The 72,089-nt window shown below is 44.3% G+C and overlaps 3 protein-coding genes across 3 annotated transcripts; all 3 read right to left on the bottom strand.

Annotated features, from left to right (window-relative positions):
- Window positions 1-8,160: 8,160 nt before the first annotated feature.
- LOC118964806 (uncharacterized) lies at window positions 8,161-18,598 on the bottom strand. Its single transcript, XM_036979235.2, has 6 exons — window positions 18,428-18,598; window positions 15,670-15,849; window positions 13,484-13,820; window positions 13,098-13,262; window positions 8,897-9,000; window positions 8,161-8,604 (listed from the first exon to the last, which is right to left on the bottom strand). The coding sequence occupies exons 1-5, from the start codon at window positions 18,462-18,464 to the stop codon at window positions 8,907-8,909; spliced, it is 813 nt and encodes a 270-aa protein (XP_036835130.2). The 5' UTR covers window positions 18,465-18,598; the 3' UTR covers window positions 8,161-8,604; window positions 8,897-8,906.
- A 12,190-nt stretch (window positions 18,599-30,788) lies between these two features.
- Window positions 30,789-36,711, bottom strand: LOC110525167 (proepiregulin). Its single transcript, XM_036979237.2, is given in 7 exon segments — window positions 30,789-31,317; window positions 31,577-31,723; window positions 31,927-32,050; window positions 32,149-32,256; window positions 36,601-36,652; window positions 36,654-36,686; window positions 36,688-36,711. Coding segments are annotated over 7 exon segments (552 nt in total). The 5' UTR covers window positions 36,709-36,711; the 3' UTR covers window positions 30,789-31,250.
- An 8,845-nt stretch (window positions 36,712-45,556) lies between these two features.
- Window positions 45,557-56,859, bottom strand: LOC110525168 (epigen). The gene is made up of 5 exons (XM_021605115.3): window positions 56,307-56,859; window positions 52,438-52,581; window positions 51,912-52,032; window positions 50,905-51,063; window positions 45,557-45,814 (listed from the first exon to the last, which is right to left on the bottom strand). Exons 1-5 carry the CDS (start codon window positions 56,332-56,334, stop codon window positions 45,757-45,759), a joined length of 510 nt encoding a protein of 169 aa, XP_021460790.3. The 5' UTR covers window positions 56,335-56,859; the 3' UTR covers window positions 45,557-45,756.
- Window positions 56,860-72,089: the final 15,230 nt, after the last annotated feature.

Below are 72,089 nucleotides of genomic sequence, written 5' to 3' on the forward strand. Positions count from 1 at the left end.
TTCCTGGTTGTAGGGTAATGGTTAGGGTTCCTGGTTGTAGGGTAATGGTTAGGGTTCCCTGGTTCCTGGTTGCAGGGTAATGGTTAGGGTTCCCTGGTTCCTGGTTGTAGGGTAATGGTTAGGGTTCCCTGGTTCCTGGTTGTAGGGTAACGGTTAGGGTTCCCTGGTTCCTGGTTGTAGGGTAACGGTTAGGGTTCCCTGGTTGCAGGGTAATGGTTAGGGTTCCCTGGTTCCTGGTTCCAGGGTAATGGTTAGGGTTCCCTGGTTCCTGGTTGTAGGGTAATGGTTAGGGTTCCCTGGTTCCTGGTTGTAGGGTAACGGTTAGGGTTCCCTGGTTGCAGGGTAATGGTTAGGGTTCCCTGGTTGCAGGGTAACGGTTAGGGTTCCCTGGTTCCTGGTTGCAGGGTAATGGTTAGGGTTCTCTGGCTCCTGGTTGCAGGGTAATGGTTAGGGTTAGAGAGTAAGAGGTTTATGGGTTAGAGATTAGGGACAGCTAGTTCAAATGACTCATTTGCTGTGAAGTTTTGAGGCTGCCACCACAGACAAACTCCCCCCGGAGGATGAGACATCGTGACTGTTGTCTCACCTATTGTTGTCCGGATCTGAGATGAAACAGTTCTCGGTAACGACAGATGGGTTCTAATGTATGAACGGATTCTGTTGTCCAGGTAAATAGTTCCATTGTGCAGCAGTACGTTCTCCCCGATTTCCTCCACTAGGTGGTGCTATTAGCATCCTTTACCGACATGCCTATTGCTTCTCTGAGTCTGGAGAGGTAAGGTAATACGTCTAATGTACACTGACAACGGTGATCTAACAGCAGACAGCAATGTATATAATTATTTCCATTTAAACTTTGTATATGAACCAGTGTTATGGTATGTAGTACTGTCACACTATCTCTCTAGGTCTAGGATGATCACTTTGGAAACAACAGGTTTTAATTTATACTTTTGAATACTTTTAAGTTCTATCCTCGGGGGATACAATACTTTTAAGTTCTATCCTCGGGGGATACAATACTTTTAAGTTCTATCCTCGGGGGATACAATACTTTTAAGTTCTATCCTCGGGGGATACAATACTTTTAAGTTCTATCCTCGGGGGATACAGTGTACATCTGGCTATATCTGTTTAACCCGGCAGTGTTCTGCTGTTGTGTCTACTCTAAGACTAGTTACGGGGAGGAGAGAGACTGTCTGTGGATAGGGGGAGGAGAGAGACTGTCTGTGGATAGGGGGAGGAGAGAGACTGTCTGTGGATAGGGGGAGGAGAGAGACTGTCTGTGGATAGGGGGAGGAGAGAGACTGTCTGTGGAACATGGTGGGACTTCTGTTCAACTTTGATACGTAGAATGACAGGTGACAACAAACAGGTGGATCAGGAGTGAACATGTACAGCCATAGATTGGTGAGAGAGGACGGAATCAGGGGAAGGACTTTCACTAAACCCTGACACAGGAAATACCATAGATTGGTGAGAGAGGACGGAATCAGGGGAAGGGTTATAACTAAACCCTGACGCAGGAAATACCATAGATTGGTGAGAGAGGACGGAATCAGGGGAAGGGTTATAACTAAAAACTGACGCAGGAAATACCAATCAAACAGTCCTTTACATGTCCAGTAAATCAAGGATACCAGGCTGACCCAATTATCTACCGCTGTGTTTACTCTGTCCCCATGGAAACGCTCACCTCACCCTCACCAACACTGCCTCTGCTGCTTCTACCATCACCACTGCACCCTACATAGGAAACTGTGTATGTGTGTGTGTGTGTGTGTGTGTGTGTGTGTGTGTGTGTGTGTGTGTGTGTGTGTGTGTGTGTGTGTGTGTGTGTGTGTGTGTGTGTGTGTGTGTGTGTGTGTGTGTGTGTGTCTCAGTAAAGGCAGTGAGTTATGATGAAATGCTGTGGTGGTGACATTCACACGCGAGCCCACTTTTTACCTGACTTACTGATTGGCTGGCTGAATGACTGGCTGGCTGAATGACTGACTGATTGATTGGCTGGCTGAATGGCTGGCTGGCTGAATGACTGACTGGCTGAATGACTGACTGATTGGCTGGCTGAATGACTGACTGATTGGCTGGCTGGCTGACTGAATGATTGACTGACTGATTGGCTGGCTGGCTGACTGGCTGACCTACTAACTGACTGGCTCTTTCATAACTCCTTCATAACTCCTTCCTAACTCCTTCCTAACTCCTTCCTAACCCCTTCCTAACCCCTTCATAACTCCTTCCTAGCTCCTTCCTAACTCCTTCCTAACTCCTTCCTAACTCCTTCCTAACCCCTTCCTAACCCCTTCCTAACCCCTTCCTAACCCCTTCATAACTCCTTCCTAGCTCCTTCCTAACTCCTTCCTAACTCCGTCCTAACTCCTTCCTAACCCCTTCCTAACCCCTTCCTAACCCCTTCCTAACTCCTTCCTAACTCCTTCCTAACTCCTTCCTAACCCCTTCCTAACCCCTTCATAACTCCTTCCTAGCTCCTTCCTAACTCCTTCCTAACCCCTTCATAACTCCTTCCTAACTCCTTCCTAACCCCTTCCTAACTCCTTCCTAACTCCTTCCTAACTCCTTCCTAACCCCTTCCCAACCCCTTCCTAATCCCTTCCTAACTCCTTCCTAACTCCTTCCTAACCCCTTCCTAACCCCTTCATAACCCCTTCCCAACCCCTTCCTAACCCCTTCCTAACTCCTTCATAACTCCTTCCTAATCCCTTCCTAACCCCTTCCTAACCCCTTCCTAACTCCTTCATAACTCCTTCCTAACCCCTTCCTAACCCCTTCCTAACCCATTCCTAACTCCTTCATAACTCCTTCCTAACCCCTTCCTAACCCCTTCATAATCCTTTTATAACTCCTTCATAACCCCTTCATAACCCCTTCATAACCCCTTCCTCGGCCACTCAGGAACATTTACTGTCCTCTTGGTAAGCAACTCTACTGTAGATGTGGCCTTGTGTTTTAAAGTTATTGTCCTGCTGAACGGTGCGTTTGTCTCCCAGTGTCTGATGGAAAGCACACTGAACCAGGGTTTCCTCTAGGATTTTGCCTGTGCTTAGCTCCATTCCATTTATTTTTTATCCTGAAAACCTCCCCAGTCCTTAGCGATTACAAGCATACCTATAACATGATGCAGCCAACACTATGCTTGAAAATATAGAGTATGGTACTCAGTAATTTGTTGTGTAGGATTTGCCCCGAACTTTGTATTCAGGACTAGAAGTGAATTGCTTTTGCCAATTTTTTTAGGAGTATTACTTTAGTGCCTTGTTGCAAACAGGAAGTCTGTTTTGGAAGATTTATATTCTGTACAGGCTTCCTTCTTTTCACTCTGTCAATTTAATTTAGGTTTGTTTTTCAGAGTAACTACAATGTTGTTGATCCATCCTCAGTTTTCTCCTATCACAGCCATTCAACTCTGGAAGCTGGTTGAGAGAAAAGTGTGAAAAGCTGTCATCAAGGCAAAGAGTGGTTACTTTGTAGAATCTCAAATATAAAATATGTTTTGATTTGTTTCACACTTTTTTGGGGGGGGGGGGGGGGGTGTTACTACATGATTCCATATGTGTTATTTCATAGTTTTGATGTCTTCACTATTATTTAAAAAATAAATAAAAATAAATAAATAAAACCCCTTGAATGAGTAGATGTGTCCAAACTTTTGACTGGTATCGTATGTTCCTTCAGTTACAAAAGAAAACCCATGTTAACCTCTATAAGACAACCATTTTCAGGTCTTGCCATAGAGTGGAATGCCAGAGTTTTGTCGGCCAAACCATTACAGACGTTTTCATGAGAAGACGGATTTTCGGCTCACGGTCTGACATACATTGCTGTAGCTCAGCCACCTTTCACCGCAAATGTGGTGGATTGAAACACAGCCCGTGCCCTAGCAACAACAACAACAACAACAACAACAACAACAAAAACACATATCTGTAGCTTAAACTGATGGATTTTGATGGACATGTTTTAAAAAATAATGTTACTTTGATTGGTCCACGGGTTCGTCAATAGACTCTCTTTTAAAAATTAAACACTGTTATCAAATCAAATCAAATCAAATGTATTTATATAGCCCTTCGTACATCAGCTGATATCTCAATGTACTGTACAGAAACCCAGCCTAAAACCCCAAACATCAAGCAATGCAGGTGTAGAAGCACGGTGGCTAGAGAAAAACTCCCTAGAAAGGCCAGAACCTAGGAAGAAACCTAGAGAGGAACCAGGCTATGTGGGGTGGCCAGTCCTCTTCTGGCTGTGCCGGGTGGAGATTATAACAACATGGCCAAGATATTCAACTGTTCATAAATTACGTTATTGCACATAGAGTCCATACAACTCTAGTATGTCATTTGTTAAGCTTCTTTTTTTTTTACTCCTGAACTTATTTAGACTTGACGTAACAAAGTGGGTGAATACTTATTGACTCAAGACATTTTACGTTTTTCATTTTAACATAAATGTAACTAATACTGTAAGTCGCTCTGGATAAAAGCATCTGCTAAATGAGTAAAAATATCACATGGAAATGTATTACATACTAATCTTATGTTACTGTTATGAAATTACTATTATTACTATTACTATTACTATTATTACTATTACTATTACTATTATTACTATTACTATTACTATTATTACTATTACTATTACTATTATTACTATTACTATTACTATTATTACTATTACTATTACTATTATTACTATTACTATTACTATTATTACTATTACTATTACTATTATTACTATTACTATTACTATTATTACTATTACTATTACTATTATTACTATTATTATTACTATTACTATTACTATTATTACTATTACTATTACTATTATTACTATTACTATTACTATTATTACTATTACTATTACTATTATTACTATTATTATTACTATTACTATTACTATTATTACTATTACTATTATTTTTTTTACAACATTTTAATTCGTACAGTTATTTTTTTTAATGTAGTTATTTGTTACATTAGACTGTGATATATATTATTACTGTGTAAAACCTAGCAGTACTACTGATTTCTCTGAGAGTGAGGAGGATATATATTATTACTGTGTTAAACCTAGCAGTACTACTGATTTCTCTGAGCGTGAGGAGGATATATATTATTACTGTGTTAAACCTAGCAGTACTACTGATTTCTCTGAGAGTGAGGTGGATATATATTATTACTGTGTAAAACCTAGCAGTACTACTGATTTATCTGAGAGTGAGGAGGATATATATTATTACTGTGTAAAACCTAGCAGTACTACTGATTTCTCTGAGAGTGAGGAGGATATATATTATTACTGTGTAAAACCTAGCAGTACTACTGATTTCTCTGAGAGTGAGGCAGATATATATTATTACTGTATAAAACCTAGCAGTACTACTGATTTCTCTGAGAGTGAGGTAGATATTTAGCATTTAACAGAAAAACATTATTATTTATCTCTCTGAAATGAAACCATGAAGTGATAGATTTTAAACAAATACATGTCTGTCATTGAACAACCCCATGGTTGGGACGGCAGCGTAGCCTAGTGGTTAAAGCGTTGGACTAGTAACCGTAAAGGTTGCAAGATCCAGTCCCCGAGCTGACAAGGTACAAATCTGTCGTTCTGCCCCTGAACAGGCAGTTAACCCCACTGTTCCTAGGCTGTCAATGAAAATACAAATTTGTTCTTAAAACATTGAACAACCCCATGCCCTGATTAGATAGTGAACAACCCCATGCCCTGATTAGATAGTGAACAACCCCATGCCCTGATTAGATAGTGAACAACCCCATGCCCTGATTAGATAGTGAACAACCCCATGCCCTGATTAGATAGTGAACAACCCCATGCCCTGATTAGATAGTGAACAACCCCATGCCCTGATTAGATAGTGAACAACCCCATGCCCTGATTAGATAGTGAACAACCCCATGCCCTGATTAGATAGTGAACAACCCCATGCCCTGATTAGATGGTGAACAACCCCATGCCCTGATTAGATAGTGAACAACCCCATGCCCTGATTAGATAGTGAACAACCCCATGCCCTGATTAGATAGTGAACAACCCCATGCCCTGATTAGATAGTGAACAACCCCATGCCCTGATTAGATAGTGAACAACCCCATGCCCTGATTAGATAGTGAACAACCCCATGCCCTGATTAGATAGTGAACAACCCCATGCCCTGATTAGATAGTGAACAACCCCATGCCCTGATTAGATAGTGAACAACCCCATGCCCTGATTAGATGGTGAACAACCCCATGCCCTGATTAGATTGTGAACAACCCCATGCCCTGATTAGATAGTGAACAACCCCATGCCCTGATTAGATAGTGAACAACCCCATGCCCTGATTAGATAGTGAACAACCCCATGCCCTGATTGGATGGTGAACAACCCCATGCCCTGATTGGATGGTGAACAACCCCATGCCCTGATTGGATGGTGGAAAAACACCAATGAAGTGGCTGCGTTTGATAAGTTTAAACTCTATTTTTAGGATGTGCGATTTAGTCTGTTCTCTTTGTGTTGGTCTATTCTGAGCTCTGCTGGTGTTAGCATTGTAATTAGAGGCACCACTTTGGTTACATACCTGTGTGTGTGTGTGTGTGTGTGTGTGTGTGTATGTGTGTGTGTGTGTGTGTGTGTGTGTGTGTGTGTGTGTGTGTGTGTGTGTGTGTGTGTGTGTGTGTGTGTGTGTGTGTGTGTGTGTGTGTGTGTGTGTGTGTGTGTGTGTGTGTGTGTGTGTGTGTGTGTGTGTGTGTGTGTGTGTGTGTGTTCAGAACGTCTCACATGGTCATTGTTGTAGCACAGAAAAGCCCAGCCACTCCCCCTCTCCCGGCCCACAAACACACAAACAGCTACTTGAACTCATTCAGACAATCTGTTATGGACGTCATTCTGCCATTCAGAACAACTCTGCACCATGGCAACGGAGAGGTCTGGGTGTGAGCAGGTGCAGCGGGAACAAGAGAGAGAAAGAGAGAGGGATGGAGAGAGCAAGAGAAAGAGAGCAACAAGCTCGCACAGTCTCACTGCATAATTAGACGTTTATTTACGTTTCACCAAACGTCAAATTTATAAGGTTAAAACCCCCCAAAAAATGAGAACGAGTGTCCTAGGATCGAACTCTCAAAATTCTGATCCAGAGCCATGCAAAACTACTCAAAACCCAACCATTCTTGAAGGCAATACTGCTCTCTGTTGCCCCCAGTGCCCGGGTATTGAAGGAATTTCCCTACGTCCTCGGGACATGGATAGACGTCCTATTTCGAACTCACTCTTGAGCAATCTGCCTGGAGAGAGAGAGAGAATGGGAAAATAGAGGCAAGAGGGGTGGGAAGAGGGAGAGAGAGAAAGATTGACCCATATCACACCGACTGGTTTGGTTCTATTTTGTCTATATATGAACTTAGTATTAGACCTCCTCGTAGATGATGACATACATGAACAGAGTATATGAAGCGTAAAGATATCTTGATGCTTTAATCTCTATCATGTCACCTTCCATAGTTTAGGTTGGCTCCAGAATGAGATAAAGAACCTACTTTTCTAATTTTCTTTTTCGTTTGATAGTTCCAATCTTTTCAAAGAACTCATGTCACTGTTTAACAGATTTACTCCCAGAAGAATTTCGGGGAGAACTTTAATATGAATTCTTGGTTTCATTCTAAGGTTTGTTGGAACCTATCGGACTTGAAGTGTTTCATTCCATTGTGAAGTCATATCTCGGTGATGTCATAATGCATTTCATCCCCTTTGTCGCATCACAAATAGAGAGAGATTCTTGTTTTTGTTTTATACTCTCATGTATGATTATTACCATTGAAAGAGAGAGAGAGAGAGATAGAGAGTGCTGAGGGTCTCTGTCAAAGTTATTCGGGTCCTCCTCTCTCTCTCTCTCTCTCTCTCTCTCTCTCTCTGTTCTTCACTGTGTGTCTGTGTTTGGGTACGGGCCTGCTGTGTTTGTATGAGCACATGGCTGGGGAATGGAAACACACAGTCCAGGCTGAGGACGCACACACACACACACACACACACACACACACACACACACACACACACACACACACACACACACACACACACACACACACACACACACACACACACACACACACACACACACACACACACACACACTTTTCTTAACAGAGTGGAGGGACTTTATTTGTGAACAGATAGAGTCCATCTATGTCCAGTACAGTAGATCTGACCTAGGAACAGCCTGGTTAATAAATAAACAATAACGTAATGGGAACATGATGCTCAACATCGTAGTCCAATCATATCTAATAAAACAACACTCTGTCACCAATAAATAATCCAATAAATTAGAATAACAAGGCGGTTCTATGCTGGTTCTTCAAGGCGGTTCTATGCTGGTTCGTCAAGGCGGTTCTATGCTGGTTTTTCAAGGCGGTTCTATGCTGGTTCTTCAAGGAGGTTCTATGCTGGTTCTCCTACAGAAAATTATACTGTCTGGCGTTGTAGAGTGTGTTCAGTAGATCACTCCGCTGGGTAGGAGCCGGAACCGGTTTCTCCTCTGGTTGTCCCGGTTCTCATGGTTCCAGACCTTTAAGTTCTCTAGAATAAGAGAAGCGAGAGAAGGGTCATTATTCAACAGAGGGCACGAGTCCAGAGTCCAGAGGTCAGAGGTCAGCCTAGAACAAGGCAAGAAGACAATCCTTAGGAGCGGAGCCTATAATTCATATAATTGACAAACAGGTATTGGGGAGAATGCTGCAAGGCCACAATGTTTAGCTTTAGGCTATGATTTCATTGTGCAAGATTGTGCGAGAATGTTTGAGAGAGTGTGTGTGTGTGTGTGTGTGTGTGTGTGTGTGTGTGGGGGGGGGGGGGGGGGGTTATGTCTCACCTGTTGATGGTCACACTGTGATGTCACAAGGTGTGGTTTTCTGGAGCTGTTTCTCACTGCCAGAGCCAAGATAGGTAGCCAGAAAGTTCTGATGAGTTCTGTAACTGATAGTACACCAGAGAGGGATGTCCGTTAACTCCTAGCGTCTGTGACAGAGTGTCAATTCAGTCCCGACCGGGGCCCGAACTCACAATCCACAACGTACACAAGAATCACCGTCAATACCACTGACCCAGTACAGCTAACATATCTGGACCAGGTGCTGACCCAGAACAGCCAACATATCTGGACCAGGTGCTGACCCAGAACAGCCAACATATCTGGACCTGGTGCTGACCCAGAACAGCCAACATATCTGGACCTGGTGCTGACCCAGAACAGCCAACATATCTGGACCTGGTGCTGACCCAGAACAGCTAACATATCTGGACCAGGTGCTGACCCAGAACAGCCAACATATCTGGACCAGGTGCTGACCCAGAACAGCCATCATATCTGGACCTGGTGCTGACCCAGAACAGCCAACATATCTGGACCTGGTGCTGACCCAGAACAGCCAACATATCTGGACCTGGTGCTGACCCAGAACAGCCAACATATCTGGACCTGGTGCTGACCCAGAACAGCCAACATATCTGGACCTGGTGCTGACCCAGAACAGCCAACATATCTGGACCAGGTGCTGACCCAGAACAGCCAACATATCTGGACCTGGTGCTGACCCAGAACAGCCAACATATCTGGACCTGGTGCTGACCCAGAACAGCCAACATATCTGGACCAGGTGCTGACCCAGTACAGCTAACATATCTGGACCTGGTGCTAAGGTATTTTTTTGTCTCAGAAAGACTTGGTCACCTGATACACATTCCACTAGGATCTACAGTGGGTAAGTCCTATTATAGATCAGTCCTATTATAGATCAGTCCTATTATAGATCCTATACATTCCACTAGGATCTACAGTGTGTAAGACCTATTATAGATCAGTCCTATTATAGATCAGTCCTATTATAGATCCTACACATTCCAATAGGATCTACAGTGTGTAAGACCTATTATAGATCAGTCCTATTATAGATCAGTCCTATTATAGATCCTACACATTCCAATAGGATCTACAGTGTGTAAGACCTATTATAGATCAGTCCTATTATAGATCAGTCCTATTATAGATCAGTCCTATTATAGATCCTATACATTCCACTAGGATCTACAGTGGGTAAGTCCTATTATAGATCAGTCCTATTATAGATCAGTCCTGTTATAGATCCTATACATTCCACTAGGATCTACAGTATGTAAGTCATATTATAGATCAGTCCTATTATAGATCAGTCCTATTATAGATCCTATACATTCCACTAGGATCTACAGTGGGTAAGTCCTATTATAGATCAGTCCTATTATAGATCAGTCCTGTTATAGATCCTATACATTCCACTAGGATCTACAGTATGTAAGTCATATTATAGATCAGTCATATTATAGATCAGTCCTATTATAGATCAGTCCTATTATAGATCCTATACATTCCACTAGGATCTACAGTGGGTAAGTCCTATTATAGATCCTACACATTTCTGTGACTGACAGATGGAAGTCCGGTATTCTGGCATGACCCAGTTAATGGAAAATTCATTCAGATAGAGGTACTGTATGTACTGTGTATAGCTCTGCTATTACTCATGTCGTTAGCAGCATCGTCACACTAATTATTCTCAGGTAACAACATGGTGGATGATTTAAAGTGCCTTCAAGAAAGTATTCATACCCCTTGACATATTCTACATTTCGTTGTGTTACAGCCTGAATTCAAAATGTATAATATATATATATATATATATATATATTCTCACCCAACTGCACACAATAACCCATAATGCCAAAGTGGAAAACATGTTTTTAGAATGAAGTACGGTAATATCACCGTTACATAAGTATTCACATCCCTGAGTTTAGAATCACATTTGGCAGCGATTACAGCTGTGAGCCTTTCTGGGTAAGTCTCTAAGAGCTGTGAGTCTTTCTGGGTAAGTCTCTAAGAGCTGTGAGCCTTGTTGGGTAAGTCTCTAAGAGCTGTGAGTCTTTCTGGGTAAATCTCTAAGAGCTGTGAGCCTTTCTGGGTAAGTCTCTAAGAGCTGTGAGTCTTTCTGGGTAAGTCTCTAAGAGCTGTGAGTCTTTCTGGGTAAGTCTCTAAGAGCTGTGAGCCTTTCTGGGTAAGTCTCTAAGAGCTGTGAGTCTTTCTGGGTAAGTCTCTAAGAGCTGTGAGCCTTTCTGGGTAAGTCTCTAAGAGCTGTGAGTCTTTCTGGGTAAGTCTCTAAGAGCTGTGAGTCTTTCTGGGTAAGTCTCTAAGAGCTGTGAGTCTTTCTGGGTAAGTCTCTAAGAGCTGTGAGTCTTTCTGGGTAAGTCTCTAAGAGCTGTGAGTCTTTCTGGGTAAGTCTCTAAGAGCTGTGAGCCTTTCTGGGTAAGTCTCTAAGAGCTGTGAGTCTTTCTGGGTAAGTCTCTAAGAGCTGTGAGTCTTTCTGGGTAAGTCTCTAAGAGCTGTGAGTCTTTCTGGGTAAGTCTCTAAGAGCTGTGAGCCTTTCTGGGTAAGTCTCTAAGAGCTGTGAGTCTTTCTGGGTAAGTCTCTAAGAGCTGTGAGCCTTTCTGGGTAAGTCTCTAAGAGCTGTGAGTCTTTCTGGGTAAGTCTCTAAGAGCTTTGAGTATTTCTGGGTAAGTCTCTAAGAGCTGTGAGCCTTTCTGGGTAAGTCTCTAAGAGCTGTGAGTCTTTCTGGGTAAGTCTCTAAGAGCTGTGAGTCTTTCTGGGTAAGTCTCTAAGAGCTGTGAGTCTTTCTGGGTAAGTCTCTAAGAGCTGTGAGCCTTGTTGGGTAAGTCTCTAAGAGCTGTGAGTCTTTCTGGGTAAATCTCTAAGAGCTGTGAGTCTTTCTGGGTAAGTCTCTAAGAGCTTTACACACCTGAAATGTACAATATTTGTACATTTAAAAGAAATTTACTTGTACTTTAAAGAAATTCAAGCTCTGTCAAATTGGTTGTTGATCATTGCTAGACAACCATTTTCAGGTCTTGCCATAGATTTTAAAGCTGAGTTAAGTCAAAACTGTAACTCAGCCACTCAGGAACATTCACTGTCTTGGTAAGCAACTCCAGTGTATATTTGGCCTTGTGTTTTAGGTTATTGTCCTGCTGAAAAGTGGATTTGTCTCCCAGTGTCTGTTGGAAAGCAGACTGAACAAGGTTTTCATCTAGGATTTTGCCTACGCCTAGCTCTATTCCGTTTCTTTTTACTCTTAAAAACTCCTTAGTTCTTGCGGATGACAAGCATACCCATAACATGATGCAGCCACCACCATACTTGAACATATGAAGAGTGGTACTGTGTTTTGTTGGATTTGCTCCAAACATAACTCTTTGCATTCAGGACATAAAGTTGATTTCTTTGCTACATTTTCTGCAGTTCTACTTTAGTACCTTGTTGTAAACAGGATGCATGTTTCGGAATATTTTTTATTCTGTACAGGCTTCCTTCTTTTCACTCTGTCATTTAGGTTAGTATTGTGGAGTAACTACAATGTTGTTGATCCATCCTCCGTTGTCTCCTATCACAGCCATTAAACTATGTAACTGTTTTAAAGTCACCATTGACCTCAGGGTGAATATCCCTGAGTGGTTTCCTTCCTCTCCGGCAACTGAGTTAGGAAGGACGCCTGTATCTTTGTAATGACTGGGTGTACTGATACACCATCCAAAGTGTAATTAATAACTTCATCATGTTAAACGGATATTTTTTTTAATACCCATCTACCAATAGGTGCTCTTCTTTGCTGCTCGACTGAGGGACCTTACAGATAATTGTATGTGTGGGGTACAGAGAGGAGGTAGTCGTTTAAAAATCACGTTAAACATTATTATTGCACACAGAGTGAATCCATGCAACTTATTATGTGACTTGTTAAACACATTTTTACTCCTGAACGTATTTAGGCTTCCCCTGACAAAAGGGTTGAATACCTAATGAGTCAAGACATTTCAACTTTTCTTTTGTAATTAAGTTGTAAACATTTCTAAAAATGTAATTCCACTTTGACATTATGGGATATTGTTATTTTTTGTTGTTGTGTGTGTTACATTGTCATTGATTGTTGGGGATAGATCTTTGCCAAGAAAGGTAAAAACTTGAAACTTGAAACTTAATGACTCACTGTGTGCAGGCCATGAGCAGTATGGCGAGGCAGCTGACGCACGAGAGGACCACAGCTATAACGACCAGGACCGTCTGGACCACCTCTGCTCTGCCGCTGTCCTCCTTGTTCGTTGTAGGCAGGAGCAGGATCCCACAGCGCTCACCGTCGTATCCTTTATTACACCTAGCGGGGGGAGGGGAAGGGGGGGGGGGGGGGGGGGTCAATCAGTCAATCAGTCAGTCAGTCAACCAAACAGTCAATCAGTCAGTCAGTCAACCAAACAGTCAATCAGTCAGTCAGTCAACCAAACAGTCAATCAGTCAGTCAGTCAATCTATCCTTCATTACACACACACACACACACACACACACACACACACACACACACACCTGTGTTGTACTCACATACACACTGGCTCTCTCAGGTCTGCCATGTACTTGCAGAGCCCATGGATACAGTAGCCCTTGTGGGAAAAGCTACAAGGGTCCTGTGTGACACGCCCTGACGTCTGGTGTGTGTGTGCGGCCGGGAACTCCGTCTGTCCTGTTGACGTGTGTCCTGTTGACGTGTGTCCTGTTGACGTGTGTCCTGTTGACGTGTGTCCTGTTGACATGTGTCCTGTTGACGTGTGTTCAGGGTTGAAGGCTGTGGAGGTTCTCGTCTTCTTCTTCTTCTTTCCTTTATTCCTTTTCCCTTTCTGACCTCTGACCTTTTCTTTTTGGTCCTTACTGTGACGCATCACTGCGGGGAAACAACAGATGGTTATTATCATTTTCTGATTATTAGAGACAGAGATAGATGGGAGAAAAGAGTCGAGACAGATGGGAGAGAGAGGGGGAAAACAGATAGAGAGACATGGAGACAGATGGAGAGACATGGAGACAGATAGGAGACAGATGGAGAGACATGGAGACAGATAGGAGACAGATGGGAGACAGATGGGAGACAGATGGAGAGACATGGAGACAGATAGGAGACAGATGGAGAGACAGATAGGAGACAGATAGGAGAAAGATGGGAGACAGATGGGAGACAGATGGGAGACAGATGGGAGACATGGAGACAGATAGGAGACAGATAGGAGACAGATGGAGAGACATGGAGACAGATAGGAGACAGATGGAGAGACATGGAGACAGATAGGAGACAGATGGAGAGACATGGAGACAGATAGGAGACAGATGGAGAGACATGGATACAGATAGGAGACAGATGGAGAGACATGGAGACAGATAGGAGACAGATGGAGAGACATGGAGACAGATAGAGAGAGATGGAGAGACATGGAGACAGATAGTGAGAGATGGAGAGACATGGAGACAGATAGGAGACAGATAGTGAGAGATGGAGAGACATGGAGACAGATAGTGAGAGATGGAGAGACATGGAGACAGATGGGAGACAGATGGGAGACAGATGGAGAGACATGGAGACAGATAGGAGACAGATAGGAGACAGATGGAGAGACATGGAGACAGATAGGAGACAGATGGGAGACAGATGGGAGACAGATGGAGAGGTTGAGACAGATGAAGAATTATAGGAGACAGATGAGAGAAGGAGACAGATGGGAGACAGATGGGAGACAGATGGAGACAGACTGGAGACAGGTGGCAGAGAGGGGAAGACAGATGGGAGACAGACGGAGAGGTTGAGGTAGATGGAGAATTATAGGAGACAGATGAGAGATGGAGACAGGTGGGAGAGAGATGGGAGAGAGGGGAAGACAGATGGGAGACTAATGGAGAGAGATGGAGAGGTGGAGACCGATTGGAGACTAATGAGAGAGGGGGGAAGACAGATGGGAGACAGGTGGGAGAGAGGGGGAGGTGGGGGCTGTCTGCAAGGGGGTAGTAGGGACTACTGGGGTAGGAGCTAGGGGCTGTCTGCTAGAGGGTATTAGGGACTACTGGGGTAGGAGCTAGGGGCTGTCTGCTAGGGGGTACTAGGGACTATTGGGGTAGGAGATAGGGGCTGTCTGCTAGAGGGTAGTAGGGACTACTGGAGTAGGATCTAGGGGCTGTCTGCTAGGGGGTAGGGGGCTGTCTGCAAGGGGGTAGGGGGCTGTCTGCTAGGGGGTAATAGGGACTACTGGGGTAAGAGCTAGGGGCTGTCTGCTAGAGGGTAGTAGGGACTACTGGGGTAGGCGCTAGGGGCTATCTGCTAGGGGTAGGGGGCTGTCTGCTAGGGGGTAATAGGGACTACTGGGGTAGGAGCTAGGGGCTGTCTGCTAGAGGGTAGGGGGCTGTCTGCTAGAGGGTAGGGGGCTGTCTGCTAGGGGTAGGGGGCTGTCTGCGAGGGGGTAATAGGGACTACTGGGGTAGGAGCTAGGGGCTGTCTGCTAGAGGGTAGGGGGCTGTCTGCTAGAGGGTAGGGGGCTATCTGCTAGAGGGTAGGGGGCTGTCTGCTAGAGGGTAGGGGGCTGTCTGCTAGGGGGTAATAGGGACTACTGGGGTAGGAGCTAGGGGCTGTCTGCTAGAGGGAAGTAGGGACTACTGGGGTAGGAGCTAGGGGCTGTCTGCTAGGAGGTAGTAGGGACTACTGGGGTAGGAGCTAGGGGTAAGGGAGAGGGGTAATCACACAGTCCTACGTTGGGGTGAGCCGTCTGTAGGTGTTCCTCCCGACAGATCTTCTTCAAGATCCAGTTCCTCTTCATCGCCCAGAGAGCTTTGTAGCTCCTCCCCTTCCCCTGAGGCCAATGCTCCCGTCACATGGCTCACCCCCGCTGAGAACGTCACTGCGGATCCCAAGACACCTAGAGCACTGAAAACTACAACCAGAACACACCAATCAAACATAGCAGACTGAAAACTACAACTAGACCACACCAGTCGAACAGAGAATTGAGATTACAACCCCAACACACCAGTCAAACGCAGAGCACTGTAAACTACAACCAGACCACACCAGTCAAACGCAGAGCACTGTGAACTACAGCCAGACCCAACCAGTCAAACGCAGAGCACTGTAAACTACAACCAGACCACACCAGTCAAACGCAGAGCACTGTAAACTACAACCAGACCACACCAGTCAAACGCAGAGCACTGTAAACTACAACCAGACCACACCAGTCAAACGCAGAGCACTGTAAACTACAACCAGAACACACATATCAAACTGCACACACAACAGTATATGTAAATCATGTACACTAAATAATTGTGCTAAACTCATTGTGCAAAATAAAGAAAGAAAAAATAAATCTACAACTAGACCACGGCAATCAGACTCAGACCAGAGTACTGAAAACTACAACCAGACCATACCAATCAAAAACAGACCAGAGAACATAAAACTACAACTAGACCATACCAATCAAAAACAGACCAGAGTACTGAAAACTACAACTAGACCATACCAATCAAAAACAGACCAGAGTACTGAAAACTACAACTAGACCATACCAATCAAAAACAGACCAGAGTACTGAAAACTACAACTAGACCATACCAATCAAAAACAGACCAGAGTACTGAAAACTACAACTAGACCATACCAATCAAAAACAGACCAGAGTACTGAAAAATACAACCAGACTGACCATACCAATCAAAAACAGACCAGAGTACTGAAAACTACAACTAGACCATACCAATCAAAAACAGACAAGAGTACTGAAAAATACAACCAGACTGACCATACCAATCAGCCACAGACCAGATTACTGAAAACTACAACAGTCATACATAGCAACCAAGGCTGCACGCAGACCAAGCCAGTCACACAGATCGTGCAGACTACAACCCAATAGCACACACAGTAGACTCGAGCACTCAATACATCCATCAGACAAACAGACCCAAAGAGCAGAAAACAAGAGCTGAACATTCTTTAACTTTGACCTAAATAGGATGAGCATACCGTCCAGGCTTCTGACAAGTCTTAACATGTTCTGAAACATGTCTCTCTTCTCAACGTTTCAATCTGCATATCACTTTCTCTCTCTCTCTCTCTCTCTCTCTCTCTCTCTCTCTCTCTCTCTCTCTCTCTCTCTCTCTATCTCTCTCTCTCTGTCTCTCTCTCTCTCTCTCTCTCTCTCTCTCTCTCTCTCTGTCTCTCTCTCTCTCTCTCTCTCTCTCTCTGTCTCTCTCTCTCTCTCTCTCTCTCTCTCACACTCTCTGTCTCTCTCTCTCTCTCTCTCTCTCGCTCTCTCTCTCTCTCTCTCCTCAGTCCATCACTCAACTTCCCTCTAAACACAAGGCTTCTGTCCTGTTCTTCCCTATAAACAAGGCTTCTCTCTCCTCAGTCCATCACTCTACTTCTCTCTAAACACAAGGCTTCTGTCCGGTTCTTCCCTCTAAAACAAGGCTTCTGTCTCCTCAGTCCATCACTCTAAACACAAGGCTTCTCTCTCCTCAGTCCATCACTCTACTTTCCTCTAAACACAAGGCTTCTCTCTCCTCAGTCCATCACTCTACTTCTCTCTAAACACAAGGCTTCTGTCTCCTCTGTCCATCACTCTACTTCTCTCTAAACACAAGGCTTCTGTCCTGTTCTTCCCTCTAAACACAAGGCTTCTCTCCTCAGTCCATCACTCTAGTTCTCTCTAAACACAAGGCTTCTGTCCTGTTCTTCCCTCTAAACACAAGGCTTCTGTGTCCTCAGTCCATCACTCTACTTCTCTCTAAACACAAGGCTTCTGTCCTCTACTTCTCTCTAAACACAAGGCTTCTGTCCTGTTCTTCCCTATAAACAAGGCTTCTCTCTCCTCAGTCCATCACTCTACTTCTCTCTAAACACAAGGCTTCTGTCCGGTTCTTCCCTCTAAAACAAGGCTTCTGTCTCCTCAGTCCATCACTCTAAACACAAGGCTTCTCTCTCCTCAGTCCATCACTCTACTTTCCTCTAAACACAAGGCTTCTCTCTCCTCAGTCCATCACTCTACTTCTCTCTAAACACAAGGCTTCTGTCTCCTCTGTCCATCACTCTACTTCTCTCTAAACACAAGGCTTCTGTCCTGTTCTTCCCTCTAAACACAAGGCTTCTCTCCTCAGTCCATCACTCTAGTTCTCTCTAAACACAAGGCTTCTGTCCTGTTCTTCCCTCTAAACACAAGGCTTCTGTGTCCTCAGTCCATCACTCTACTTCTCTCTAAACACAAGGCTTCTGTCCTCTACTTCTCTCTAAACACAAGGCTTCTGTCCTGTTCTTCCCTCTAAACACAAGGCTTCTGTCTCCTCAGTCCATCAATCTACTTCTCTCTAAACACAAGGCTTCTGTCCTCTACTTGCCTCTAAACACAACTCTTCTCTCCAACCCAGCTCACCCTTCTATACATTCCTGCCCAAACTAAACACAACAAAACAGCCAATCATCATATTGTAATACAAGCCCAGTCTACTTACCCAAACACAGCAGAGAGGAGAGGATGAGAGTGTTCATGTCCTAGGAGTGTGTGTGAGCGGTTGGGTTGGTACGTGTTTGTTCCCGACAGACAGACAGTGAGTGTGTGTGTGTGTGGGTGTGTGTGTTCTGCGCTGACAGACTAGTCTTCTGTCTCTCCTTCCTCTCCTCCTTAGGGGTTGGCTGCTTTTATAGACAATGCCTCAGTAGAGTGAGAGAGATAGAGAGAGAGAAAGAGAGAGTGTGTGTGTGTGTGTGCGTGTGTGTGTGTGTGTGTGTGTGTGTGTGTGTGTGTGTGTGTGTGTGTGTGTGTGTGTGTGTGTGTGTGTGTGTGTGTGTTTCAGTAATGTAATGATTAACTTGTCCAAACTTAAGGGGATGTATTTATGCATGTCATGTTTTTTACACTTGGCTTCTGTTGGGAATCATAATGAGTACGATCCCCACACTTTGCTCCATACAGTCAACACACACACACACACACATACACACACACACACACACACACACACACACACACACACACACACACGCGTGTATTTTACCCCTATTTGCTCAAAAATATGGGACGCATTGTAAGTGATGCAGACAATTACATTGATGTAAGCTTTAAAGCTGATCCACCCCCTAACCCTAACCCTAACCCTAACCCTAACCCTAACCCTAACCCCTAAAAAACGATATAAAAATATACTAAACAATATGACTGCAAGGTTTTAACTTTAGGATAACCTTCAAGGCCACAGATAGAACAATGAGCCAGACGTCTCACTGGATGGATAAATCAGAAGCATCCGGTTAGCATCCGGTTAGCATCCGGTTGGCATCCGGTTGGCATCCGGTTAGCATCCGGTTAGCATCCGGTTGGCAACCGGTTGGCATCCGGTTAGCATCCGGTTAGCATCCGGTTAGCATCCGGTTAGCATCCGGTTGGCAACCGGTTGGCCCTTGCTACATATTCGTCGCCAGACCCACTGTCTCCAGGTCATCTATAAGTCTTTGCTAGGTAAAGCTCCACCTTATCTCAGCTCACTGGTCACCATAGCAACACCCACCCGTATCACGCGCTCCAGCAGGTATATTTCACTGGTCACTCCCAAAGCCAACACCTCCTTTGGCCGCCTTTCCTTCCAGTTCTCTGCTGCCAATGACTGGGGCGAATTGCAAAGATCACTGAAGTTGGAAACTTATATCTCCCTCACTAACTTTAAGCATCAGCTGTCTGAGCAGCTAACCGATCGCTGCAGCTGTACACAGCCCATCTGTAAATAGCCCATCCAACTGCCTACCTCATCCCCATATTGTTTTTATTTACTTTTTTTTGCTCTTTTGCACACCAGTATCACTACTTACACGTCATCATCTGCACCTCTATCACTCCAGTGTTAATCTGCTACTTTGTAATTACTTTGCTACTGTTGGCCTATTTATTGCCTTACCTCCTTACTCTTCCTTACTCTATCTTGGTCAGGTCGCAGTTGTAAATGAGAACTTGTTCTTAACTGGCCGACCTGGTTAAATGAAGGTGAAGTTAAATAAGTAAGTAAAATTCCACTCACTACCAAATATGGTGATGAGAGAATCACTACCAAATATGGTGATGAGAGAATCACTACCAAATATGGTGATGAGAGAATCACTACCAAATATGGTGATGAGAGAATCACTACCAAATATGGTGATGAGAGAATCACTACCAAATATGGTGATGAGAGAATCACTACCAAATATGGTGATGAGAGAATCACTACCAAATATGGTGATGAGAGAATCACTACCAAATATGGTGATGAGAGAAAAACCCAGTGGCCAGGAGTGGAAAAAGACGGGTGGATTTTGGCTGACATTCTAAACCAAATTCTCATCCTTTTAAACATTTGATCTCAATACTAAAATCTGTTCCTAACAGAGTAAGACAACATTTGAGTAAGGGACAATTGAGTTATGGCATATGCCCACTTCACAGAGTAGGCGTTTCCTAACGCAAATATATACGAATACATGTTAGAACGGGCCAATAGGATCTCGCTAGCTCGTGCTTGGCTCTGCCCACCTCCTTGCCTGTTCTGCCCACTATGATTCATTCGCTCCGATTGGAAACGACAGGCTGTGGTCTGTCCTTGGTTAGTTGTACAAATCTTTGACAGGGTGTGGTGGGGGGGTGTACTGTTGAGTTTGATGTGATAATTTGTGACCTGCAGGGATACTAGAGTGCAGGAGTGGATACTTCGCTACCTTGTTGTGTCTGTCTTCTCTGTTTCCCTCCATTCCTCTCTGGATGGAATCCCTGGTGGATCGAACCTCGGGAATGTTGGCTATGCAGGCAGCAATGCACTGTGGTCCGCTGTGACATGGATAGATGGTTGTTTACAGGGGAAGGCCCGTGACGGAATATTCACCAGCCTTCCGAAGAGAATGTTAGGAATACCTGACATTGTCGTTGAGGAGAGGTCAGAGACACTGCTTACTGGAAACTATGACAGCAGTCTGGAAAAGAGACCATGACACAATAACAGAGACCGAGAGATCTGAACATCATGAAGGTAGCTAGTAGCTGGAAAGTAGCGAGTAGCTGGAAGGTGGCTAGTAGCTGGAAGGTGGCCAGTAGCTGGAAGGTAGCGAGTAGCTGGAAGGTGGCCAGTAGCTGGAAGGTAGCGAGTAGCTGGAAGGTAGCGAGGAGCTGGAAGGTAGCTAGTAGCTGGAAGGTAGCTAGTAGCTGGAAGGTGGCTAGTAGCTGGAAGGTAGCGAGTAGCTGGAAGGTAGCGAGTAGCTGGAAGGTAGCTAGTAGCTGGAAGGTAGGGAGTAGCTGGAAGGTGGCTAGTAGCTGGAAGGTAGCTAGTATTAGAGTCCTAGAGACCCAATCATTAGCACAGTACTGGAGGTAGATACTAGCTACAGTAGAGATCTGAACATCCTCAAACGGGAGGTAGATTTTTGTGTCTCCTGACCCCTCCTGTCTCAGCCTCCGGTATTTATACTGCAGTAGTTTGTGTTGGGGGGCTAGGGTCAGTCTGTTATATCTGGAGTATTTCTCCTGTCTTATCCGGTGTCCTGTGTGGACCTGAGCCCTAGGACCATGCCTCAGGACTACCTGGCATGATGACTCCTTGCTGTCCCCAATCCACCTGGCCGTGCTGCTGCTCCAGATTCAACTGTTCTGCCTGTGGCTATGGAACGCTGACCTGTTCACCGGAGGTGCTACCTGCCCCAGACCTGCTGTTTTCAACTCTCTAGAGAGACAGCAGGAGCGGTAGAGATACTCTCAATGATCGGCTATGAAAAGCCAACTGACATTTACTCCTGAGGTGCTGACCTGTTACACCCTCGACAACTACTGTGATTATTATTATTTGACCCTGCTGGTCATCTATGAACATTTGAACATCTTGGCCATTTTCTGTAATAATCTCCACCCGGCACAGCCAGAAGAGGACTGGCTACACCTCATAGCCTGGTTCCTCTCTAGGTTTCTTCCTAGGTTCTGGCCTTTCTAGGGAGTTTTTCTCTTGCCACCGTGCTTCTACACCTGCATTGCTTGCTGTTTGGGGTTTTAGGCTGTGTTTCTGTACAGCATACTAGTTACTGTAGGTAGATACTAGTTACTGGAGGTGGATACTAGTTACTGGAGGTAGATACTAGTTACTGGAGGTAGATACTAGTTACTGGAGGTAGATACTAGTTACTGGAGGTATAAACTAGTTACTGGAGGTGGATACTAGTTACTGGAGGTAGATACTAGTTACTGGAAGTCTATACTAGTTCCTGGAGGTATATACTAGTTCCTGGAGGTATATACTAGTTACTGGAAGTAGATACTAGTTACCGTAGAGACCCAATCATTATAACGGTACTGGAGGTAGAAACGAGTTACTGGAGGTAGATACTAGTTACTGGAGGTGGATACTAGTTAATGGAGGTAGATACTAGTTACTGGAGGCATATACTAGTTACTGGAGGTGCATACTAGTTACTGGAGGTATATACTAGTTACTGGAGGTAGATACTAGTTACTGGAGGTATAAACTAGTTACTGGAGGTGGATACTAGTTACTGGAGGTAGATACTAGTAACTGGAGGTAGATACTAGTTCCTGGAGGTATATACTAGTTACTGGAGGTAGATACGAGTTACTGGAAGTAGATACTAGTTACCGTAGAGACCCAATCATTATAACGGTACTGGAGGTAGATACTAGTTACTGGAGGTAGATACTAGTTACTGGAGGTGGATACTAGTTACTGGATGTATATACTAGTTACTGGAGGTAGATACTAGTTACTGTAGGCATATACTAGTTACTGGAGGTATTTACTAGTTAAACGGAGGTGGATACTAGTGACTGGGGGTATATACTAGTTACTGTAGAGATCCAATCATTATCACAGTACTGGAGGTAGATACTAGCTACTGTAGAGATCCAATCATTATCACAGTACTGGAGGTATATACTAGTTACTGGAGGTAGTTACTAGTTAAACGGAGGTGGATACTAGTGACTGGGGGTATATACTAGTTACTGTAGAGATCCAATCATTATCACAGTACTGGAGGTAGATACTAGCTACTGTAGAGATCCAATCATTATCACAGTACTGGAGGTATATACTAGTTACTGGAGGTAGATACTAATTACTGGAGGTAGATACTAGTTACTGGAGGTAGATACTAGTTACTGGAGGTATATACTAGTTACGGGAGGTCGATACTAGTTACTGGAGGTAGATACTAGTTACTGTAGAGACCCAATCATTGTAACGGTACTGGAAGTAGATACTAGTTACTGGAGGTGGATACTAGTTTCTGGAGGTAGATACTAGTTACTTGAGGTAGATACTAGTTACTGGAGGTAGATACTAGTTACTGTAGAGACCCAATCATTGTAACGGTACTGGAAGTAGATACTAGTTACTGGAGGTGGATACTAGTTTCTGGAGGTAGATACTAGTTATTTGAGGTAGATACTAGTTACTGGAGGTCTATAATAGTTACTGGAGGTAGATACTAGTTACTTGAGGTAGATACTAGTTACTGGAGGTCTATGATAGTTACTGGAGGTCTATACTAGTTACTGGAGGTAGATACTAATTACTGGAGGTAGATACTAGTTACTGGAGGTAGATACTAATATATACTAGATACTAATCCTAGATATGGCTACTATATTGTGATCACTACATCCTATGAGTCTGGATACTGCTTTAAAGCACATTTCTGCAGCATTAGTAAAGATGTGATCAATACATGTTGATGATGTCATTCCTGTGCTGTTTGGAACAACCCTGGTAGGTTGACTGGTAACCTGACCCAGATTGCAGGCACTAGTTACAGTTTGCAGCTTTTTTCTTGAGTGGGCAGCTTGATTAAAGCCAGTCAATATTTAAATCACCCAGAAAATATACCTCTCTGTTGATATCACATACATTATCAAGCATTTCATACATTACCAGATACTGACTGTTAGCACTTGATGGTCTATAGCAGCTTCCCACCAGAATGGGCTTTAGGTGAGGCAGATGAACCTGTAGCCATATTACTTAAACAGTATTTAACATTAGATCGTCTCTAATCTTTACAGGAATGTGGTTCTGAATATAAACAGCAACACCTCCCCCGTTGGCATTTCTGTCTTTTCGGTAGATGTTATAACCATGTAATGCTACCACTGTATCATCAAAGTTATTATCTAAGTGAGTTTCCAGAGATCAGTCAGAATATGAATGGCATCTGTTACAAGCTAGTTATTGACTTCATGGACCTTGTTTCTCAGGCTGCATATGTTAATATGGGCTATTTCTAGCACTTTTCTGGGTTGCTTGATTGTTTTTTAATGCTTTACTGGGAAGCTTATCAGAAGTAGACTTGCTCATGTTATTTATATTGGAGCTGATAGTGCCGGATGACCTGCACAAAGTGGTCTTCCTACTAGGACACACAGCCTCAGTGGTCTTCCTACTGGGACACACCACCTCAGTGGTCTTCCTACTGGGACACACCTCCTCAGTGGTCTTCCTACTGGGACACACCACCTCAGTGGTCTTCCTACTAGGACACACCACCTCAGTGTTAACAGTGGTCTTCCTACTGGGACACAACACCTCAGTGGTCTTCCTACTAGGACACACCACCTCAGTGGTCTTCCTACTGGGACACACCACCTCAGTGGTCTTCCTACTGGGACACACAGCCTCAGTGGTCTTCCTACTAGGACACACCACCTCAGTGGTCTTCCTACTGGGACACACCACCTCAGTGGTCTTCCTACTGGGACACACCACCTCAGTGGTCTTCCTACTAGGACACACCACCTCAGTGGTCTTCCTACTGGGACACACCACCTCAGTGGTCTTCCTACTGGGACACACCACCTCAGTGGTCTTCCTACTGGGACACACCACCTCAGTGTTAACAGTAGTCTTCCTACTAGGACTCACCACCTCAGTGGTCTTCCTACTAGGGCACACCACCTCAGTGGTCTTCCTACTAGGACACACCACCTCAGTGGTCTTCCTACTAGGACACACCACCTCAGTGTTAACAGTGGTCTTCCTACTAGGACACACCACCTCAGTGGTCTTCCTACTAGGACACACCACCTCAGTGTTAACAGTGGTCTTCCTACTAGGACACACCACCTCAGTGGTCTTCCTACTAGGACACACCACCTCAGTGTTAACAGTGGTCTTCCTACTAGGACACACCACCTCAGTGGTCTTCCTACTGGGACACAACACCTCAGTGTTAACAGTGGTCTTCCTACTAGGGCACACCACCTCAGTGGACTTCCTACTGGGACACAACACCTCAGTGGTCTTCCTACTGGGACACAACACCTCAGTGTTAACAGTGGTCTTCCTACTAGGGCACACCACCTCAGTGGTCTTCCTACTAGGGCACACCACCTCAGTGTTAACAGTGGTCTTCCTACTAGGACACACCACCTCAGTGGTCTTCCTACTAGGACACACCACCTCAGTGTTAACAGTGGTCTTCCTACTGGGGCACACCACCTCAGTGGTCTTCCTACTGGGACACACCACCTCAGTGTTAACAGTGGTCTTCCTACTAGGGCACACCACCTCAGTGGTCTTCCTACTGGGACACACCACCTCAGTGTTAACAGTGGTCTTCCTACTAGGGCACACCACCTCAGTGGTCTTCCTACTAGGGCACACCACCTCAGTGGTCTTCCTACTAGGGCACACCACCTCAGTGCTAACAGTGGTCTTCCTACTAGGGCACACCACCTCAGTGGTCTTCCTACTAGGGCACACCACCTCAGTGGTCTTCCTACTAGGGCACACCACCTCAGTGCTAACAGTGGTCTTCCTACTAGGGCACACCACCTCAGTGCTAACAGTGGTCTTCCTACTAGGGCACACCACCTCAGTGCTAACAGTGGTCTTCCTACTAGGGCACACCACCTCAGTGCTAACAGTGGACTTCATACTATTTATATTGTATTATACAGGGTGCATTTGGAAATTAGACCTAGGTCTCAATGTCTTCCCTGTCATCATTTTTTATTTATGAACATCATTTGTATAAATTTGCATAAAATAACTCATTAACATTAACTCCTGAACCTGTTACATGCTTTTTCCATTGGACGTTAGCACATCGGGCGACCTGATTGGTTCCCTCCCCCTCGTTAGTCAGTATGTGTTATCCCCGCTTGTCATCTCGTTAGTCAGAAGGTGTTTCCCAGGTGATATTTAAGAGCAGCTGGCCCAGTGCTCCAGGTGGTATGAGAGATGTTGATAGCGCTGCTTTTTAAAGTTGATAAACCCAAACTTTCTGTCTTGTATCTCCTCAGGTTTGGTTTGGTTAGCTCCACTTTTTTTCCCTCCGTATTATGTGTTAGTGTGGGTCTTTGTCTTCGTTTGCCTTGCCTGAGGTAAATTTAGTAGGCACTCCTACACGCACTCATGGTGTGTTTATCTAACGAGCCATTTGGTACAGGTCATTACCTCTGGATAATGTAATGAGGAGGAAGTGTGTGTGTGTGCACGCTTTGCGTGTACAGTAATCAACCCGAATCTCCAACTAAAACGCTAACTCCTGCCTTGACTGGGGTTCCTGAATTACTCCATGGCTTGACGTTTACGTTGTGCCACGTGTTTTCCGAAACTCAGCTGTCAGTCAAAAGCTGCAAAAAAAAAAGTTTAACTAAAATGTGAGTCTATGCATTCATTCTGTTAAAGATTAAGGTTTGGATTAAGGCTTAAAACTACAAAAACATCATGCAACCTTCCAATCCTGAGTTTGTGGTTTAAACCCCCCCCTCCCCCCCACCACCCCCATCCCCATCCACAATGCAAATAGCAAGCCTGTTAGAAAATAACAGGCGCTCACGTTGTTGCCCCTAAAGGACGGCATAGCTTCCACATTTGGGCCAGGTCCAAACGTGATCTGGTACCTGATCTGGTACCTGCAGAATCAGCATCTCCTGGCATAGTCCAAAAGATAATGGGGAAAAGTAGTAGTGGTGACTGTGTGTAGTGGCGACCAGATATAGAACATATCTGACCCTCATATTCTCATAAATATTTCACCCAAGCAAGGTTTTACGTCTGCCATTTTTCTTGTGTACATTCCTGTAGTAGTGGAATGTGGAGAATATTTGCTTACTCTGAAGTGTTGAGTTATGATTTCATCACATCAGACTTCGAGGATTTCATAACAGAGCTTAACTTTTCAGACGGGGGGGGGGGGGGGGGTGGATTCCAACCTGAGATATGCACCCGGTTAAAAACAGTAACAGAGACATACTCGATCTTCTTTCCATTGTACACACGCGTCAATAGTCAAGCTCCAACTACTCCAGGAATTTTCATCTTGATCTTCTTAGCCCCAACTTCCACAGAAACTCCAGAAATCACACCCGTGATTGGTGCCCTGCAGTCACCTCTCTCTCTCTCCTGGATTCTGGTGAGGCACAAGGCAGTCACATCTCTCTCTCTCCTGGATTCTGGTGAGGCACAAGGCAGTCATCTCTCTCTCTCTCCTAGATCCTGTAGCCATCACTTTCTTCACCATCTTGGCAACATCATTTGGATCTGCCAGGTACATCAAACAGCACTCCTACTACAAACTAACTAAAAAGCAGCATTCCCCAAGAGAGGATGACTTTCACTTTAGCAGTGATAAATTCATGAACTTCTTTGAGGAAAAGATTATGATTATTAGAAAGCAAATTACGGACTCCTCTTTAAATCTGCGTATTCCTTCAAAGCTCAGTTGTCCTGAGTCTGCACAACTCTGCCAGGACCTAGGATAAAGAGAGACGCTCAAGTGTTTTAGTACTATATCTCTTGACACAATGATGAAAATAATCATGGCCTCTAAACCTTCAAGCTGCATACTGGACCCTATTCCAACTAAACTACTGAAAGAGCTGCTTCCTGTCCTTGGCCCTCCTATGTTGAACATAATAAACGGGTCTCTATCCACCGGATGTGTACCAAACTCACTAAAAGTGGCAGTAATAAAGCCTCTCTTGAAAAAGCCAAACCTTGACCCAGAAAATATAAAAAACTATCGGCCTATATCGAATCTTCCATTCCTCTCAAAATTTTTAGAAAAGGCTGTTGCGCAGCAACTCACTGCCTTCCTGAAGACAAACAATGTATACGAAATGCTTCAGTCTGGTTTTAGACCCCATCATAGCACTGAGACGGCACTTGTGAAGGTGGTAAATGACATTTTAATGGCATCGGACCGAGGCTCTGCATCTGTCCTCGTGCTCCTAGACCTTAGTGCTGCTTTTGATACCATCGATCACCACATTCTTTTGGAGAGATTGGAAACCCAAATTGGTCTACACGGACAAGTTCTGGCCTGGTTTAGATCTTATCTGTCGGAAAGATATCAGTTTGTCTCTGTGAATGGTTTGTCCTCTGACAAATCAACTGTAAATTTCGGGGTTCCTCAAGGTTCCGTTTTAGGACCACTATTGTTTTCACTATATATTTTACCTCTTGGGGATGTTATCCGAAAACATAATGTTAACTTTCACTGCTATGCGAATGACACACAGCTGTACATTTCAATGAAACATGGTGAAGCCCCAAAATTGCCCTTGCTAGAAGCATGTGTTTCAGACATAAGGAAGTGGCTGGCTGCAAACTTTCTACTTTTAAAGTTGGACAAAAGAGAGATGCTTGTTCTAGGTCCCAAGAAACAAAGAGATCTTCTGTTGAATCTGACAATTAATCTTAATGGTTGTACAGTCGTCTCAAATAAAACTGTGAAGGACCTCGGCGTTACTCTGGACCCTGATCTCTCTTTTGAAGAACATATCAAGACCATTTCAAGGACAGCTTTTTTCCATCTACGTAACATTGCAAAAATCAGAAACTTTCTGTCCAAAAATGATGCAGAAAAATTCATCCATGCTTTTGTCACTTCTAGGTTAGACTACTGCAATGTCCGGCTACCCGGATAAAGCACTAAATAAACTTCAGTTAGTGCTAAATACGGCTGCTAGAATCCTGACTAGAACCAAAAAAATGGATCATATTACTCCAGTGCTAGCCTCCCTACACTGGCTTCCTGTCAAAGCAAGGGCTGATTTCAAGGTTTTACTGCTAACCTACAAAGCATTACATGGGCTTGCTCCTACCTATCTCTCTGATTTGGTCCTGCCGTACATATCTACACGTACACTACGGTCACAAGACACAGGCCTCCTAATTGTCCCTAGAATTTCTAAGCAAACAGCTGGAGGCAGGGCTTTCTCCTATAGAGCTCCATTTTTATGGAACGGTCTGCCTACCCATGTCAGAGACGCAAACTCAGTCTCAACCTTTAAGTCTTTACTGAAGACTCATCTCTTCAGTGGGTCATATGATTGAGTGTAGTCTGGCCCAGGAGTGGGAAGGTGAACGGAAAGGCTCTGGAGCAACGAACCGCCCTTGCTGTCTCTGGCTAGCCGGTTCCCCTCTTTCCACTGGGATTCTCTGCCTCTAACCCTATTACAGGGGCTGAGTCACTGGCTTACTGGGGATCTCTCATGCCGTCCCTGGAAGGGGTGCGTCACCCGAGTGGGTTGATTCACTGATGTGGTCATCCTGTCTGGGTTGGCGCCCCCCCTTGGGTTGTGCCATGGCGGAGATCTTTGTGGGCTATACTCAGCCTTGTCTCAGGATGGTAAGTTGGTGGTTGAAGATATCCCTCTAGTGGTGTGGGGGCTGTGCTTTGGCAAAGTGGGTGGGGTTATATCCTTCCTGTTTGGCCCTGTCCGGGGGTGTCCTCGGATGGGGCCACAGTGTCTCCTGACCCCTCCTGTATCAGCCTCCAGTATTTATGCTGCAGTAGTTTATGTGTCGGGGGGCTAGGGTCAGTTTGTTATATCTGGAGTACTTCTCCTGTCCTATTCGGTGTCCTGTGTGAATTTAAGTGTGCTCTCTCTAATTATCTCCTTCTCTCTTTCTTTCTCTCTCTCGGAGGACCTGAGCCCTAGGACCATGCCCCAGGACTACCTGACATGATGACTCCTTGCTGTCCCCAGTCCACCTGACCGTGCTGCTGCTCCAGTTTCAACTGTTCTGCCTTATTATTATTCAACCATGCTGGTCATTTATGAACATTTGAACATCTTGGCCATGTTCTGTTATAATCTCCACCCGGCACAGCCAGAAGAGGACTGGCCACCTCACATAGCCTGGTTCCTCTCTAGGTTTCTTCCTAGGTTTTGGGCTTTCTAGGGAGTTTTTCCTAGCCACCGTGCTTCTACACCTGCATTGCTTGCTGTTTGGGGTTTTAGGCTGGGTTTCTGTACAGCACTTTGAGATATCAGCTGATGTACGAAGGGCTATATAAATACATTTGATTTGATTTGAACTGTGAAGTAGTTGAGTCAGGAGCAGTAGGCTTGCTAGACGCTGGTTTAACTGTGATGTTAGCTAGCACTTAGTGACTGTAGCCCATCCAGTATTCTCATCACCTTCATTCTCATCTTTGCCAGCCATGTTGGCAGGGTAGCCTAGTGGTTAGAGTGTTGGACTAGTAACTGGAAGGTTGCAAGTTCAAACCCCCGAGCTGACAATATGTTGTTCAGGAACCCACTGTTCCTAGGCAGTCAAATAAATAAGAATTTGTTCTTAACTGACTTGCCTAGTAAAATAAAGGTCAAATTAAATATTAAAACTCAGCATCCGCTGTTCTCTTTAGCGCCGAAAAACAAAGATATGTTGTATGGATTTCTATTTATTTTTAATAAACGCACTGATGCTCCCCAAATAAACACTCCCAAGTCACACAAGCTAAATATTTGGCTGCATTTGGTCACACTTTAGAGCCCTGGTTGTAGGTGTGTTTGTGCATGTTCAGAGCGAAGGACCAAGGATGACATTCAGACACGACTACAAAGAGAAGGACTAGTTTTATTAGAAATTTCATAAATAAGAAAAACACAAATATTTGTATAATTTAAAATACTGCATATGAAGTTCAATATGGCCAGAAACTGGAACAGACATGATACCAAACAGGATAGTCAGCCATTCTAACATGAAGGAGACAGAAATAGTCTTTACAGCCATGCAAAACTTACTCCTGACAAAAATACATTTTCAGTTTGACACACACACACACACACACACAGTAGAAATGCTGGAGTCGTGTTCAGTTGGCACAGCATGGAAGAAAACTGAGTGAAACATTATCCGTTACAAAACTATTAAAAAAAAAACATTTTTTTTTAAACATAAAAAAAAATGTTTTTCGTTGCGTACCCTAATGAACGTAACCCTGGTAAGTAACAGAACTACAGTATATTATGGAACATAATGATTGGCCTTATGGCTACTGTCAAACATACACACGTCACACCATCTGCACCTCCTGGTACGTCTGCTGTTTCTGTTGGGGTGGACATCTATTTCTCTTGTACCTGGAACAGTAGGAGCAGCCAATGACACACAGATACAAACAGACACACAAACACAGGACTGGTGGGAGGAGATATAGGAGGATGGGCTCATTGTAATGGCTGGAACGGAATCATTGGAACGGAATCATTGGAATGGAATCAAACGTTCCATATGTTTGATAACGTTCCGTCTCAGCCATTACAATGAGCTATCCAGTAGCTCCTCCCACTAGCTTCCTCTGACACAGATGCATGCTCTCTCTCCCCCACTGTCTCTCACCATCGGCAGAAGAAGTAGAAGGCGCCAGCGATGCCTATAAACAGAAGGCCCCCACATACCACCATCAGGATGACATGCTCTTCTTTCATTGGCTGAAACACCATCTCCAGGTGAGCACACCTGGGCCCGTAGTAACCCCTCTCACACCTGGAGAGAGAGGGACATGAGTCACGCAACCCCTCTCACACCTGGAGAGAGAGGGACATGAGTCACACGCACACACACCATCCCATTACTGAGCACCCCCACATTACAGAGCGCTATCACAAAACACACACACACACACACCAGGTAAACTACACCTTTATATGTACGTGACAATAAATCCTATAATATTTGTTCTCTCTTACTTGCAGTGGTGCTCGTTGAGATCCAGCAGTAAGAGACATTCTCCATTGAGACAGTAGCTCTCCAGATTGGAGTCACATTTGCGGCTCATCACCTTCTCCATGTGAGGGCGGGACTGCTCCTGGTCTGGATAAAAACACCAATAACCAACCAAATATTTAGATAGTATATAGTTTTTAAAAAATATGTCAGGTCAGTAGTAGCAGTCCAGGAAGAGGGTCTACCTGCTGTTGTTCCTGCCTCACAGTGGGAGCAGGGGGGGCTGGTTGGGGCTGGCTGTGTGGAGGAGTGGACATCTGTAGAATGTACATCAGGCCAGACTAATAACAGACCTGTGTGTCAGAGAGACAGAGAGAGAACAAACAAAATACCCTTTTAGCAAAGCAGTTGTACCCTCCGTCCTTCACACCACCCTACGGGCCATGGCAGTTGTCCCCTCCATCTTTCACTCCACCCCACGGGCCATGGCAGTTGTACCCTCCGTCCTTCACATCACCCCACGGGCCATGGCAGTTGTCCCCTCCGTCTTTCACACCACCCTACGGGCCATGGCAGTTGTCCCCTCCATCTTTCACTCCACGGGCCATGGCAGTTGTACCCTTCGTCCTTCACCCCACATCACCCCACATGGCAGTTGTCTGATCTCTACTTAAATGTCATCCTGAAACTCTTAACGGATTGAGTTGAATTATTGTTTTATTTTACCAGGCAGGCCAATTAAATAACTTACTGTTTACAATGATGGCCTGGCAATGACCGTTACTGTGCCCAGCCTATGTCATTCTATCCACATGACGGAGGAGAAGAGTTGATTTTGTGAAGGTGCCTGGCACAGACTGGCAGTGGTCAGCATGCCAAGCTCCATGCCAAGCTCCATGCCAAGCAGATGGGGTATTGGGTTGTCAAAAAAGGCCCCGGTGTTATAACATGGATGCCAGTCTATTTCTGCCCTCTTGCCAACTCCTGATGAAAGTGTCATGTTTAGCATGACAAGATATCTAAACAGACTGGTACAGTGGCGGCTCCGTTTGTCAACGCCACATTCCTGAGACATGACTTAATGACGCAAGGTTAACGTCTCCATCCCCAAGGCACCAAATATGCAGGTTGCCATTTATTGGGATGACTCGTGTACTGAAGGCATCTCTGTAGATTGGTCACTAGCGGGCACTGCCACAAAGTCACAATATCTGATTTTAGAATCTAACCTTAACCACATTGCCAACCCGAATGCCTAACCCTACATTTCTGATTTCATTCATTTTTAACGCTATGGAAGGGCATCCAATCAAAAACGCCATTGGTTGGAAACGGATCATTTGACAAAAATGGGCAAGACATGTTAATTGTGTATATACACTCCTGTAATAAAAATGATTAACATCAGAATCGGTTGAACTCGGCATCTTTCTTCTCAAATCAAGGAGGACATAAAACAATATAGAGTTAACATAGATCTGGGAGACATGACACGTAGTTCATCAACTACACTGATAAAAATATAAAAAATGAAAAAAAGCAACATGTGAAGTGTTGGTTTCATGTTTCATGAGCTGAAATAAAAGATCCCAGAAATGCTCTGTACTCACAAAAAGCTTATTTCTTAAAAAAACAATTTGGTGCACAGATTTGTTTACATCCTTGTTGTATATGTGCAGGGCTGTTCCCAGGCATAAGTGACATAAACGGAATTAAGGCAACATGTAAAGTGTTGGTTTCATGTGCTGAAATAAAAGATCCCAGAAATGCTCCGTACTCACAAAGTGTATTTCTATCAAATATTGTGGACAAATTTGTTTACATCCCTGTTAGTAAGCATCCCCAGGAAGAGGGTTAGACTGAAAACCTACAGGACGGTAGATTCCCCAGGAAGAGGGTTGGACTGAAAACCAGGACGGTAGATCCCCAGGAAGAGGGTTGGACTGAAAACCTACAGGACGGTAGATTCCCCAGGAAGAGGGTTGGACTGAAAACCTACAGGACGGTAGATCCCCAGGAAGAGGGTTAGACAGCCCTGTCCTAGATATACAGTGCCAGTCAAAGGTTTGGACACACCTACAAGGGTTTCTTTACTTGTACTATTTTAGAATAATAGGGAAGACATCAAAACTATGAAATAACACATGGAAACATGTAGTAACCAAAAAAGCCAAAAAACCAAACAACAAAAAAAAGTGTTAAACAAATCAAAATATATTTTATATTTGAGAATCTTCAAAGTAGCCACCCTTTGCCTTGACAGCTTTGCACACTTGGCATTCTCTCAACCAGCTTCATGAGGTAGTCACCTGGAATGCATTTCAATTAACAGGTGTGCCTAGTTAAAAAGTTAATTTGTGGAATTTCTTTCCGTCTTAATGTGTTTGAGCCAATCAGTTGTGTTGTGACAAGGTATGGGGTGGTATACAGAAGATAGCCCTATTTGGTAAAAGACCAAGTCCATATTATGGCAAGAACAGCTCAAATAAGCAAAGAGAAACGACAGTCCATTACTTTAAGACATGAAGTCAGTCAATGCAGAACATTTCAAGAACTTTGAAAGTTTCTTCAAGTGCAGTCGCAAAAACCATCAAGAGCTGTGATGAAACTGGCTCTCGTGAGGACCGCCACAGGAAAGGAAGACTCAGAGTTACCGCTTCTGCAGAGGATAAGTTCATTAGTTACCAGCCTCAGAAATTGCAGCCAAAATAAATGCTTCACAGAGTTCAACTAACAGACACATCTCAACATCAACTGTTCTGAGGAGACTGTGTGAATCAGGCCTTCATGGTCGAATTGCTGCAAAGAAACCACTACTAAAGGACACCAATAATAAGAAGAGACTTGCTTGGGCCAAGAAACACGAGCAATGGACATTAGACCGGGAAAATCTGTCCTTTGTTCTGAAGAGTCCAAAATGTAGATTTTTGGTTCCAACCGCTGTGTCTTTGTGAGACGCAGAGTAGGTGAACGGATGATCTCCATATGTGTGGTTCCCACCGTGAAGCATGGAGGAGGTGGTGTGATGGTGCTTGTCTGGTGACACGGTCAGTGATTTATTTAGAATTCAGGGCACACTTAACCAGCATGGCTACCACAGCATTCTGCAGTAATACGCCAACCCATCTGGTTTGCGCTTAGTGGGACTATCATTTATTTTTCAACAGGACAATGACCCAACACACCTCCAGGCTGTGTAAGGACTATTTGACCAAGAAGGGGAGTGATGGAGTGCTGCATCAGATGACTTGGCCTCCACAATGACCCAACCTCAACCCAATTGAGATGGTTTGGGATGAGTTGGACCGCAGAGTGAAGGAAAAGCAGCCAACAAGTGCTCAGCATATGTGGGAACTCCTTCAAGACTGTTGGAAAAGCATTCCAGGTTAAGCTGGTTGAGAGAATGCAAAGTTGTCGTCAAGGCAAAGGGTTTGAAGAATCTAAAATATATTTTGATTTGTTTAACCGTTTACTACAGGATTCCATAGTGTTGATGTCATCACTATTATTCTACAATGTAGAAATTAGTAAAAGATAAAGAAAAACCCTTGAATGAGTAGGTGTGTCCAAACTTTTGACTGGTACTGTAGACAATTTTGACTTTGCAGCTGGCCCATCTAGCGGAAAATGCTCAGTTCTGCCTCCAGGGCTAAATTCATGACTATAAAACGTCAGTCTGCAACAAGAATAGAATGTCTTCGTCAGACAGCCAGAAAGTATTGTAACCAGGTAACAAAATACAGTACCATAGTAGCTTAAACAATCAACAGGTAAATATTCCTCTACTCTCCCTGTAACCATGGCAGCCAACATATTTTTTTTTCAAACAGCTTGAGTAGATGAGGCCAATAAAAACAGAGGCATTATGATAATACCCACTTGTCACACAATGGTTGAATCAACGTTGAATTCCACGTCATTTAAAATGAAAATACGGACCAACGTGGAATAGACATTGATTTGACGTAGGAGCCCCGTGGGTAGGTTTGTTATGAGCAGAGAACACCAGAAGAAATATTAAATAAAATACATTTAAATCACTGAATTATTGCAATGTTTGTTTATGTGTAAATTAATCCCATTACGGATGGGTTGCCAACTGGCGATTTGACAAGAAAATTAAATAACATTTACTCATTCATTCATTCATTCATTCAAATGTATAATGTCAGGTAGAAAAAGTCATCAGAAGTCACATTGGGTAAAATGAAATAGTGTGGATGCACAAGCCTTCTTGTATGTATCATTTATGCAGCCAGTCCATCCCCATATTTCCATTTGAGACAGGAATGTCTCAGAGAAGCCCTAGGTATGAGGAAAGCACAATCACTTCTACAGTACACCATGCTCTGAGACGTGATGTATGTAGTCCCCTATGGCGTACATCACTGCATTCTTACAGGATTAGGCTATTTAAACTTTTCACACCTTAAAAAAAAAAAAAATGGACGATGTCAATTGACGCTGTGAATATTTCTCTATATCTATCCTTTTCTAAAAACAACTCATTACAAAAAAAATAGTGCGTAGCCAGTGGACATGTAATCACATAGGCTGAAGCGATTTGTTTTCTGACGCGCGTAATGGCTCAAGTTTGCGCCTCTCTAAATGACATTGTACACAGTTGCTTTATACTTGTCCATTTATCTGAGACTAAATGTAACTTTTTTTAAATTAAACTGATGCCATTAACTCACCGAGAAATGAGAGCAGGATGGACGATTGTGGGTTCCTCATTGCTCTTTAGCGGTCGGAGATGGAGAGAGACCGCAGCAGAGAGGATGGGCCGCTTTTAAGTGGGTCATGCAGGAAACCCTATCTGCGGGTAGACAGGTATGCACCTATCGCGGTGGACTACAGGCATTTCCGACCTGTCAAATAGATGTATTACCACGAAGGTTGTCTCGTATTGGCCTACGGGCTCAAAACCAGACTAACAACCACATTAGGCCTCTGCTGTTCCAGATGAAAAGACGCTGTAAACAATCAGGTTTGGTGTAATACAGGGCGTGGACAGCCGTCATGGACAACCTGCTTTGCTTTTATTCATAAACCCTTTACAAAAGGTTTTATTGGCCTAGACCTCCAGCATCATGTACGGTAAAAGAGGGCACTAAAAACTAGATCAAACGCTCTTAATGCCAAACCTGTAATTCAAAAGGTCCTTTTAATTTACAAAGAACCGTCAAATCTGGATGATTGTGTTATGTTTGATTACAAGGTTTGGTCTGGGAAGCAGGTGTTAGGATAGAAGATGTAGAATCTTTATTGTCCATTTGGTGAGATCATACATAGACTTAATAAATCCACCTAAAGTCGACTGTCATTTTGAATGTTTAATAGCCTCCTGTGCGTTTATGCTATGAGATTAACCCTTTATTGTGCTGGCTGCCGTCCAATCTCCTTTTCCATTGTGAAAGCAGTCTTTTTCTACACATAAGAGGATCCGGACAAGAAATCGTCTGTAAAACCGTGTGAGCTACAAACGAATGTTTCACCAATATCGAAAGGGGAGACTCACGAGCGCGACAGTCGGTTGTTTGGCTCTATGACATCCATACGATTTATGGCAGTCGTCTGAACGCTTTGTAGCAGAAATCCTGATTTAGAAGAGGTCTTTTCACAAATTCGACTGTCCAGATCAAACCATGGGAGCTACAGACTAATATGTCACCCATAACAAAAGGGGATACGAACATGACGGTGTTCGTTGATCTGCTCTACACGGCAAACAAGCTTCAGGGGAGTCATCTGAATGTAACCCAGGACCCGGATGTACAAATTGCAGAAAGTGAATAGGGGGTAAAATGAGCCAAAAATAACGTGACAAAACATGGGTATTTCCCCCCTGAGTTTTCTTATATATCTCAGATAAGGGACAGACACTTCAAAATCTTGTTCCTTATGATTAATATTTTTGACTTGTCTGTTTTGCCTTTTCTAGATATGTTATTCAATGTGTTTCTATGGGCTATAGCAGTAAAGGCCAAATTAAATTTTCGCCCCCCCCCCCCCCCCCAAAATAAAAATTATATATTTTTTTATACTCATAGGGGACTAAAATTCGAAATGCTAAATCATACATTTAATGACCATATTAAAACAATTCCATATGTTAGCTTAGTAGTTAATGTTATCTAAGGGCTTAGACCTGCAGGGGTTTTAAAGCATTTTGATTGAAATCTCTATAGCCTACTGTTTAACATCCAACTGCCCCCCAAAGCCTTTACTGTGTGTGTGTGTGTGTGTGTGCGTGTGTGTGTGTGTGTGTGTGTGTGTGTGTGTGTGTGTGTGAGAGAGAGAGACATTGTAAGCTAGCCTAATTCATGAACTGTGTACCCTCCAATATGTACCTTTCATTTTTCACTTAGTTTGCGACCAGATTAAGACGTCATAAAAAAAAAATATATGTAATATATAAAAAATATATCGTATTGATGTCTTTTCAACCAGGTTTTGCACACTGAGACTGGTTCTTTGGCCATCCCTAACCCTTTTTGGTTCAAGGAACAACCACGTTTGGTTCCAGGTAGAACCCTTTTGAGATCCATTTTGTAACCCTCTATGGAAAGGGTTCTACATGGAACCAAAAAGGATTCTACATGGAACCAAAGCAGATTCTTCAAAGGGTTCTCCTATTTGGACAGCCAATTAACCTTTTTAGGTTCTAGATACTGTAGCACCTTCTTTTTCTGAGAGTGTAAGATTAGGCAGTCATGGGAAGCTGAATAGTCTCCTGGAGAATCCAGTCTCGGTGAGAACAGATGCAGAGAAGAAACATGAATGATCATCTGCATGGCTAGTACAAACTTAGCTCTTACAAAGCTGGCTATTAGGAATCACTACACATTGAAGATATCAAGATATCAAACAGAACACAAAAAAACAAACATTCAAGGGTCCCCGATGAATCAAACATTTCACATCTATATTGGGGGAAATATTACACGTTTCAAGAACTAGGCTTGCTTACAATGTCACACACACACACACTCTCTCTCTCTCCCCTCTCCTCTCTCTCTCTCTCTTTCTCTGTCTCCTCTCTCTCTCTCCCCTCTCCTCTCTCTCTCTCTCTTTCTCTGTCTCCTCTCTCTCTCGCTCTCTTTCTCTGTCTTCTCTCTCTCTCTTTCTCTGTCTCCTCTCTCTCTCGCTCTCTTTCTCTGTCTTCTCTCTCTCTTTCATATACACATTTACTGTCATTCACTAAACAGATATCAAAATGTCAAAACGTTAGCTGGCTAGCTATTTTTATTTTTTACCCCTTTTTTCTCTCCAATTTCGTGGTATCCAATTGTTGTAGTAGCTACTATCTTGTCTCATTGCTACAACTCCCGTAAGGGCTCGGGAGAGACGAAGGTTGAATGTCATGCGTCCTCTGATACACAACCCAACCAGCCATACTGCTTCTTAACACAGCGCTCATCCAACCCGGAAGCCAGCCGCACCAATGTGTCGGAGGCTACACCGTGCACCTGGCAACCTTGGCTAGCACGCACTGAGCCCGGCCCGCCACAGGAGTCGCTGGTGCGCGATGAGACAAGGAGATCCCTACCGACCAATCCCTCCCTAACCCGGATGACACTAGGCCAATTGTGCGTCGCCCCACGGACCTCCCGGTCGCGGCACGACAGAGCCTGGGCGCGAACCCAGGGACTCTGATGGCCCTTAACCACTGCGCCACCCGGGAGGCCGCCAAAATTAAAACTTACCATGTTCATGGAGGATTAGCCAGAGAGATAATGTTAGCTAGCTAAAATTAGCCCAGTTAGCCCAGTTAGCTAGCAAATATTGTCTTGATGTTCTTCTCCCCAACAAACCACCACACTACTTATAGAAAACAAGAATGCGGGAAAACAGGGACTACCACTTAGCAGTCAAATCTTTTCGAAGTTTTCTGTTAACACTTCCTTTTAAGGGGTCCTTATTACAGTGTAATTCCACATGTAATTACACTGTAACAAGTATTATAGTTACAATATAATAACAATATGTAACTGGTAGTAATTGTGGTCTGTAATTACAGAAGTGTAACAATGAATGTTTGTTACCATGCTTGTTACAAATGGGCAGATTTCCACTAAATTCACCAACTTATTTTTTTTTCCCCGCCTCTTCTCATCTGCATTCAATTGATTAACAACCTGTGAAAAAAGGTTTGGATAGCTTGTGGATGCGTTGCTTGTTCTGTGGGTCCTGTGGTTTTTGAGGCTGTAAACTCTTCCTGAGGCACACAGACATTCCAGTGTCTCACGTTAGAGAACAGAAGGGAGTTGAGCTGCTGCCTTATAATTTACGATGGGCGTGAGGTCATAGCCCCCCCCCCCCCCCCCCTATACCTCTCCCACATCTCTGTATAACTGTGATCCTCTGTAACCTGATCCTCACAGGCCAGTCATGACAAGGAATACGGCGCTATATCAAAGCATGTAATATTTACCTAAGTACATCTAAGTGGGACAATAAACACACAATAGAGTACATGTCATATTTGCACAAGTACAATGAAATTACTAGTTGTTACACAGGATGTATCTAGCTAGTTCAAATGAAGTGTGTCTTGAGAGGTGAAGTTACTTCAGTAATTATAGTGTGCCTACAAAGTACGTCACAGATCCTGACGGATCTAATCGCTTCTGAAGACGCCATCGACATCGTTTTTTTTCCAGAATCGTCCAATTTGGTTGAAAACCGTGGACATGGCAACCCTGCAACACCTCCTAAACATTGTTCTTCTCTTTTCTTCTTTTTTTACTTTGGAAATAAATGTTTTAGTTTTGAGAAAAGAAAAGTGTATTGAGATCAAATGGTTCATGGACGAGAACATCTTCTGAATGTTCCATCTCGCTCCAAACTCTCCCCCCCTGCCAACCACTGAGCTTCCTGTCCCCACCATCTTCTGAATGTTCCATCTCGCTCCAAACTCTCCCCCCTGCCAACCACTGAGCTTCCTGTCCCTACCATCTTCTGAATGTTCCATCTCGCTCCAAACTCTCCCCCCCTGCCAACCACTGAGCTTCCTGTCCCCACCATCTTCTGAATGTTCCATCTCGCTCCAAACTCTCCCCCCAGTCAACCACTGAGCTTCCTGTCCCCACCATCTTCTGAATGTTCCATCTCGCTCCAAACTCTCCCCCCTGCCAACCACTGAGCTTCCTGTCCCCACCATCTTCTGAATGTTCCATCTCGCTCCAAACTCTCCCCTCAGCCAACCACTGAGCTTCCTGTCCCCACCATCTTCTGAATGGTCCATCTCGCTCCAAACTCTCCACCCCTGCCAACCACTGAGCTTCCTGTCCCCACCATCTTCTGAATGGTCCATCTCGCTCCAAACTCTCCACCCCTGCCAACCACTGAGCTTCCTGTCCCCACCATCTTCTGAATGTTCCATCTCGCTCCAAACTCTCCACCCCTGCCATCCACTGAGCTTCCTTTCCCCACCATATTCTGAATGTTCCATCTCGCTCCAAACTCTCCCCGCTGCCAACCACTGAGCTTCCTGTCCCCACCATATTCTGAATGTTCCATCTCGCTCCAAACTCTCCCCCCCTGCCAACCACTGAGCTTCCTGTCCCCACCATATTCTGAATGTTCCATCTCGCTCCAAACTCTCCACCCCTGCCAACCACTGAGCTTCCTGTCCCCACCTTCTTCTGAATGTTCCATCTCGCTCCAAACTCTCCCCCCCTGCCAACCACTGAGCTTCCTGTCCCCACCATATTTGGCAGGGGACAGGAAACTCCAACCAGATGCTTGACATGCATTCTTCCGGTGAAACATCTGTGCCATTTGTTCTACAGTGCATTCGGGGGAAAGTATTCAAACCCTTTCACTTCTTCCATTACAGACTTATTCTGAAATGGATTAAATTAATCATTTTCCTCATCAGTCTACACACAATACAAAATAATGACAAAGTCGAAAAACAGTTATTTTAGACATTTTTGTTAAATGTATTCAAAATTAAACTGCCACTGATGGGAAAATGTGCATATGTTTAAAAACATTTTTTTAAATGCAGATCTTAGAATATTTGCATGAAAATCTCTTGCCAAGTGTATAGAAACTATAGCCACCCTAAAGACTCTGGCAAGTGTGCTAGTCCAGTGTCACTTTGATTTTACCTGCACAACATGCTTCACCAGCAGTCCCAAACATCTAAAGAATAAGCTACCAGCCAAAACAAGCTAGTAAGAATTGTACTTAAACTCCCCCACTCACACTCATCTGGAGGTCAAGCATTTTAAGCAGCTAGTCTGGCAATCTGTGGAATAAACAAAATCATCTTGGTCTTGTCCACAGAATCAGCACGGACTCAGCCCCCAGATACCTATCTAACTTTTACATTTCTTACCAGAGCCAGAGACTCAAATATTGACCGTTTAAAAAAAAATATGAGTCTATCTGGTAAGAACAGATGTGTGTGTATATACTGTATACCGGCACTGTTGAGTGGAACAAACTACCACAGAAACGCCAAGCCACACCAACTATAACCACTTTTAAAAATAATGTCAAAAGGCTGGTGAGCAGTAGAAATTGATTTTTGTCCATCTCTGTAATGTGTCTCTGTAATGTGTCTCTGTAATGTGTCCGTGTCTGTGTAATGTGTCTGTGTCTCTGTAATGTGTCTCTGTAATGTGTCTCTATGTATTGTACATGTATTCATGTCAACAATGGAAATATGTCCACAACTTTATCATGTGATCCCAGTCACTTGAAAAAATTTTTTGTGTTTATTTTTTTACTGACAAATAAAATGAATCAGTCAATCCAAACTACAGTGGTCATTTGATTTGATTAGGATCTCTTTTAGTCCCCATTAGAACTAATCTTCCAAGAGTCCTTAACATAATAATAATACAAAAACAAATCCACATATAACACACTATTACAAACATACATAATATACTAACATAATGACCCAATAAATACTCCATCTAAATTCTTCATCTACTATCGTCCCACAACATTTCTATGTATTATATTTAAATCGTTTTAAAATAAGATTTACATTTATATATTGAAAGGGTTTCTGGTTTGATCAGTTAATTTATTCAATTTCTTTATTGCTCTAAATCAAAATGTTCTTTTACCCATTTCTTTTTTCTGTCGGGATAACGCATAGATGGAGGACAATCTATTCCTAGTATTTACTGAATGTCTGTCTCTTACCAATCTATTCCTAGTATTTACTGAATGTCTGTCTCTTACCAATCTATTCCTAGTATTTACTGAATGTCTGTCTCTTACCAATCTATTCCTAGTATTTACTGAATGTCTGTCTCTTACCAATCTATTCCTAGTATTTACTGAATGTCTGTCTCTTACCAATCTATTCCTAGTATTTACTGAATGTCTGTCTCTTACCAACTGAATACCGTTGTGAATAGAACTCGGCCGTTTTAAATTATGTATATTATGAAGTAAAATAAGCATGTTTTTTTTCCTCAATTATCTTGTCGATTGGTGACCAACCAAGAACACTGTGCATGACTGTAACAGGAGAACCACATCTCCACCTTAAAACAACCCATGACTGCAACAAGGAGAACCATATCTCCACCTTAAAACAATCCATGACTGCAACAGTAGAACCATATCTCCACCTTAAAACAATCCATGACTGCAACAGGAGAACCATATCTCCACCTTAAAACAATCCATGACTGCAACAGTAGAACCATATCTCCACCGTAAAACAATCCATGACTGCAACAAGAACCATATCTCCACCTTAAAACAATCCATGACTGCAACAGGAGAACCATATCTCCACCTTAAAACAATCCATGACTGCAACAGTAGAACCATATCTCCACCTTAAAACAATCCATGACTGCAACAAGAACCATATCTCCACCTTAAAACAATCCATGACTGCAACAGGAGAACCATATCTCCACCTTAAAACAATCCATGACTGCAACAGGAGAACCATATCTCCACCTTAAAACAATCCATGACTGCAACAAGAACCATATCTCCACCTTAAAACAATTCATGACTGCAACAGTAGAACCATATCTCCAACTTAAAACAATCCATGACTGCAACAAGAACCATATCTCCAACTTAAAACAATCCATGACTGCAACAGGAGAACCATATCTCCACCTTAAAACAATCCATGACTGCAACAGGAGAACCATATCTCCACCTTAAAACAATCCATGACTGCAACAAGAACCATATCTCCACCTTAAAACAATTCATGACTGCAACAGTAGAACCATATCTCCACCTTAAAACAATTCATGACTGCAACAGTAGAACCATATCTCCAACTTAAAACAATCCATGACTGCAACAAGAACCATATCTCCACCTTAAAACAATCCATGACTGCAACAGTAGAACCACATCTCCACCTTAAAACAATCCATGACTGCAACAGGAGAACCATATCTCCACCTTAAAACAATCCATGACTGCAACAGTAGAACCATATCTCCACCTTAAAACAATCCATGACTGCAACAAGAACCATATCTCCACCTTAAAACAATCCATGACTGCAACAGTAGAACCATATCTCCACCTTAAAACAATCCATGACTGCAACAAGAACCATATCTCCACCTTAAAACAATCCATGACTGCAACAAGAACCATATCTCCACCTTAAAACAATCCATGACTGCAACAGTAGAACCACATCTCCACCTTAAAACAACCCTTGCTGCTTTGTTCTCTGCATTCTGCCATTTGATGAATGGAAAGAGACAGCTGTTACAAAAACACCAAAATGTTGAACGACATTCTGAGATTGTCAAGCCTCTGATCCTGGGTAAACCTACAAGGTAGGGAGGGATGTATTTTCTGTTTGTCAAGATTTACACCGTTTTCGTTTTCAACACCACAATCGACTTGGATATTGAAGTGCACAAAGCCGGCAGGCTTTCTTTATTGGTTGTGTGGTGCGTTGGCACAGACACCGGTTGGTGGAAAATCAGTGGCATATATTTTATATTATAAATATGGCATCAGAATGTTGAAATTCAGACCCCCCCCCCCCCCCCCCCCAAGATCGTTGTCTGCAGACGGCTCTGTGACGTAGGCCTAATGAAACAGGCAGGGAGAGTGAGCGCGTGGTGGTCGGGAAAACCCTCAACCCTCTGGCTCAAAGCCCTGCTGTTGCAACGACTGTACCACAAATGCATGCTTAAGTGGCAACGTCGATATCCCCGTTTATAAACAGAGGGTCGTTATTGTTATTTTGTCGTCGTAAATTCTATGAGGTGGGTTGGGGGGGGAGCAAATCTTTTTAGGGGAGGGTCATGTGAAGAAAGAAAAAAAATTATTGTGCATATTTTTCGAGGGACAACAGGCGCATGTTAGCACCAGGTATAAACGGGGCTGTAGAGTTCTTATATAGGGAATATGGTGCCATCTTGTACCATCCTGACCTGGCTGACTGATAGTGTCCCTGCTGTTTTAGGAATATTTTCAAATCGGTTGTAGTTCTGATACCTGGTGGTTAAATGAGGTAACGTGTAGACCTGCCCGTGTCATAGTGACGTTGACTCCTTTATGAAAATCAATCTTCAGACAATAGTGATCGGATTTGAAAGACATTTGTTACACACAACAACAACAACAACAACAACAACAACAAAAAACACATTAAATACATGTACACATAAAAAAACAAAATTATACAAAATTATTTTTGATATTTCAATAAATAGCCTCAATTTTATATGATATGGGAAGACATTGTCAATATATGGTTATGGAATTGTTGGGACAGCAAAACAAGACGAGGTTGGTGGTGGTGATGATGATGATGGTAATTATGAAGCTGATGAAGATGATGATGAGGATGGTGGTAGTGGAGATGATGAAGACGGGGCTCAAACTGAGTTCTCCGAGCCACCGTAGGTCTTGTAGAGAAGGGGCTGTTTTTCACATCTAGAATGAGAGAGAGAGAGAGAGAGAGAAAAGGAGGTAGAGACAGAAAATTTAAAGTTGATGTGATGTATAGAGTCATATTGACTGTAGTGGGTTGATGTGATGTATGGAGTCATATTGACCGTAGGGGGTTGATGTGATGTATAGAGTCATATTGACCGTAGGGGGTTGATGTGATGTATAGAGTCATATTGACCGTAGGGGGTTGATGTGATGTATAGAGTCATATTGACTGTAGGGGGTTGATGTGATGTATAGAGTCATATTGACTGTAGTGGGTTGATGTGATGTATGGAGTCATATTGACCGTAGGGGGTTGATGTGATGTATAGAGTCATATTGACTGTAGTGGGTTGATGTGATGTATGGAGTCATATTGACCGTAGGGGGTTGATGTGATGTATAGAGTCATATTGACCGTAGGGGGTTGATGTGATGTATAGAGTCATATTGACTGTAGTGGGTTGATGTGATGTATGGAGTCATATTGACCGTAGGGGGTTGATGTGATGTATAGAGTCATATTGACCGTAGGGGGTTGATGTGATGTATAGAGTCATATTGACCGTAGGGGGTTGATGTGATGTATAGAGTCATATTGACCGTAGGGGGTTGATATGATGTATAGAGTCATATTGACCGTAGGGGGTTGATGTGATGTATAGAGTCATATTGACCGTAGGGGGTTGATGTGATGTATAGAGTCATATTGACCGTAGGGGGTTGATGTGATGTATAGAGTCATATTGACTGTAGTGGGTTGATGTGATGTATGGAGTCATATTGACCGTAGGGGGTTGATGTGATGTATAGAGTCATATTGACCGTAGGGGGTTGATGTGATGTATAGAGTCATATTGACCGTAGGGGGTTGATGTGATGTATAGAGTCATATTGACCGTAGGGGGTTGATATGATGTATAGAGTCATATTGACCGTAGGGGGTTGATGTGATGTATAGAGTCATATTGACCGTAGGGGGTTGATGTGATGTATAGAGTCATATTGACCGTAGGGGGTTGATGTGATGTATAGAGTCATATTGACCGTAGGGGGTTGATGTGATGTATGGAGTCATATTGACCGTAGGGGGTTGACGTGATGTATGGAGTCATATTGACCGTAGGGGGTTGATGTGATGTATAGAGTCATATTGACCGTAGGGGGTTGATGTGATGTATAGAGTCATATTGACCGTAGGGGGTTGATGTGATGTATAGAGTCATATTGACCGTAGGGGGTTGATGTGATGTATAGAGTCATATTGACCGTAGGGGGTTGATGTGATGTATAGAGTCATATTGACCGTAGGGGGTTGATGTGATGTATAGAGTCATATTGACCGTAGGGGGTTGACGTGATGTGTAGAGTCATATTGACCGTAGGGGGTTGACGTGATGTATAGAGTCATATTGACCATAGGGGGTTGATGTGATGTATGGAGTCATATTGACCGTAGGGGGTTGACGTGATGTATGGAGTCATATTGACCGTAGGGGGTTGATGTGATGTATAGAGTCATATTGACCGTAGGGGGTTGATGTGATGTAGAGAGTCATATTGACCGTAGGGGGTTGATGTGATGTATAGAGTCATATTGACCGTAGGGGGTTGATGTGATGTATAGAGTCATATTGACCGTAGGGGGTTGATGTGATGTATAGAGTCATATTGACCGTAGGGGGTTGATGTGATGTATAGAGTCATATTGACCGTAGGGGGTTGACGTGATGTATAGAGTCATATTGACCGTAGGGGGTTGATGTGATGTATAGAGTCATATTGACCGTAGGGGGTTGACGAGATGTATAGAGTCATATTGACCATAGGGGGTTGATCGACCGTAGGGGGTTGACGTGATGTATAGAGTCATATTGACCGTAGGGGGTTGACGTGATGTATAGAGTCATATTGACAGTAGGGGGTTGATGTGATGTATAGAGTCATATTGACCGTAGTGGGTTGATGTGATGTATAGAGTCATATTGACGGTAGTGGGTTGATGTGATGTATAGAGTCATATTGACCGTAGGGGGTTGATGTGATGTATAGAGTCATATTGACCGTAGGGGGTTGATGTGATGTATAGAGTCATATTGACCGTAGGGGGTTGATGTGATGTATAGAGTCATATTGACCGTAGGGGGTTGATGTGATGTATAGAGTCATATTGACCGTAGGGGGTTGATGTGATGTATAGAGTCATATTGACCGTAGGGGGTTGATGTGATGTATAGAGTCATATTGACCGTAGGGGGTTGATGTGATGTATAGAGTCATATTGACCGTAGGGGGTTGATGTGATGTATAGAGTCATATTGACCGTAGGGGGTTGATGTGATGTATAGAGTCATATTGACCGTAGGGGGTTGATGTGATGTATAGAGTCATATTGACTGTAGGGGGTTGATGTGATGTATAGATTCATATTGACTGTAGGGGGTTGATGTGATGTATAGAGTCATATCGACCATAGGGGGTTGATCGACCGTAGGGGGTTGATGTGATGTATAGAGTCATATTGACCGTAGGGGGTTGATGTGATGTATAGAGTCATATTGACCGTAGGGGGTTGATGTGATGTATAGAGTCATATTGACCGTAGGGGGTTGATGTGATGTATAGAGTCATATTGACCGTAGGGGGTTGACGTGATGTGTAGAGTCATATTGACCGTAGGGGGTTGACGTGATGTATAGAGTCATATTGACCGTAGGGGGTTGATGTGATGTATAGAGTCATATTGACCGTAGGGGGTTGACGTGATGTATAGAGTCATATTGACCGTAGGGGGTTGATGTGATGTATAGAGTCATATTGACCGTAGGGGGTTGATGTGATGTATAGAGTCATATTGACCGTAGGGGGTTGATGTGATGTATAGAGTCATATTGACCGTAGGGGGTTGATGTGATGTATAGAGTCATATTGACCGTAGGGGGTTGACGTGATGTATAGAGTCATATTGACCGTAGGGGGTTGAGGTGATGAGTCAAAAGACTTAAGTGGGGAAAGAGTCAGACAGATCAACAGACATGATGCCTAATTATATCTATTTGTACCTCTTCACCCGTTGAGTTGGCATTTTAATTAATGATGCACATTGATTAATTTATAACTTTTATGCTTTAGGAGTTTAGTACAATTGTCACACTGATATATGGTATCATATAAGTGTAGAAACCTTGCCAGCAGGCATGCCATGTAAGATAGTTAGATAAGCTACTCTGACTTGATTGATAGCCTGAAATGGCTTGGTATCTAGTTATGAGGTTGGTAGATTGGAAACCTGTCAAGCCAGCCAGCTAAACCCAACTTCATGAAATTAATAAGGGGGCTATTAATTATAGACAAATACGAAAACAACGTATTCATCAAGAAGGAATCAATAGGATACTCTACAGTTGCTTGATCAAAATTAATTTACAAACATACCTTCTGCGAGTCCGTACGTGCGTTTGTGCCCCCTACGGGCAGGACGCGTCTGCTATACGTAACCTGTTGACGCTGTGTTACTGACGCGTCTGCTATACGTAACCTGTTGACGCTGTGTTACTGACGCGTCTGCTATACGTAACCTGTTGACACTGTGTTACTGACGCGTCTGCTATACGTAACCTGTTGACGCTGTATTACTGACGCGTCTGCTATACGTAACCTGTTGACGCTGTGTTACTGACGCGTCTGCTATACGTAACCTGTTGACGCTGTGTTACTGACGCGTCTGCTATACGTAACCTGTTGACGCTGTGTTACTGACGCGTCTGCTATACGTAACCTGTTGACGCTGTGTTACTGACGCGTCTGCTATACGTAACCTGTTGACGCTGTGTTACTGACGCGTCTGCTATACGTAACCTGTTGACGCTGTGTTACTGACGCGTCTGCTATACGTAACCTGTTGACGCTGTGTTACTGACGCGTCTGCTATACGTAACCTGTTGACGCTGTGTTACTGACGCGTCTGCTATACGTAACCTGTTGACGCTGTGTTACTGACGCGTCTGCTATACGTAACCTGTTGACGCTGTGTTACTGACGCGTCTGCTATACGTAACCTGTTGACGCTGTGTTACTGACGCGTCTGCTATACGTAACCTGTTGACGCTGTGTTACTGACGCGTCTGCTATACGTAACCTGTTGACGCTGTGTTACTGACGCGTCTGCTATACGTAACCTGTTGACGCTGTGTTACTGACGCGTCTGCTATACGTAACCTGTTGACGCTGTGTTACTGACGCGTCTGCTATACGTAACCTGTTGACGCTGTGTTACTGACGCGTCTGCTATACGTAACCTGTTGACGCTGTGTTACTGACGCGTCTGCTATACGTAACCTGTTGACGCTGTGTTACTGACGCGTCTGCTAAACGTAACCTGTTGACGCTGTGTTACTGACGCGTCTGCTATACGTAACCTGTTGACGCTGTGTTACTGACGCGTCTGCTATACGTAACCTGTTGACGCTGTGTTACTGACGCGTCTGCTATACGTAACCTGTTGACGCTGTGTTACTGACGCGTCTGCTATACGTAACCTGTTGACGCTGTGTTACTGACGCGTCTGCTATACGTAACCTGTTGACGCTGTGTTACTGACGCGTCTGCTAAACGTAACCTGTTGACGCTGTGTTACTGACGCGTCTGCTATACGTAACCTGTTGACGCTGTGTTACTCCACAAATCTATCATGATCTTTCCGTCTCTCTTTGTCTGTCTTCCCTGGTAGTAGCCCTGACAGGTGGGGTGTGTGTGTGTGTGTGTGTGTGTGTGTGTGTGTGTGTGTGTGTGTGTGTGTGTGTGTGTGTGTGTGTGTGTGTGTGTGTGTGTGTGTGTGTGTGTCATTGTTTATGTGTGTGTGTGTGGTGTGTGTGGTGTGTGTGTGTATGTGTGTATATATATGTGTGTGTGTGTATATGTGTGTGTGTGTGTGTGTGTGTGTGTATATGTGTGTGTGTGTGTGTGTGTGTGTATATATGTGTGTGTGTATATGTGTGTGTGTGTGTGTGTGTGTATATGTGTGTGTGTGTATATGTGTGTGTGTGTGTGTGTGTGTGTGTGTGTGTGTTTTTTTACTGTGAGTTGCTTACCTTCTCTTGATGCAGCAGTATAGACCAACAGCGAGGCAGCACACTAGCATGGCCACGCCCACGCAGATGGCAATCACCTCCTCTGTTGTGGCTGACTTGCACAGCGTCGCCTGGTGGACCAACAGACCACAACGAGCGCCACTATAGGAAGCATCACACCTACACAGAGAGAGAGAGAGTTGACGAGCTCAATTAGTTTGAAGTAACTGTGTGTGTGTGTGTGTGTGTGTGTGTGTGTGTGTGTGTGTGTGTGTGTGTGTGTGTGTGTGTGTGTGTGTGTGTGTGTGAACCAAGGTTGTTTCTGGTTTATGGTGCTACTCTACAGTAACTAGTATCTACCTCCAGTAACTAGTATCTACCTCCAGTAACTAGTATCTACCTCCAGTAACTAGTATCTACCTCCGTCAGTGGCGGTCGGGGCCATTTTAAGATGAGGGAGGATGATTTTTTTGTTTAAATATCAAATGGCCTTATTTCTGTTACATCATATTGGATGACTGTCATTCATATTCCATCCACCCAGTTCAATGTAGCAGCGATGCTCACATTTTTCCCTATTACCCATCATGCTACAACCTAGCCTACAAATGAAGGTTTACAACGTAGGAGCACTTTGTACACTCTTGCCTGCATCAAGCGGACCATTAGTCAAGCAAGAGTTTCTATTGGACAAATTCAGGTATGTTTAAGAAAAGTTTTTCAACAGAATCGGCGGAATGAAAACACCTCTAAATCACACGCGCAAACACAGTTCACTTTCATAGCAGCCACGTTGTATTCCGTCTCTCACATCTTCCCTTCTCTTGTGGACTTCAATGCACGACACATTAACTGTATGTGACAGGCAGTGACATTCAATATTTAGTATAGTTTTATCTAAAAAGGGTCACTTTTTTAAATATGTTATTTTTAATTTTTATTTGTATGAAATTCACTGAGGAGGATGGTCCTCCCTTTCCTCCTCTGATGAGCCTCCACTTGTGTGTGTTGTGTGTGTGTGGTCTCACGTGCAGGCAGGGGTATCGCTGTCAGGGGGGTACATGCACTGTCCGTTCAGGCAGTAGTCAGAATCCTCATTTTTACAGGATCTTGACATCCTCAGAACACGAGGTTCCTCCACATCACTACCTGCAAATCCATCAATCAATTAATCAATCAGATCTTCATTAAAAGAATAACGACAACACAAACTGGTCATGTAGCAGCTTCAATCTAAAGCCCTTAACCCTTCCATTCAGTCTATCCAAGGTGGGGTGTGGGGCGTAGCCAGGAGCAAGTGAAACAGGTATCTGAATCCTGAACATACTGGAAGGCTCTCGTTTGTTGTGATGGGTAAAACTCTGTAATGCACAAGTATGTTCAAGAAGAAAACTAGACGCGGTCTTTCCAGTTTGTTCAGGATTAGAATACCTGTTTTTTTTTTTCTCCCAAGAAGCACCTGTTCCCCCAACCTTTAAACTCACACTAAACCTTCTTCCCCATGCCGTTTGGAGCATTAAGACACACAATAGCTGTTTCTATCCTATACATCACCATTTACAGGCAGCGTGTAGATTTGGGGTTCTGCAAGGTTCGGGCTGAGCGTCCATTGTGTTGGTTGAAGTTTGTCTGAATGTTTTGCTGACTGGATCCCTGTGGAGAGGAGGAGGAGGAGCACTGCAACCAGAGTGGTGGAGTCTGTGGGACGGGAAGAAAGGAGATTAATGAAGGGTTTTCCTCACACCTTTAACTGCTATCCTTCTACACCAACACAATTACACTGCTCTAAAATAATCTAATTATCAGAGTTCTTAGTAGGGTACTTCCTGATCTGCCTGGTGAAAGCCAGCACCTGTCCAGACACTTGTCAGATTAGTGATTAGGCTTGACACTTGCTAGGTGAGATGAAAAGTTGCTTTAAATCATGTTCTTTTTTAACTAGGCAAGTCAATTAAGAACAAATTCTTATTTACAATGACAGCCTACCGGGGAACAGGTTAACTGCCTTGTTCAGGGACAGAACAACAGATGTTTTACCTTGTCAGCTCAGGGATTTGATCCAGCAACCTTTCAGTTACTGGCCCAATGCTCTAACCACTAGGCTACCTGCCTCTAACCACTAGGCTACCTGCCTCTAACCACTAGGCTACCTGCCACCCCGAGATCAGTGGTTAGGTTAGATGGAATGTTGCTTTAAAAAAAAAAATTAACATTGAAAAGAACAGAACAAACACAGTCAAAAAAAAGGGGACTATGTTAAATTAGTATGTTTATCCTGGCACAGGAGCTGTTCAAAATGGAGGAGCTGTTCAAAATGGAGGAGCTGTTCAAAATGGAGGAGCTGTTCAAAATGGAGGAGCTGTTCAAAATGGAGGAGCTGTTCAAAATGGAAGGGCTGTTCAAAATGGAGGAGCTGTTCAAAATGGAGGAGCTGTTCAAAATGGAGGAGCTGTTCAAAATGGAAGGGCTGTTCAAAATGGAGGAGCTGTTCAAAATGGAGGAGCTGTTCAAAATGGAAGGGCTGTTCAAAATGGAGGAGCTGTTCAAAATGGAAGGGCTGTTCAAAATGGAAGGGCTGTTCAAAATGGAGGAGCTGTTCAAAATGGAAGGGCTGTTCAAAATGGGGGAGCTGTTCAAAATGGAGGAGCTGTTCAAAATGGAGGAGCTGTTCAAAATGGAAGGGCTGTTCAAAATGGAGGAGCTGTTCAAAATGGAGGAGCTGTTCAAAATGGAAGGGCTGTTCAAAATGGAAGGGCTGTTCAAAATGGAGGAGCTGTTCAAAATGGAGGAGCTGTTCAAAATGGAGGAGCTGTTCAAAATGGAAGGGCTGTTCAAAATGTAAGGGCTGTTCAAAATGGGGGAGCTGTTCAAAATGGAGGAGCTGTTCAAAATGGAAGGGCTGTTCAAAATGGAGGAGCTGTTCAAAATGGAAGGGCTGTTCAAAATGGAAGGGCTGTTCAAAATGGAGGAGCTGTTCAAAATGGAGGAGCTGTTCAAAATGGAAGGGCTGTTCAAAATGGAGGAGCTGTTCAAAATGGAGGAGCTGTTCAAAATGGAGGAGCTGTTCAAAATGGAAGGGCTGTTCAAAATGGAGGAGCTGTTCAAAATGGAGGAGCTGTTCAAAATGGAGGAGCTGTTCAAAATGGAGGAGCTGTTCAAAATGGAAGGGCTGTTCAAAATGGAGGAGCTGTTCAAAATGGAGGAGCTGTTCAAAATGGAGGAGCTGTTCAAAATGGAGGAGCTGTTCAAAATGGAAGGGTTGTTCAAAATGGAGGAGCTGATAAAAATGGAATCTAGGCTGTTCAAAATGGAGGAGCTGTTCAAAATGGAGGACTCACTAAACAGAGAACATCCCTGGTCATCCCTACTGCCTCTGATCTGGAGGACTCACTAAACAGAGAACATCCTTGGTCATCCCTACTGCCTCTGATCTGGAGGACTCACTAAACAGAGAACATCCCTGGTCATCCCTACTGCCTCTGATCTGGAGGACTCACTAAACAGAGAACATCCCTGGTCATCCATACTGCCTCTGATCTGGCAGCCGACTCACTAAACACAAATACTTAGTTTGTAAATGATGTCTGAGTGTTGGAGTGTGCCCCTGGTTGTTAAAAAATAAATAATAAGAATAATAATAAGAATAATAATAATAATAATAATAATAATAATAATAATAATAATAATAATAAGGAAATATTGCCCTTTACTGAATATAAAGAATTTGATGTATAGTATTTACTTATGACAATTTAGTACTTTTTTCCACCATTGTAACTTAAGTACATTTAAAACCAGATACTTCTAGACTTTTACTCAAGTAGTATTTTAATTGGGTGACTGTCACTTTTACATTGGGTCATTTTCTATTAAAAAAGGTATCTTTACTTTTTCTCAAGTATGACAATTGAAAACTTTTTCCAACTTTTGAGCGTCGTAACACGTTTATGACAAGGTCATAGCCATGTCATAGCCATGTCATAATCATGTCACAACCATGTCGTAACCATGTCGTAACCATGTCGTAACCATGTCGTAGCCATGTCGTAGCCATGTCGTAACCATGTCGTAACCATGTCGTAACCATGTCATAACCAGGTCATAACCATGTCATAACCATGTCATAGCCATGTCATAGCCATGTCATAACCATGTCATAACCATGTCATAGCCATGTCATAACCATGTCATAGCCATGTCATAACCATGTCATAACAGCTGACCTAACTGGTCATAACCATGTCATAACCATGTCATAGCCATGTCATAGCCATGTCATAACCATGTCATAACCATGTCATAGCCATGTCATAACCATGTCATAGCCATGTCATAACCATGTCATAACAGCTGACCTAACTGGTCATAACCATGTCATAACCATGTCATAGCCATGTCATAACCATGTCATAACCATGTCATAACCATGTCATAGCCATGTCATAACCAGGCCATAACATGTCATAACCATGTCATTACCATGTCATAACAGCTGACCTAACTGGTCATAACCATGTCATAACTATGTCATAACCATGTCATAACCATGTCATAGCCATGTCATAGCCATGTCATAACCATGTCATAGCCATGTCATAGCCATGTCGTAACCATGTCGTAACCATGTCATTACCATGTCATAGCCATGTCATAACCATGTCATAACAGCTGACCTAACTTGTCATAACTCTGTTATGACAAATATATTTAGACCTGTTGTGAAATATATTGTGTTATTTTATGGCTGGTTATGACACCTACATAAGCGTGTCAAATCCCACAAAACCTACCACACGAGGCAAAACATTCCATTACACCATAGCCTGTGTGTCAACAGTATGTTTATGCTATTTATATATATGCTCTGTTTGCTGATGACTGGGATGAATGTAGGACCAGATTTCAGGAGCAGGACAAGACATCCTCTTTGTTGACTGATGACTGATATAAGGACATGTACATGTACGTGATTGGCCTATCTGGCCTTATGCGATTATGATGTCATAATGCTTCTCGACGATGTCATAAAGTGGTACTTTCTTAGTCCAAGTGATGCAGGACACAGGAAGTGTCATAGTGCTTGAAAAAAATAAAAAATAAATTTAAAACGACCGTAAAGAATTCACAACGACAACAACAACAAAGGGATTTAAGAAACACATTTCTTGTCAGGGCAAAAACTGATATGAATAAATGTTGGGGGTTGACACTCTTTTATGTACGTGTCCATAACGAGTCATAAAATAACGCAATATTGTCTCAACAGGTGTAAATATATGGGTGATGACAGCGTTATGATCATATTATGACAAGTTATGTCAGCTATTATGACATATTATGACATTATTAATTTTTACCAAATTATATTTTAGGACCGCAAAGACACACACAGACACACAGACACACAGTTGCAGGATACTCACCCCTCACAGTCTGTTTTGGTCCTGACATCTTGTGGTTTTTCTAAGTGTGTTGTAGCCGTCCAGTGAACTCTAGTTAGTCTATCTTCTCTTCAGGTGTGTGGATTACAGTGAAAGTTCCGTATGCTTTATACCCTTTCAACACATCCCTGTCACAACTTGCACAACAAATGGCAGAACCAGAATTCTGGGTTAAAGAGTATCTCCTTTCCCCAAAATGGCTCGCTCGGCTGCTTCTTCCGTATCACTTCCTGTCCCATTGCCCTCGGTTACCTGCATGCAGAGGCCTCTCCTCTTGGGCAGGTATTCAACAGGTATGCAGCCCGAGGAGGCAGGAGATGACACGCTATAATAAAAGCACACACACACACTTACACACAGATGAAACGTGTGTGTTGTTGTCAGCCCACACAGGTCAAACATCCTCTGGAGCTTACAACACTTACAGAAGTCTTTCTCTCTCTCTCTCCTCTCTTTCTCTCTCTCTCTCCTCTCTTTCTCTCTCTCTCTCTCTCCTCTCTTTCTCTCCTCCCTTTCTCTCTCCTCCCTTTCTCTCTCGCTCCTCTCTTTCTCTCTCTCTCCTCCCTTTCTCTCTCTCTCCTCTCTTTCTCTCTCTCCCTCTCTCCTCTCTTTCTCTCTCTCTCCTCTCTTTCTCTCTCTCCTCCCTTTCACTCTCTCCTCTCTTTCTCTCTCTCTCCTCTCTTTCTTTCTCTCTCCTCTCTCTCTCTCTCTCCTCCCTTTCACTCTCTCTCTCCTTTTTCTCTCTCCACTCTTTCTTTCTCTCTCCTCTCTTTCTTTCTCTCTCCTCTCTTTCTCTCTCTCCTCTCTTTCTCTCTCTCTCTCCTCTCTTTCTCCTCTCTCTCTCTTTCTCCTCTCTTTCTCTCTCTCTCTCTCTCTCCTCTCTTTCTCTCTCTCTCTTCCTCTCTCTCTCCTCTCTCTCTCTTCTCTCTCTCCTCTCTTTCTCCCTCTCTCCTCTCTTTCTCTCTCTGTCTGTCTCACTCTTTCTTTCTCTCTCTCTCTCCGCTCTTTCTCTCTCCCTATCTGTCTCCCTCTTTTTCTCTCCCTGACTCTCTCTACCACGGACTCTTTCCCTTTTCTCCCTAATTAATTAACATTCATACTTTAATAGTAAAAAGTGTTGGCTCAGAGGTGTAATTGTGGAAGTGTGGAGTTTGGCCAAACACTCATTTTTCATCTGAATCTGAACACACATGTTCAGGGGAAAAGTGGGTGTGTGTTCTTCCTGACTCTTGGAACTCAGTGTTTTATGGCAAGGAGGACAGGTTTGTCCTCCTTACTCAGGGTTTGTTTCGGTGACAAGTTCAAATTTGTTCATAAACAGAAGTTGTAGTTCAGTCTGTCTCTCTGTAAAAAAAGCAGTTGGAAGGAAGGAAACCCACGGACTACAATCATAATGTATAGACGTGCAGCTCGTTGTCAAACATTTTTTACAGTCTATTCGGATTGGCATGGCACACATGGAAACCATAACATTTGTATCTGACCATTTACGTCATTATCATCATTATTTATTTAGTTATGGTTTAATTAACTAAGATTACGTTTGGAGTAAATGTTCCTTTCAGTCAGGCAACATACAAAACGCACTCTTGCGACTTCGGTACAACATACTATGGGGTAACGCACTCTTGCGACTTCGGCTGAAGGATCTACAAATCACACCTGACAAGGGCCAATGAAATTCAAGCCTCGCTGGAAGCCCCGCCCTTCCAGAGGTGATAAGCGTGAGGTTCGATTTCATTCCTTCCTTCCATTATTCCGTTCTTTATTTATTTATTTTATTTTACCTTTATTTAACCAGGTAGGCAAGTTGAGAACAAGTTCTCATTTACAATTGCGACCTGGCCAAGATAAAGCAAAGCAGTTCGACAGATACAACGACACAGAGTTACACATGGAGTAAAACAAACATACAGTCAATAATACAGTATAAACAAGTCTATATACAATGTGAGCAAATGAGGTGAGAAGGGAGGTAAAGGCAAAAAAGGCCATGGTGGCAAGGTAAATACAATATAGCAAGTAAAACACTGGAATGGTAGTTTTGCAATGGAAGAATGTGCAAAGTAGAAATACAAATAATGGGGTGCAAAGGAGCAAAATAAATAAATAAATTAAATACAGTAGGGAAAGAGGTAGTTGTTTGGGCTAAATTATAGGTGGGCTATGTACAGGTGCAGTAATCTGTGAGCTGCTCTGACAGTTGGTGCTTAAAGCTAGTGAGGGAGATAAGTATTTCCAGTTTCAGAGATTTTTGTAGTTCGTTCCAGTCATTGGCAGCAGAGAACTGGAAAGAGAGGCGGCCAAAGAAAGAATTGGTTTTGGGGGTGACTAGAGAGATGTACCTGCTGGAGCGTGTGCTACAGGTGGGAGATGCTATGGTGACCAGCGAGCTGAGATAAGGGGGGACTTTACCTAGCAGGGTCTTGTAGATGACATGGAGCCAGTGGGTTTGGCGACGAGTATGAAGCGAGGGCCAGCCAACGAGAGCGTACAGGTCGCAATGGTGGGTAGTATATGGGGCTTTGGTGACAAAACGGATTGCACTGTGATAGACTGCATCCAATTTGTTGAGTAGGGTATTGGAGGCTATTTTGTAAATGACATCGCCAAAGTCGAGGATTGGTAGGATGGTCAGTTTTACAAGGGTATGTTTGGCAGCAGGAGTGAAGGATGCTTTGTTGCGAAATAGGAAGCCAATTCTAGATTTAACTTTGGATTGGAGATGTTTGATATGGGTCTGGAAGGAGAGTTTACAGTCTAACCATACACCTAAGTATTTGTAGTTGTCCACGTATTCTAAGTCAGAGCCGTCCAGAGTAGTGATGTTGGACAGGCGGGTAGGTGCAGGTAGCGATCGGTTGAAGAGCATGCATTTAGTTTTACTTGTATTTAAGAGCAATTGGAGGCCACGGAAGGAGAGTTGTATGGCATTGAAGCTTGCCTGGAGGGTTGTTAATACAGTGTCCAAAGAAGGGCCGGAAGTATACAGAATGGTGTCGTCTGCGTAGAGGTGGATCAGATACTCACCAGCAGCAAGAGCGACCTCATTGATGTATACAGAGAAGAGAGTCGGTCCAAGAATTGAACCCTGTGGCACCCCCATAGAGACTGCCAGAGGTCCGGACAACAGACCCTCCGATTTGACACACTGAACTCTATCAGAGAAGTAGTTGGTGAACCAGGCGAGGCAATCATTTGAGAAACCAAGGCTGTTGAGTCTGCCGATGAGGATGTGGTGATTGACAGAGTCGAAAGCCTTGGCCAGATCAATGAATACGGCTGCACAGTAATGTTTCTTATCGATGGCGGTTAAGATATCGTTTAGGACCTTGAGCGTGGCTGAGGTGCACCCATGACCAGCTCTGAAACCAGATTGCATAGCAGAGAAGGTATGGTGAGATTCGAAATGGTCGGTAATCTGTTTGTTGACTTGGCTTTCGAAGACCTTAGAAAGGCATGGTAGGATAGATATAGGTCTGTAGCAGTTTGGGTCAAGAGTGTCCCCCCCTTTGAAGAGGGGGATGACCGCAGCTGCTTTCCAATCTTTGGGAATCTCAGACGACACGAAAGAGAGGTTGAACAGGCTAGTAATAGGGGTGGCAACAATTTCGGCAGATAATTTTAGAAAGAAAGGGTCCAGATTGTCTAGCCCGGCTGATTTGTAGGGGTCCAGATTTTGCAGCTCTTTCAGAACATCAGCTGAATGGATTTGGGAGAAGGAGAAATGGGGAAGGCTTGGACGAGTTGCTGTTGGGGGTGCAGTGCTGTTGACAGGGGTAGGAGTAGCCAGGTGGAAAGCATGGCCAGCCGTAGAAAAATGCTTATTGAAATTCTCAATTATGGTGGATTTATCAGTGGTGGCAGTGTTTCCTATCTTCAGTGCAGTGGGCAGCTGGGAGGAGGTGTTCTTATTCTCCATGGACTTTACAGTGTCCCAGAACTTTTTTGAGTTAGTGTTGCAGGAAGCAAATTTCTGCTTGAAAAAGCTAGCCTTGGCTTTTCTAACTGCCTGTGTATAATGGTTTCTAGCTTCCCTGAACAGCTGCATATCACGGGGGCTGTTCGATGCTAATGCAGAACCCCATAGGATGTTTTTGTGTTGGTTAAGGGCAGTCAGGTCTGGGGAGAACCAAGGGCTATATCTGTTCCTGGTTCTAAATTTCTTGAATGGGGCATGTTTATTTAAGATGGTTAGGAAGGCATTTAAAAAAAATATCCAGGCATCCTCTACTGACGGGATGAGGTCAATATCCTTCCAGGATACCCCGGCCAGGTCGATTAGAAAGGCCTGCTCGCTGAAGTGTTTCAGGGGGCGTTTTACAGTGATGAGAGGAGGTCGTTTGACTGCTGACCCATTACGGATGCAGGCAATGAGGCAGTGATCGCTGAGATCTTGGTTGAAGACAGCAGAGGTGTATTTAGAGGGGAAGTTGGTTATGATATGCTCCAACATATGCTCTCTCTAATTCTCTCTTTCTTTCTCTCTCTCGGAGGACCTGAGCCCTAGGACCATGCCCCAGGAATACCTGACATGATGACTCCTTGCTGTCCCCAGTCCACCTGACTGTGCTGCTGCTCCAGTTTCAATTATTCTGCCTTATTATTATTATTCGACCATGCTGGTCATTTATGAACATTTGAACATCTTGACCATGTTTTGTTATAATCTCCACCCGGCACAGCCAGAAGAGGACTGGCCACCCCACATAGCCTGGTTCCTCTCTAGGTTTCTTCCTAGGTTTTGGCCTTTCTAGGGAGTTTTTCCTAGCCACCGTGCTTCTTCACCTGCATTGCTTGCTGTTTGGGGTTTTAGGCTCGGTTTCTGTACAGCACTTTGAGATATCAGCTGATGTACGAAGGGCTATATAAAATAAATTTGATTGATTGATTGATGATGATATCTATGAGGGTGCCCGTGTTTAAGTCTTTGGGGAGGTACCTGGTAGGTTCATTGATAATTTGTGTGAGATTGAGGGCATCAAGTTTAGATTGTAGGATGGCTGGGGTGTTAAGCATGTTCCAATTTAGGTCGCCTAGCAGCACGAGCTCTGAAGATAGATGGGGTGCAATCAGTTCACATATGGTGTCCAGAGCACAGCTGGGGGCAGAGGGTGGTCTATAGCAGGCGGCAACGGTGAGAGACTTGTTTTTAGAGAGGTGGATTTTTAAAAGTAGAAGTTCAAATTGTTTGGGTACAGACCTGGATAGTAGGACAGAACTCTGCAGGCTATCTTTGCAGTAGATTGCAACACCGCCCCCTTTGGCAGTTCTATCTTGTCTGAAAATGTGGTAGTTTGGAATTAAAATGTCTGAATTTTTGATGGTCTTCCTAAGCCAGGATTCAGACACAGCTAGAACATCCGGGTTGGCAGAGTGTGCTAAAGCAGTGAATAGAACAAACTTAGGGAGAAGGCTTCTAATGTTAACATGCATGAAACCAAGGCTATTACGGTTACAGAAGTCGTCAAAAGAGAGCGCCTGGGGAATAGGAGTGGAGCTAGGCACTGCAGGGCCCGGATTCACCTCTACATCGCCAGAGGAACATAGGAGGAGTAGAATAAGGGTGCGGCTACAAGCAATAAGAATTGGTCGTCTAGAACATCTGGAACAGAGAGTAAAAGGAGGTTTCTGGGGGCGATAAAATAGCATCAAGGTATGATGTACAGACAAAGGTATGGTAGGATGTGAATACAGTGGAGGTAAACCTAGGTATTGAGTGATGAAGAGAGAGATATTGTCTCTAGAATCATCATTGAAACCAGGAGATGTCATTGCATGTGTGGGTGGTGGAACTAATAGGTTGGATAAGGTATAGTGAGCAGGACTAGAGGCTCTACAGTGAAATAAGCCAATAAACACTAACCAGAACAGCAATGGACAAGACATATTGACATTAAGGGCATTAAGAGGCATGCTTAGTCGAGTGATCAAAAGGGTCCAGTGAGTGGAGAGGTTGGTTGAGGGTCACGGCGATTTAGACAGCTAGCCAGGCCATCGGTAGCAAGCTAGCATAGGATGGAGGTCTGTTGTTAGCCACCTCTTGCGTTCGGTCAGTAGATCAGTGGGGTTCCGTGTGGTAGAGGGGATTAATCCAAATCACACAACAACAACAAAAATAAGAACAATAGATATAGTTATAGAGGCCCGAGAAGAAAACATAATAATAATAAAAATAAATAAATTGTCCGATTGTCTATTCAGATAGCAGCCGGAAAGACAGCTAACGGTTAGCGGGCCGCAGATGGGCGTTCAGGTAACGTAGCGACAGAGGAGCCAGCCGGATCTCCTTCAGGTAGATAACGTCGGCAGTCCAGTTGTGAAGGCCCGGTGGGGCTCCACGTAGGCAGCAAAACGGGTCCGGATAGGTGATTGCAGCCCAGGAGTGAATGATGGAACTCAGGAGTGATTGACGGAGCTGGCTAGCACCGGAATAATTGATGTTTGCTCCGGAATCGACGAAAGCCGATTGTCACACGGATAGCAGCTAGCTAGCTGTGAGATCCGGGTATGAATGTCCAGAGAGCAGTTGAAATCCAGGGACATGGAGAGAAAAATTGGTCCGGTATGTTCCGTTCCGAGCCGCGCTGCGCCGTACAAAACTAGCGATAGATTTTCGAGCTAAAGGATAGCTGATGACCACAAACCGTGGTTAGCTGAATACTAACGATTTGCCAGTAAAGAAGCTAACTAGCTTCTGATTAGCTTCTGGATTAGCTTCTGGGCTAGCTCCTGGCTAGCTTCTGGCTAGTTTCTGGCTAGCTTCTTGGAGTTTCTGGCTAGCTTCTTGGAGGATTACAGATCTGAGGTAAATAATACTTTTTTATAAATATAAATTGGTGAGGCGGGTTGCAGGAGAGTGTTTTGAAGATGAGTTGATGGAAAATAAAAATAAAATGTATGTGAAAAAAGTTAATATAAATATATATACAGGACACGACAAGACGAGGACAAAAGACGTCTGAACTGCTATGCGATCTTGGTGAAGTGTCAGGGTCAGCATTCTTCACCTCAGTGTGAACAGAAACGATTCACACTACTGGAAAAAAAAAAAAAAAGATGGCTGACGCGACCATAACGTTTTTTGTAACCATGCCCCAATGAATAAAAAGATACTGACATTTGTTGTCTCGGCTCATGCTCAGGCTGCCCTCGCTCCAATTAGTTTGTGTGTGAGACTAGGGGACAGATAGCACTGTTCCCATGCAGGTTCTCTTTACAATTGTATAGCATTCTTTAGGGTGTCTTGGTGTTTCCGATAGTTAGCATCCTCTCCCGGGTGCCAGTACCTCGGCTCAGTTTGTGTTGCGGAACGTGGAGATGGTTTGGGTTATTGGTCGAATGTCTCCTGTGCACTGTGTCGCCAGTTACAGGAAACTACTCTACCACCAGGGTCAGTGTACCTCCTATAGCACCAAGGTCAGCATACCCCCCCTAGCACCAGGGTCAGCATACCCCCTCTAGCACCAGGGTCAGCGTACCCCCTCTAGCACCAGGGTCAGCGTACCCCCTCTAGCACCAGGGTCAGCGTACCCCCTCTAGCACCAGGGTCAGCGTACCCCCCCCCCCCCTCTAGTACCAGGGTCAGCGTACCCCCCCCCCCCCCCCCTAGCACCAGGGTCAGCGTACCCCCTCTAGCACCAGGGTCAGCGTACCCCCTCTAGCACCAGGGTCAGCGTACCCCCTCTAGCACCAGGGTCAGCGTACCCCCTCTAGCACCAAAGCATAGAAAGTAAATCTCAAAGCTCCCCCCTCTCCTATCATACCTGCCTAACCACTACTTACCTAATTTAGCACCACCTGGTGCACTAACCAAAATACAGGGGGTGGTACACCCAGGTCTTACCTATTGTGCCTAGACAATTAATATACTACGGGTATATGTATGCCCGCGGGCCTCTTGCCTAAGCACTCCCTAGGTGCCTTCCCCTTCCCCCCTGGGAACAAATGAAACAGGAGAACAAATCATTTCTCAAACAAACTAAGAAACAAAGGACATCAAATAAGCTCTATCTGAGCTACAAACTCACAGAACATACCAACTGCTACCAACAACTAACATAGTAAATTATCCACAGCCATCAGCCTCCTCTCCCAGCAATGAACCTCTATCACATTAAATCGCTCTGCAATGACCTCCCAGCAATGAACCCCCAGCAAATCTCTCTCCTGAACAGAACACTGGCATTTATATAGCTTCATAATGAATGTGTAACTGGAGACAGCTGCGTCTTGACGAGGGGGCGGGGTCAGCTCTCCAATTAGCCATGGAGTCGAACAATCAGCTGCTTGAGGGATTTCAGGAAGCCATTTCCTGAAATAAACACATGCAAATACACAAACTACAACACATAAACTGGGGAACGTAACACAGGGTCAGCATACCCCCTCTAGCACCGGGGTCAGCATACCCCCTCTAGCACCAGGGTCAGCATACCCTCCCCCTCTAGCACCAGGGTCAGAGTACCTCCTCTAGCACCAGGGTCAGCATACCCTCCCCCTCTAGCACCAGGGTCAGCATACCCTCCCCCTCTAGCACCAGGGTCAGCATACCCTCCCCCCCTAGCACCAGGGTAAGCATACCCTCCCCCTCTAGCACCAGGGTCAGCATACCCTCCCCCTCTAGCACCAGGGTCAGCATACCCTCCCCCTCTAGCACCAGGGTCAGCATACCCTCCCCCTCTAGCACCAGGGTCAGCATACCCTCCCCCTCTAGCACCAGGGTCAGCATACCCTCCCCCTCTAGCACCAGGGTCAGCATACCCTCCCCCTCTAGCACCAGGGTTAGCATACCCTCCCCCTCTAGCACCAGGGTCAGCATACCCTCCCGCTCTAGCACCAGGGTCAGCATACCCTCCCCCTCTAGCACCAGGGTCAGCATACCCTCCCCCTCTAGCACCAGGGTCAGCATACCCTCCCCCTCTAGCACCAGGGTCAGCATACCCTCCCCCTCTAGCACCAGGGTCAGCATACCCTCCCCCTCTAGCACCAGGGTCAGCATACCCTCCCCCTCTAGCACCAGGGTCAGCATACCCTCCCCCTCTAGCACCAGGGTCAGCATACCCTCCCCCTCTAGCACCAGGGTCAGCATACCCTCCCCCTCTAGCACCAGGGTCAGCATACCCTTCCCCTCTAGCACCAGGGTCAGCATACCCTCCCCCTCTAGCACCAGGGTCAGCATACCCTCCCCCTCTAGCACCAGGGTCAGCATACCCTTCCCCTCTAGCACCAGGGTCAGCATACCCTCCCCCTCTAGCACCAGGGTCAGCATACCCTCCCCCTCTAGCACCAGGGTCAGCATACCCTCCCCCTCTAGCACCAGGGTCAGCATACCCTCCCCCTCTAGCACCAGGTTCAGCATACCCTCCCCCTCTAGCACCAGGGTCAGCATACCCTTCCCCTCTAGCACCAGGGTCAGCATACCCTTCCCCTCTAGCACCAGGGTCAGCATACCCTTCCCCTCTAGCACCAGGGTCAGCATACCCTCCCCCTCTAGCACCAGGGTCAGCATACCCTCCCCCTCTAGCACCAGGGTCAGCGTACCTCCTCTAGCACCAGGGTCAGCATACCCTCCCCCTCTAGCACCAGGGTCAGCGTACCTCCTCTAGCACCAGGGTCAGCATACCCTCCCCCTCTAGCACCAGGGTCAGCATACCCTCCCCCTCTAGCACCAGGGTCAGCGCATCTACTCTAGCACCAGGGTCAGCATACCCTCCCCCTCTAGCACCAGGGTCAGCGCATCTACTCTAGCACCAGGGTCAGCATACCCTCCCCCTCTAGCACCAGGGTCAGCGCACCTCCTCTAGCACCATGGTCAGCATACCCTCCCCCTCTAGCACCAGGGTCAGCGTACCTCCTCTAGCACCAGGGTCAGCGTACCTCCTCTAGCACCAGGGTCAGCGCACTCTAAAATGTTGTTTTTTGACATAATTGTAAGCCTGCTACACACACTATACGATACATGTCTTAAACATAAGAATGAGTGTGAGTTTTTGTCACAACCCGGCTCGTGGTAAGTGACAAATAATAGGACCAGGGCACAAATAATAATATCATAATAATACATTTTCCTCTTTATTTAACCATCTTACATATAAAACCTTATTTGTTCATCAAAATTGTGAATAGCTCACCAAAGAAGGGTGTGTTTGAAAGGATACACATAACTCTGCAATGTTGGGTTGTGTTAGAGAGAGTCTCAGTCTTAAATCATTTTCCACACACAGGCTGTGCCTGTATTTAGTTTTCATGCTAGTGAGGGCCGAGAATCCACTGTCACACAGGTACATGGTTGCAAAGTGCATCAGTGTCTTAACAGCGCGATTTGCCAAGGCAGGTGTTACGTTCCCCAGTTCCTGTGTTGTTGTTTGTATGTATTTTCAGGAAATGGCTTCCTGAAATCACCCAAGCAGCTGATTGGTCGACTCCATGGCTAATTGGCGCTGACCCCGCCCTCTCGTCAGAAACATGTCTTCAATTACAGACTACTTCTGAAGCATTATAAGCCAGTGTTCTGTTGCTCAGAAGAGAGATGAGGGTTAGAATACTGTGTTGGTCGGTTGGTTGGTTGGCTGGCTGGCTGGCTGGCTGGCTGGCTGGCTGGCAGGCAGGCAGGCAGGCATAACCCGTAGTATTCACTGTCTATATACACTAGGTAAGACCTGGGCAGACCTGCTCCAATGCATTTTCTTTGCATTGAAAAGTAAAATTGTGAAGTTTGTAAATATCTCCCATTCCTCTCAATTTTTTTTTTTGGGGGGGGGGGAGTCGGTTCCCAGGCTCAAGTAGGCAACTAGAGAACTTGCTTGACTGCGTGATTGTGAGATGCCGAACCTCACAAAAAAATTAAGCCCTGGTTACAGGCCCTGCTTCTAGACCTTAGTAATGCTTTCGACACCATCGTTCACCACATTCTATTGGAGAGATTGTAAACCCTAATTGGTCGGCGCGGACAAGTTCTTGCCTGATTTTAGATCTTATCTGTTGGAAAGATATCAGTTCGCCTCTGTGTATAGTTTGTCCTCCGACAAATCAATGGTAAGTTTTCGGTGTTCCTCAAGGTTCCATTCTAGGACCACTATTGTTTTCACTATATATAGCTACCTCTTGGTGATGTCATTCGGAAATACAATGTAAATTATCACTGCTGTGCAGACAACACACATTTTGATGAAACATGGCGAAGCCCCAAAATTGCCCTCTCTGGAAGCCTGTGTTTCAGACATAAGGAAGTGGATGGTGGCAAATGTTCTACTTTTAAACTCGGACAAAACAGAGATGCTAGTTCTAGGTCCCAAGAACCAAAGAGATCTTCTGTTGAATCTGACAATTAATCTTGATGGTTTTACAGTCGCCTCAAATAAAACTGAAGGACCTTGGCGTTACTCTGGACCCTGATCTCTCTTTTGACGAACATTTCAAGACTGTTTCAAGAACAGCTTTGTTCCATCTAAGTAACATTGCAAAAATCTGAAACTTTCTGTACAAAAATGATGCAGAAAAATGTATCCATGCTTTTGTCACTTCTAGATTAGACTACTGCAATGCTCTACTTTCCGGCTACCAGGATAAGGCACTAAATAAACTTCAGCTAGTGCAAAATACGACTACTAGAATCTTGCCAAGAACCACATCAAATCGAACTTTATTTGTCACGTGCCGAATACAACGTGTATAACCTTACCGTGTAATGCTTACTTACAAGCCCTTAAACCAACAGTGTAGAACCTTACCGTGTAATGCTTACTTACAAGCCCTTAAACCAACAGTGTAGAACCTTACCGTGTAATGCTGACTTACAAGCCCTTAACTAACAGTGTAGAACCTTACCGTGTAATGCTGACTTACAAGCCCTTAACCAACAGTGTAGAACCTTACCGTGTAATGCTTACTTACAAGCCCTTAACCAACAGTGTAGAACCTTACCGTGTAATGCTGACTTACAAGCCCTTAACCAACAGTGCAGAACCTTACCGTGTAATGCTGACTTACAAGCCCTTAACCAACAGTGCAGAACCTTACCGTGTAATGCTGACTTACAAGCCCTTAAACCAACAGTGTAGAACCTTACCGTGTAATGCTGACTTACAAGCCCTTAACCAACAGTGTAGAACCTTACCGTGTAATGCTGACTTACAAGCCCTTAACCAACAGTGTAGAACCTTACCGTGTAATGCTTACTTACAAGCCCTTAAACCAACAGTGTAGAACCTTACCGTGTAATGCTGACTTACAAGCCCTTAACCAACAGTGTAGAACCTTACCGTGTAATGCTTACTTACAAGCCCTTAAACCAACAGTGTAGAACCTTACCGTGTAATGCTTACTTACAAGCCCTTAAACCAACAGTGTAGAACCTTACCGTGTAATGCTGACTTACAAGCCCTTAACCAACAGTGTAGAACCTTACCGTGTAATGCTGACTTACAAGCCCTTAAACCAACAGTGCAGTACAAGAAAGAGCTAAGAAAATATATATTTAAAAAAAACAATATAAAAAGTAACACAATAAAATAACAATAACGAGGCTCTATACAGGGGGAACCGGTACCGAATCAATGTGCGGGGGTACAGGTTAGAGGTCATTTGTATACTAAAGATAATAAACAGCGAATAGCAGCAGTGTAAAAAACAAATGGAGGGGGGGAGGGGGGTGTCAATGTAAACAATTCAGTGGTTAATTGGTTAATTTGCTTAATTGGTTAATTGTTCAGCAGTCTTATGGCTTGGGGATAGAAGATGTTAAGCAGCCTTCTGGTCCTAGACTTGGCGCTACGGTATCGCTTGCCGTGCGGTAGCAGGTGTCTGGAGTCTTTGACAATATTGGGGGCTTTCCTCTGACACCGCCTAGTGTATTGGTCCTGGATGGCAGGAAGCTTGGCCCCAGTGATGTCCTGGGTCAAATGCACTACCCTCAGTAGCACTTAACGGTTAGATGCCAAGCAGTTACCATACCAGGCAATGATGCAACAGGGCCGAATGCTCTCGATGGGGCAGCTGAATAACTTTTTGAAGATCTGGGGACCCATGCTAAATCTTTTCAGTCTCCTGAGGGGGAAAAGGTGTTGTTGTGCCCTCTTGATTACTATATTGGTGTGTTTGGACCATGGTAGTTTGTTGGTGATGTGGACACCAAGGAACTTGAAACTCTCCACCCGCTCTACTCCAGCCCCATCGATGTTAATGGGGGCATGTTCGGCCCTCCTTTTCCTGTAGTCCCAAATCAGCTCCTTTGTCTTGCTCACATTGAGGGAGAGGTTGTTGTCCTGGCACCACACTGCCAGGCCTCTGACCTCCTCCCTATAGGCTGTCTCACCGTTGTCGGTGATCAGGCCTACCACTGTTGTGTCGTCAGCAAACTTAATGAGGGTGTTGGAGTCATGTTTGTCCAGGCAGTCATGGTTGAACAGGGAGTACAGGAGGGGACTAATCACACACCCCTGAGGGGCCCCAGTGTTGATGATCAGCATAGCAGAAGTGTTGTTGCCTACCCTTACCACCTGGGGGCGGCCTGTCGGGAAGTCCAGGATCCTGTTGCAGAGGGAGGTGTTTAGTCCCAGGGTACTTAGCTTAGTGATGAGCTTTGTGGGCACTATGGTGTTGAACGCTGAGTTGTAGTCAAGGAACAGCATTCTCACATAGGTGTTCCTTTTGTCCAGGTGGGAAAGGGCAGTGTTGAGTGTGATTTGAGATTGCATCATCTGTGGATCTGTTGGGGCGGTATGCGAATTGGGTCTAGGGTATCCGGGTGGATATTAAATCATTCACGAGAGAAATCAAGTCTAGAACTATGTGGGACACTGGGCTGAAGGGAGTTGTAGTTTTAGTTAAGCAACAATTTTGTAGGTCTGTCGCAGAAACGTAGTAATTAATGTGAGTGGACCAAGTAATTGGGCGTCACTCTAAAGCGGGAAGGTGGAATAAACGAGTCAGGAGTAAGTTTTCTTGATTGAACACAGTTCTCTATTGAGGGCATTTGGTCAACACAAACACTCCAACATAATCAATGAAAATATTCCAAGGAAAAACATACATCTTCTTCTCCAGATGAAACAGGAACACAATACGATTATCTTTAAACTACAACAAAAAGTCACGGGATTGTCACCGTCTTAGTGGTTCTTCCTGGATAGCTCCTCTCTCTCGGTGGCCATCTTCCAGAGATAGTTTCCCCCCCCCTCTCTCTGCTGGTTCCATTCTCTCTCTTATAGGGGAAGGAGAATATGTCATTCGTACCGTCAGCTGTGCTTAATTGCCTCTGGTTACCTTGTCTCCCATGCTTTGTTGGGCTACTATCCATGAGCCCAGCCTGCCCTCTGGTTACCTTGTCTCCCATGCCTTGTTGGGCTACTATCCGTAAGCCCAGCCTGCCCTCTGGTTACCTTGTCTCCCATGCTTTGTTGGGCTACTATCCATGAGCCCAGCCTGCCCTCTGGTGGTCCTTCCACATTAACTACAATGACCATAATCCATCGCGCCCTGTTTTTTTCCATGTTGGACAGAGATGGATATACTTTTACTTCTGCTACATTAGGTTAGATACACACAGCCCGCATGAGAGAGGAATGTACACAACACAACTTGGAGAGAGAGGGATAGAGACAGTTTGTGTCTTATCTACTTTGAAGAACTAGTCAAAATGATATCAGACAGCTCTGTAGCATACTTAGGCAGGCTAGCCTAGCTAAATAGGATGACTAAAGACCGTACAGTATGGGAAGAACAGAGATAATGTTGTGTGGCTGGCTGACTACTACTGCCTGAACAGAGATGATGTTGTGTGGCTGGCTGACTACTACTGCCTGAACAGAGATGATGTTGTGTGTCTGGCTGACTACTACTGCCTGAACAGAGATGATGTTGTGTGTCTGGCTGACTAATACTGCCTGAACAGAGATGATGTTGTGTGTCTGGCTGACTACTACTGCCTGAACAGAGATGATGTTGTGTGGCTGGCTGACTACTACTGCCTGAACAGAGATGATGTTGTGTGGCTGGCTGACTACTACTGCCTGAACAGAGATGATGTTGTGTGTCTGGCTGACTACTACTGCCTGAACAGAGATGATGTTGTGTGTCTGGCTGACTACTACTGCCTGAACAGAGATGATGTTGTGTGGCTGGCTGACTACTACTGCCTGAACAGAGATGATGTTGTGTGGCTGGCTGACTACTACTGCCTGAACAGAGATGATGTTGTGTGGCTGGCTGACTACTACTGCCTGAACAGAGATGATGTTGTGTGGCTGGCTGACTACTGCCTGAACAGAGATGATGTTGTGTGGCTGGCTGACTACTACTGCCTGAACAGAGATTATGTTGTGTGGCTGGCTGACTACTACTGCCTGAACAGAGATGATGTTGTGTGGCTGGCTGACTACTACTGCCTGAACAGAGATGATGTTGTGTGGCTGGCTGACTACTACTGCCTGAACAGAGATGATAAGGAATGAAAAATAGTAGTCATCAAATAAAATCTGTTTTATGCTGAAATATTGGGTTATTTCATAGTAATTTCATATTTTTCTATGAATGTCTACCCAACGTTTTGGCAATTGAATGTTCACTATTTTTTGGATTTTTGGAATTTCCATTAAAAAGCTCTGAAATTGTAACGGTTTTCTTCGTGAGAAGGAGAGTCGGACCAAAATGCGGCGTGTCTATTGCAATCCATGTTTAATGAATTAACACACTAAACACAAACACTACCAAAACAATAAACTTAACAAAACCCGAAACAGCCTATACTTGTGTCTCCTAACACAG

Source organism: Oncorhynchus mykiss, chromosome 6 (genome assembly GCF_057628025.1).
Source record: "Oncorhynchus mykiss isolate SJ-2025 chromosome 6, ASM5762802v1, whole genome shotgun sequence".
NCBI lineage: Eukaryota > Metazoa > Chordata > Actinopteri > Salmoniformes > Salmonidae > Oncorhynchus > Oncorhynchus mykiss.

Bases quoted from the DNA above. Each gene is read 5' to 3' on its own strand.
- LOC110525168 (XM_021605115.3), bottom strand. From the start codon at position 56,334: ATGTCAGGACCAAAACAGACTGTGAGGG. The intron at 51,064-51,911 runs GTGAGACCACAC...CTCTCTGTGTAG, and splicing joins AGCGATACCCCTGCCTGCAC to GTGTGATGCTTCCTATAGTG. The intron at 45,815-50,904 runs GTAAGCAACTCA...CTCTCATTCTAG, and splicing joins TACTGCTGCATCAAGAGAAG to ATGTGAAAAACAGCCCCTTC.
- LOC118964806 (XM_036979235.2), bottom strand. From the start codon at position 18,464: ATGAACACTCTCATCCTCTCCTCTCTGCTGTGTTTGG. The intron at 13,821-15,669 runs GTAGGACTGTGT...GTTTCCCCGCAG, and splicing joins TACAGACGGCTCACCCCAAC to TGATGCGTCACAGTAAGGAC. The intron at 9,001-13,097 runs GTGAGTCATTAA...GTGTACTATCAG, and splicing joins CTGCTCATGGCCTGCACACA to TTACAGAACTCATCAGAACT.